The following is a 72,089-nucleotide window of genomic DNA, read 5'->3' on the forward strand; positions in this document are numbered from 1 at the left end:
CCAATATATTCTTTGAATTACCAGTCAGAAACTGGCACTATATGGCAGTAGCAAGAAATGAGGGTATTTATAACCCCAATATATTCTTTGAATTCCCAGTCAGACAATGGCACTGTATACCAGTAGTAAAAATTGTGGGTGCACGTAACCCCAATATATTCTTTGAATTCCCAGTCAGAAACTGGCACTATATGGCAGTAGCAAGAAATGAGGGTATTTGTATTCCCAATATACTCTTTGAATTCCCAGTCAGACAATGGCACTGTATACCAGTAGTAAAAATTGTGGGTGCACGTAACCCCAATATATTCTTTGAATTACCAGTCAGAAACTGGCACTATATGGCAGTAGCAAGAAATGAGGGTATTTATAACCCCAATATATTCTTTGAATTCCCAGTCAGACAATGGCACTGTATACCAGTAGTAAAAATTGTGGGTGCACGTAACCCCAATATATTCTTTGAATTCCCAGTCAGAAACTGGCACTATATGGCAGTAGCAAGAAATGAGGGTATTTGTATTCCCAATATACTCTTTGAATTCCCAGTCAGACAATGGCACTGTATACCAGTAGTAAAAATTGTGGGTGCACGTAACCCCAATATATTCTTTGAATTACCAGTCAGAAACTGGCACTATATGGCAGTAGCAAGAAATGAGGGTATTTATAACCCCAATATATTCTTTGAATTCCCAGTCAGACAATGGCACTGTATACCAGTAGTAAAAATTGTGGGTGCACGTAACCCCAATATATTCTTTGAATTCCCAGTCAGAAACTGGCACTATATGGCAGTAGCAAGAAATGAGGGTATTTGTATTCCCAATATACTCTTTGAATTCCAAGTCAGACAATGGCACTGTATACCAGTAGTAAAAATTGTGGGTGCACGTAACCCCAATATATTCTTTGAATTACCAGTCAGAAACTGGCACTATATGGCAGTAGCAAGAAATGAGGGTATTTATAACCCCAATATATTCTTTGAATTCCCAGTCAGACAATGGCACTGTATACCAGTAGTAAAAATTGTGGGTGCACGTAACCCCAATATATTCTTTGAATTACCAGTCAGAAACTGGCACTATATGGCAGTAGCAAGAAATGAGGGTATTTGTATTCCCAATATACTCTTTGAATTCCCAGTCAGACAATGGCACTGTATACCAGTAGTAAAAATTGTGGGTGCACGTAACCCCAATATATTCTTTGAATTACCAGTCAGAAACTGGCACTATATGGCAGTAGCAAGAAATGAGGGTATTTGTATTCCCAATATACTCTTTGAATTCCCAGTCAAACAATGGCACTGTATACCAGTAGTAAAAATTGTGGGTGCACGTAACCCCAATATATTCTTTGAATTACCAGTCAGAAACTGGCACTATATGGCAGTAGCAAGAAATGAGGGTATTTATAACCCCAATATATTCTTTGAATTCCCAGTCAGACAATGGCACTGTATACCAGTAGTAAAAATTGTGGGTGCACGTAACCCCAATATATTCTTTGAATTCCCAGTCAGAAACTGGCACTATATGGCAGTAGCAAGAAATGAGGGTATTTGTATTCCCAATATACTCTTTGAATTCCCAGTCAGACAATGGCACTGTATACCAGTAGTAAAAATTGTGGGTGCACGTAACCCCAATATATTCTTTGAATTACCAGTCAGAAACTGGCACTATATGGCAGTAGCAAGAAATGAGGGTATTTATAACCCCAATATATTCTTTGAATTCCCAGTCAGACAATGGCACTGTATACCAGTAGTAAAAATTGTGGGTGCACGTAACCCCAATATATTCTTTGAATTCCCAGTCAGACACTGGCACTATATGGCAGTAGCAAGAAATGAGGGTATTTGTATTCCCAATATATTCTTTGAATTCCCAGTCAGACAATGGCACTGTATACCAGTAGTAAAAATTGTGGGTGCACGTAACCCCAATATATTCTTTGAATTACCAGTCAGACACTGGCACTATATGGCAGTAGCAAGAAATGAGGGTATTTGTATTCCCAATATATTCTTTGAATTCCCAGTCAGACAATGGCACTGTATACCAGTAGTAAAAATTGTGGGTGCACGTAACCCCAATATATTCTTTGAATTCCCAGTCAGACACTGGCACTATATGGCAGTAGCAAGAAATGAGGGTATTTGTATTCCCAATATATTCTTTGAATTCCCAGTCAGACAATGGCACTGTATACCAGTAGTAAAAATTGTGGGTGCACGTAACCCCAATATATTCTTTGAATTCCCAGTCAGACACTGGCACTATATGGCAGTAGCAAGAAATGAGGGTATTTGTATTCCCAATATATTCTTTGAATTCCCAGTCAGACAATGGCACTGTATACCAGTAGTAAAAATTGTGGGTGCACGTAACCCCAATATATTCTTTGAATTACCAGTCAGAAACTGGCACTATATGGCAGTAGCAAGAAATGAGGGTATTTGTATTCCCAATATATTCTTTGAATTCCCAGTCAGACAATGGCACTGTATACCAGTAGTAAAAATTGTGGGTGCACGTAACCCCAATATATTCTTTGAATTCCCAGTCAGACACTGGCACTATATGGCAGTAGCAAGAAATGAGGGTATTTGTATTCCCAATATATTCTTTGAATTCCCAGTCAGACAATGGCACTGTATACCAGTAGTAAAAATTGTGGGTGTATATAGCCCCAATTCTATTGCTAGGGGACTTGCAGGGTATTTCTGGGGTGAAGGTGGGGGGGCACACCGTTGGAACGGGTATCGGGGTATATATCGGGTATACGGGAATACACTGACAGTGTATTCCATTCAGGATCCTGGGAAAGCTGGGTTGCGGCGATTGAGCCCGTCAGTGCCACGTTACACTGACAAGCTTCTCCCTGGAATTTAGCTCTTACAAGAGCTGTTGGTTGTCTTCTCCTTCCTATCCTAGCCTGTCCCTGCCTACCCAGAATCTAAGCCCTAGCTAGCTGGACGGAAACCTCCGTCCTCGGTGAATTGCAAGCTCAGAATGTCGCGAACCTGGGCGGCGCTGTTCTTTTAAATTAGAGGTCACATGTATTCGGCAGCCAATGGGTTTTGCCTACTTTTTTCAACGTCACCGGTGTCGTAGTTCCTGTCCCACCTACCCTGCGCTGTTATTGGAGCAAAAAAGGCGCCAGGGAAGGTGGGAGGGGAATCGAGTAATGGCGCACTTTACCACGCGGTGTTCGATTCGATTCGAACATGCCGAACAGCCTAATATCCGATCGAACATGAGTTCGATAGAACACTGTTCGCTCATCTCTAGTGAAAACAATTGTGTAAAAAGTTGATTTAGAGTAATCTATCAATCCCTGGATAATTTAGCTTTATTATCTTGCTGTTTGCTGGTTAGTGTTTCAGTATCTCTTAGCCATCTATCTTTACTCTACTTCAGCAGACCATTTACTCAGCGAAGAAGCATAAAGCTTTGATATAATCCCCTTCTTTTCTTATTACTAGCCAAAATAAAATAAACCTCAAAATCTAATTCCTCCTGCCAGAGATATTTATCTTTCCCTATTGCTTGCTTGAATTGATAGTGATGTAGCCGATACGGCTGTTTGAAACCCAACAGAGACTGTAAAACATCAAATTCAGCAAGGCGGCTCTGAAAAGAGATCTGGGAAACTCTTCTAAGGCCTCGTTCACATCTGCGTTCGGGTTTCCGTTCAGAGAGTCTGCTTGGGACCCCCCCCGAACAGAAAACTATATGCATAAAAAAGCAGTTACCTTAGAAAACCAGCAGACCCCATAGTCTATAATGACATCCATGTGGTTTCTGCTTGGCTTCCACATGAAACATGTGGAGAGAAAAGTCCTGCAAGCAGTACCTTTTCTCTACATGTTTCGTGCCGAAACCGAACGGCAATCACACGTCTATGGGGTCTGCATGTTTTCCCACGTAACCATTTTTCTATGTATATAGGTTTCTGTTTGGAGGGTCCCGAAGTGGACTCTCTGAAAGGAAATCTGAACGCAGATGTGAACAGGGCCTAATTCTGTTTTTATCCACAAATATTATTTGATAGATATGTATTACCCATAGCAGAGTCACACCAATCAATGGTACATAATGGATAATGGTGCCACTTCGTATTATTCAGAATGGATTGCTTGAAGCTTATGTCACAATACCCTTACTAGTTGTCTAGAGACCAATGGCTGGAAACAGGGAGTATAACAATAGCAATAAACAGATAGACTTACAGTCCGTTCAATGGAAGGCAGGGAGGCTTGGCCGGAAGCAGCAGTCCTATTATCAGCAGGAGGGCTTGCTGGAGGCAATGATTCCATAGCTCCTATGGAACAGGTGGATAGCAAGTCTTTGGTAGCGGGAGGACTTGCTGGGGTCTGTAGTTCCACGGCTCCTATGGACCGGGAGGATAGCAAGTCTTTGGTAGTAGTTCCAGGTAGCAACCAACTTGGCAGGTAAATAACCAACTTGGAACAGTCAGTTAGAGCTTGAGGACCTTGGCAGAAGACAGACTTCTGAAACCAATACTCAGGCAACTTGGGTAATCACAACACACATGCTAAATAGAGATGAGCGAGTAGTACTCGATCGAGTAGGTGTTCGATCGAATACTACGGTATTCGAAATACTCATACTCGATCAAGTACTACTAGCTGTTTGAAGTTAAGATTCGATGCAGAACCAGCATTGATTGGCAGAATGCTATACATTGCCAATCAATGCTGGTTCTTCTCTTAACTTTAGAAGTCTTCTCCCTGCGCAGCGTCCAGCATCCTCTACCGGCTCTGAATTCACTCTGCCAGGCATCGGGCCTGGGCAGAGCCGACTGCGCATGTCCGCTGGTAGTGCAGGCATGCACTGTCGGCTCTGCCCAGGCCCGATGCCTAGCAGAGTGAATTCAAGGCCGGAAGAGGACAAGGGGACACTGCGCAGGGAGAAGAATCCAGCCCTCACTCATGGTCTTGGTAAGTAGAATTTGATCGAATGTTGCGTACCCCTGAAACGAGCATTTCCCCCCCATAGACTATAATGGGGTTCGAAACCCGTTTGAACAGTCGAACAGTGTGTGGCTGTTCGAATCAGATTTCGAACCCCGAACATTTTAGTGTTCACTCTTCTCTAATGCTAAATAATCAAGAATCAGGAAACCAGGGTAAGTCACAGGCAGGAAACACAAAAAACTCCATCTTGACTGCTGGCAAAAAAGAGTTCAACAAAACAAGATCCTGACAGCTTGCTTGACTTAAAAATTCCTGATTCAAGCAACTTAAACAGTTTCGAGAACCCATGGTCCATCAATCTGGCTAATAGGTAATTATTAAAGCCAAACTCATTACCCTTGAATATTGCAATAGTTCTGCCGAGAACTACAATTTAAAATTCGATAGAGACAGTCTCCCAGACTCCGAAGAACTTTCAATACATTCATTTTCCTTCTAGGCTTTTTGCCATTACATATATGCTTGACACTTTAATTTACAACTTTAAGACATACTAAATTTAAGATTCATTGGTTTTGCATTTTATTAAAAAAAAATACTAGGTGATTCATAAAAACGATTCATAAATAAAGATCTTTTAATTAAAAAAAAAAACTATGTTGCCCATTTTTCCATGAAAGCATACCCTGTTCCTGTCTTCAGGGGTCATTCTTGCTACAATATTAAACTAGACTTCATAGTAATGAATTGGAATCCAGTTTTCATTTTTACGCTACATATAAAATATATAAGAATAGATACTACATTAAAGGGATTATGCCACAAAGATTAATAGCAGATCTCCCTGCCAATCCTTGGTCCTCTTCACTCACAGCATCTGCACTCCCATTTACACCAGTGAGAGAGCTGGAAATATCCTAGCGCTGTACTCCAAATATCCAAAGTGCTATCTCTTATCTCTGGTTCTCCCAAGAAGTGAATAGGGGCGAGGATGTGTCCCATTCAGCAGAGGCACATCTACATAAAGCCCAGCTGCAGTCAGGATGAATTCACAACAGAGACCCCATAAATCAGCTATTTATCTTCCATCCTATGGTTAGAGGATACATAGTTTTTATTGACTTGTTTACACCCCTCTTCTTGGTCCATATATTTTTCATTATTTTCCTCAGGGAGATAGTGTTTTCTTTTCTCATTGTAGTGTACCTAAAGGAGGAATTTAGGGGAGGAGGTAATAAGCAGATCTATTTGGCATGGGCAGTACAGATGGCATATGTATGATATCCATGTGCTTTCTGTGCCGCCTTGGACCCTTGATTTGCTGCGGCAAGGCCAGGCTGCAAAACGGACAGGAATATAATCTATTCTAAGTTTGCCCCATGCTCATAGCCTCATACATGGACCCTGATAATACATGGAGATGTGTATGGGGGACAAATATGTCCCTTACAGAGCGGAGCATGCAGGCTTACTTAAATAGGGGAATACAACAGGAATACGGAAATTTGTGATCAACAAAAATAAACATACTTTTCCTTATTTTCCTTACCAGGTGACTTTAGAGAGTCCACAGTCTGTATTAAATCATTGTCTGAACCTGCTTCATCTGACTTTTATATAATGTTTATGGCATTTTAATCCTTAATTAAATGTATACATTATGATATCTCACAATACTATCAATACTAGGGGTTCTGCTCATACAGTAGGTGAAGACATCCAGTTTCCATTTATTATGAACTAGCTTCTGCCCGCGACTTCGTCTGCGGGTTGTTGTTGGCGATGAAGCGCTAATAATTAGCCAAATGTGGTTGGCGGTGATCCGCCTGCGTCCACGTGTCGGCTCTGCTACATCTGTGCATATGTGCAGCAACCCCAGCTGTATGCACATCCGTATGGAGAGCAGAGCAAGCTGTGGTACCGCGCTGCCTCAGCTCGGCTACATCAGACAATTTCGAACACAGAGATTGTCTTCTCTGAGTGTCCTAGCAGTGTCTGTGTTAGAGATGGCTAAATGGCTACTGGTGAAATTTGAGACAGTTCGCCCTTCCCTCCCCCAGCACAGTCCGAAGCACCTCAGCTCCGCTACATCTGCGAATTTGTGTGAGAGTGTCTGAGCAGCCTCTGTGTTAGACACGGCTGAACGGATGTTGCTGAAATGTACAACAGTTCTCTCCCCCCCCCCCCCCATCTGAGGCAGAACAACAGATTCCCCGTCCTACTCACTGAAACTGCACAGCCGATATAGTCCTCTTGGCCAAACCCAGCCTGTATGCTCTTGGATCTCATGAATGTATTGATCTATTAAATGAATGGCTGACTTTCACCTACATAAGAAGACATTAGCGGCATGCTACATCAATACATTTCTGATGACGCAGCAATACTATAAGTGTGCCTAAGTGTATCAATAACTATGATTAAACTTAACAATGTAGAACAGACAATACAGCATTCTACTTGAACAATTTATTCAATATCTAACCCTACAAAATATTCTATGTATATGAAGAAAGACAGATAGAAGGACATTATTAATCATATACATTGCCTATTGAAAGATTACTGCATGTAAAGCAACATATACGTTTTCATTCATAACTGGAGATACCCAAAATCTGCCCCAATAGTATGGGGAAGGATGGGGCTTTAGCATGGCATGTACCACCACCAGGTCTCAACTGGGTAAATCAAAGAAATGGATCTAAATGAGGTTTTTAACTCTTTAGAATCCTCAATCAATTGCAAACAAGGCATCTAAAGAGCCGCAGTGCATGGTTCTACCATACTGCCATCCGGGGGGTGGGGGGGCAGCAATCCATTTCTATGACAGCTGAGAGGCTATTAAAGGCTCCCAGGCCTGTCATTAGTATAGATCTATTTCACATTGCCAGAGGCATCGTGTAACAGAAGTCAATGAGTTTTACAATATACTGCAATGCAATTATATTGCAGCATATTGTATGAGCGTTGAAATTCTCTAGGGATTCTAATAATAAAAGCTAATAAAATTGTAAAAAGTTTTATATATATATATATATATATATATATATATATATATATGAATAAAAAAAAAAATCACAAAAATTCAAATCACATCCCGCTTCCTAGATCACATATAAAAATAAACATGTAAAACTATATGTATATTAGGTATCCCTGCCCAAACTATAAAATATTAAAATATTTTTTCCATATGGTAAAAGTCCTTCTGGGAAAAAAACAAACAAACATTGAAATGGCTAAATTGATGTTTGTTCTTTTTTTTTTTTTTACTCTTTTTCCTACCAAATAAATGTGAACAAAAAGTGATCATAGCATGCCCAAAACAGTGTCAATAAAGTTGCCCTCTTCCACCCAAAAAAGTGCATTACACAGCTATGTACATGGTAATATCAAAAATGTATGGTTGACTGAATATGGGGACTAAAAGTATTTTTAAAAGTTCAGAATTAAAACATAAGAAAAGCTATTTTAGGTATAGTTGTCCTGGAACTGACCCGAAGTATATAGGTAATGTGTTACTTGTACCACATAATGAAAACCGGGAATAAAGAAACTCGGAAGAAAATGGTCAATTGCTGTTTTTTTTTCTAGTTTCACTCCATTCTGACTTTTTTCCAGCTTCCCAGAACATTGTATGAAATAATAAAATGTGCCATTATGTAGTACAATTTACCCTTGAAAAAAAAAATCCCTGCATACAATGTGAATGAAATAGAAAATGTATAATTTTTGGAAGGTGTCTCAATTTTGTATACACAGCACCCATTGAGCACTGTGGGATAGAAAAGGAATGTAACTTTGCCTATAAGACCAGACACGTAGGAGACTAACTGTAGCACATTTCTACAGATTCTGACAAATACATCAGAAAATTAATGCTCTCCACTCCTAGGGTAATTTCATATTCATCAGCCCAAATTTACTATTGTGGTTACAACTAGACACTGGTGCAAGCTGACACATGTTTGGTGCAATGTGGTGAATTTTGGCGCATCTTTGGCACAATGTGGCACATCTAGTTTGGAATAAAAAAAATTTGACCTGGTAGACATGTGGGTGTGGATTCTCAGAAAAAGGAAATGTGATCTAAATGCATCACAATGCACCAAACTTTACCAAAATTGTGTAATAAAATTCTTTTTTTTAAATATAGATTGGGAGCCCCATATAGGGATCACAATGTACATTTTTTTCCCCTATCAGTATGTCTTTGTAGTATGGGAGGAAATCCTCATAAACACAGGGAGAACATACAACTTCTTTGCAGATGTTGTTCCTGGCAGGATTCAAACCCAGGACTCCATGCTGCAAGACTACAGCGCTAAACACTGAGCCACTATGCTGCCCCTAAACTTGTGTAATAAAATTCTGTCTCAAAGTAAGCCAACTAAAAGGATGTACAAACTTACACTATAGTCACACGACAGCAAAAATCGCCCATGTGGTGGCTGTTTATTCTACGACTGTCAGTGAATGGGGGCTATTCACTTGACCGATGATAGGTCATGCTCTATTTTTGTCCACCTCTCGGTACAAAGAGACTGTCAAAAATGGTTGTTTTTCATAGTCACAGTCTTGTGAACGTAGGTTTACAAAGCCAAAAGAGGATTCAAAAGGAAGGGGAAAGCTGAGGCTGGGTTCACATCTGCGTTGGCTCTCAAAAATCAGTTTTTGAAATCTGAAAATCTTCAAAAGCTAATTTCAGTGGGTTGTAAAAATCATCCGCAGGAGTGCATTTGGAGCATTTCCATCTGGTATTTTAGGCGAAGAAGAAATTCAGACTTGCATGACTTTTTCTCCATCCAAAAAATAAGGATACCAAATAGACAGCAACTAATCTGTTTTTTTTTTGTTTGTTTGTTTGTTTGTTTGTTTTTTTTGGGGTGGGGGGTTTGCTTTTTTTTAAACACTGAGAAGACCTCAGTGGATTACAAATAGGTAGTAATCAGTTTGAGTCCGTTTTTCCCTCTACCTATGCTCAGAATGAAGAAGAACAAAAAATAAACCAGATTGGTCAAAAATGGTCAATAATTGACACAAATGATCAGGTTTTTTTTAATGCACACCCATTGATTAATCCGTTTAAAAAAAAAAAAGATTTGGGTATCCGTGGTATAACCATTTGGAATCCATTTTGTACCAAACCGGTTTTCTTTTTAAACTGTTTGCAAGTGGACGGATACCAGACACAATTGTGAACCTAGTGTTACTGTATAGTTCTCCATTCTTTAGCAACCACTTCTGGCTTTGGTTCAAAAAACTGTAGTGGTATTTTTTTCAAATATTGCCATGTGTGAAATTACACAAGGATATGTCCACATGACAACTTTTGGAGACGATTCTGAGGCAGTCTTCTGCAGCCATATTCTGCCTCCCACTGCTGTCAGTGCGCTGATAAAAAAAAGTGTCCTGCTCGACCTTGCCACGGATACCGCAACTAAATAATCCATGAATCCAGTAGTTCTATGACATGCTATATATACAGTAACAATACAGGTATAATAATATATGGATTGGATTATTAAAGTATAAAATATTACTTTGACTATTTGCAACCGCACCTGAATAGGATATTTTTCTATTGCAGATACTACTGTGCAAAAACAACCACAAAATACAGTATTATATAAGATATTTGCCAATTTTTAGCTTTAAAAAAAATCCATGTAATTGTACTTATGTAACAATTTGATCCGACATCTTCATCCTACTTTGATCCATTGATATGTACTCAGTGCCCTAAAACTTTTCCATAATAGTTTCCTTACAGTGGGCAGCTGCTGTCACCTGAGGAGCGCAGTATTAATGCTCTGCCACAGAGCACACTGACTTAATGCTTACTGAAATGTAAGACGTTTTCAACAGAAACATGCGGCCTTTGAGTTCAGCCAAGCAGGTGGCATTGCCTTAATATAATGTAGCAACACTTAATAAATTCGGTACTATTCCGTTATCGGGCCAGCAGCAGCGCAGTTCAGCAGCAGCTTTCGGGACAGCAGTTCAGCAGCGGGAATTACAATGACATCCGAGGACTGCTGGCCCGATGCTTGTGCCCAGTAACCAGTACATCGATGACCCCCCTCCCCCATCCTTCTCCTCCTGCCAGTGCTGCCCCCCAGCTCTCCTTACATCTTCCCCGTACCCTCTCCCCGCCACACGACTAGGCCTCACCTCAGCGCTAGTACCGAGACCGAAAGGAAAGACACCGGGGCTCAATCCAGGCCCTGACAAGAAACACGCCGACTATAGGAACGGTGAGCTACAGCGAGCCGGAGGGACAAACTTTCTGCAGCGTCCGGCGGCTATCTAGTAGCATTCATTGCTCAAGATTTACGGTGAGGCCTATTACAGGGAGAGGGTACGGGGCAGATGTAAGAAGAGCTGGGGGGCAGCACTGGAAGGAAGAGGAGGATGAGGGCATCGATCGATGTACTGCCTACTACACACAAGCACGGCCTCTATCATCGGGCCAGCATCGGCTTAGTCATGTGGCGGGGAGAGGGTACGGGGTAGATGTAAGGAGAGCTGGGGGGCAGCACTGGAAGGAGGAGGAGATGGAGGGGGGGTCATTGATGTACTGGCTACTGGGCACAAGCATCGGGCCAGCAGTCCTCGGATGTCATTGTAATTCCCGCTGCTGAACTGAACTGCTGTCCCGAAAGCTGGTGCTGAAATGCGCTGCTGCTGGCCCGATAACGGAATAGTACCATAAATTCTTCTCCAGGCACTACCAGTACAGAGAGGAGACCGCTACATCTGTTAAGTTTATTTTTCTTTTTTATTATTTTTCTAAGTTTTAACAATCGATGCCGACTCCCGAGATGTGTATGAATATAACCGGTCATATAACAGAATATTGCTTTTATCATAACTAAGATTAAGAAAACACTTAGATGTTGTTGCAAATGCAATAAAATAGATTTAGGTGTAAATATTTCAGTGATTTTTTTATGTATGTTTCATATTGTATTACAGCGCTCCTTTGTTATATCATATACAGAGCAAGGGCTGCTTTTGCCGTAGGACAAATGGTGCATTGGCATCAGGCCCCCTGTGAGCCTTCCCAAATGTAGCAGGTCTGACATGGATTTCAGCTGCTGTGCGTCTGTCCCAAAGGCCGTGTCCAGATTTCAAGTCTATCTACATCCTCTAAAGGAATTTGGTGCTAGGGGTCCCATCAAAAGTAACCACAAAGAAAAGATCAGGATGAAAAAGGAGCAAATGCCACTCCAGCAACCATACCATGAAAGAGGAGACTGAGCCTCCTCCTCCAGCCTCTTATTTAATTAAAATTTTGCTATATCCAACCTCTCTTTATTTATATATTTTTCTTATGTAGATTGTGAGTCCCATATAGGGGTCACAATCGACATTTTTCCCTATTAGGATGTCTTTGGAGTATGGGAGGAAATGAATGCAAACATGGGGAGAACATACATACTCTTGGCAGATGTTGTCCTTGGCAGGATTAGAGCCCAGGACTCCAGCGCTGCAAGGTCACCCCCTACTGCTCTTTATTCTGTGATATCTTCAGAGTCATTAACACAGCAGACAGCCCCCTAGTGGATGTTAATAATATTTAACAAGGCCTATAAGGTACCAAATGCCTTTTTAGCAATTTCCTGTGCCACCCTCATCACAACCCATAATAAAGTTAAGATATTATATAGACATTTGCAAAAACATAAGTGAATTTCTTTTTTTTCCATGACTTGTGCTATTATTTAGCTGAAGTAGTGAAAGAAAAAAAAAATAAAACAGAATTGTTTTTTGGGTTTTTTTTGCATTCCACTCCTTATAAAGAGTTTGTAAAAGTGTATTAGTAAGTCATATATACCTCATCCTGCAATAACCCAGCCTCATATACAGAGAATAAAAAAGGTCTTTATGCTAAAGCATTACTGGTATGTAAGGGGTTAACCCCTCAGCTGCCTGTGTCACCATGGTAACTGCAGCCACTAACAACCAATAGGATTGCTGGATCTAAGTCTGAAAAAACGGTTGGCTGCTGCAGTTACTCCTCAGTGATGGAGAAGATGGGCGTCTGTCTGCATGTCCAGCCCTGTAACTCTGAGACGTTTCTTGGTGAGAGATTCTATCATAATATTACGGATATTAGGACACGACCAATCACTAGACAGAGCGACTGCTAATAACACTAGCCAATGGCCCCCAGCAGTCCTTCACAATGTCCCCATTTTGAGAGGTGGGCATGGATGGAGTAAAAATGACTCCTTTATACCAGAAAACTGGCGTAGATTAATATTAAATTTGTCCCAGTAGGTGTTAAATATATGTACTGTATATATACTGTAGATATGATATGTATGTATGTATGTTAGCAGTGCTACTATTAGGTCTCCATATACAGTGTGTGCATATATGTGTCTGTGCTCATATATATATATATATATATATATATATATATATATATTGTATATATGTAATGTATATAGTGTACACTTGAATAATACATACTTCTAGATACAGTACCTGTGTAATATTGTTGTATACATGTGTATAAGAAGTGGTGAATATATGGTGAATATTAACATATGTACATACAGTAGAGGAATAATATATCATAGCGGAGCCACAGCTACTGTTATTACTATGATTTATCCCTGTAATGTGACACACTGATGTCCTAGTACAGGAATAATAATTACATACAGTGATAACAATGTAGCAGAGCAGCGCAGCAGTGGGAAAGAGTAAAAAAAAAATATATTGGATTACGCAGATATTAGCGGCCATGGACTCGCCATAGTGGGGCAGTGTTAAAATAATCATATTGGAGCCTGCTGCTATTAGCGGCCACAGCCTTGCAATTTGGAGAGTTGATAAGTAGAGTTATAGCATAGTAGCTATCTACTAGTACATGATAAAGCTCATGGTTATGGCCTGTGCGCTGTCTGGTGTTGACACGTATCATAGAACAGTGCAGTATCTTCATTATTACCACCCAGAAAAATGTACTTTATTTACATTTTATTTATTTATCTATTTATTTATTTATTTATTTATTTGTCGTGTATTATTATTTATCGCTGCTGATAGAACATCAAGTGACTGCTGCCCCAGCTATGATTTTTTTCTGCTTTTTAATAGCCCCCCCCATCAATGTAATTATTATCCCTGTACTGTGACATAGTGATCATGGTGGGGTTACGGCTGCTATTGCTGCTATTGGCCATGGGTCAGCTATGATCCGGACTTTCCATTTACATGGGCCAATCACTGAATTGCCAACTGATGCTATTGATTTCAATAGTGTTGTCAGCTCTTCAGTGATTGGTCCATTTGAAGCACTTGCATTGGCATAGGGCCAAATCATATTGGGGTCACAACTGCTAATAGCCATTCACCTACATTATGATTTTTCTTTTTTTAATTTATTTTTTACTTTTTCACTTTTATTAAAAGTTTTCATATAAATATTTACATGAAGAACAGTCTAGTCAAATATGAATAACAGTAACGTAGGATCACATTAGCATTCGGCCTTCCATTCTTCAGGTCCGCTTGGGGACACAAAGAACGGAAATCAGAAACTAAAATCAGTTATCTGCGGAAACCTGCAGACCCATAGACTATAATGGGGTGCACCAGGTTTGCTCCCAAAAAAATGTGGAGAGAAAAGTTCTGCTTGAGAGTAGAATGATTTAAGATTGCCTTCCTGACAAGCTAACATCCATTTGTGCAGACAGTATGTAGAAATTATAGATATGAATTCCGTGAGGCAGGATATACTTGAGGATTTCCATTTTTGAGCTATGAGTAGCCGAGTTGCATGAAGGATGTGATAAATAAGTAATCTACAAAGAGGTGGGATTTTGTGGATTCCTATTAGGAGAAGAGCAAAGGGAGCAGAAAATGGAATATTTGGTTGTATATGGCAGTTGAGTAAACAAAAGGGAAAAACGCATGGGCAACTCTAGAAAATATATAGGGGAGAACTAATTGGCCACAACCTCTCCAACAATGCGGAGAAGATGTCAGATACATTTTTGAGAGTCTTAATGGGATATAATACCATCATAAAAGAGATTTACGGTACTTTTCCCAGTGAGTGGCAGCGGTGGTAGATTTATGAGCCCATATCATTGTTGTTCCACTCTGATGAGCCAAAACCTCTAGCAAAATCTGATCTCCATTTTATAAGCTGAGGGTCATAATAAAAGATAGATTTTTAGCCACCAAAAGGTATAATGGCTTAATTCCCTTTGATTTAGAGGCAATAGGTGTGGTAAGTGGTCTCCTAGAATGGCAGGAATGGAGGTAGTAATAGAGGAGTTAGAAGCCAAAAAGTCCCTAATCTGAATATATTTGAAGGCATCTTGCGAATCTTGAGAATCTTGAGAATTTAGTTTGTATTTGTGTGAAAGATAAAATGGTGTTGTTTTGGAACAAATTAGAGATATGACACACTTCCCTCGAAATCCATTCTGTTGCCAAATGAACATATTCATTTGTTTATGAAGAAAGGTAAAATTGGATGTAGGAATGGGAATAATTAATGTTCCAATATAGAATATGTGACAATGTATGCATTTTGTAAAGGATAATTCTGCCCATCTACATGGAGTGTTGATATTTAGCTAATCCCTTTGTAGAGTGGAGCTTAACTAGTGAATTTACGGAAGGGGTTAAATTGATTCCTAAGTATAGGATAGACTTAGGACTCGATTGAAAAGGGTTTCCAGAGTTTGAGGGGAAATATGGATTCCAGGTGAGATTTAGATTAATTAATCCTATAATAAGAAATCTGGCTAAAGGAGCTCAAAACTTCTAGGACTGCTGGAAGAAACTCAAGAGGATGCATTAAGGTATGAATTACGTAATCTGCAAATAAATGTAATTTGTGGGATTGAGAACCTTCATAAAGGGCATAAGTATGGTCGGACCTTATACTCTCAGCTGCAGGCTCCAGGACTATAGAGAAAATAAGAGGGGGAAAGGGGGCAGCCTTGGTGTGTCTCATTCATAACTCGAAATAGTTTAGAAAAGACCCCATTGACTATGGGATTGTGTAGAGAGCTGATATGGCCAAAAATATGGTACTGGTGTATCCCGATTTACAAAGTGCTTCAAAAGCATAGCCTCAATGAACCCGGTCAAATACCTTCTCCGTGACCTGTGATAGGCGCATAGAAGGTGTCTGTCAGAAGTCTGCAATAGCAATTAGATTATTTAGCTTTCTTTTGCCATTGGGGATTGATAGCCCATGGTAAACTCCACTTGATCCCTGACAATAATAGCGGGGAGAGTTGAATGAAGTCTATTAGCCAATGTTTTCGTGTAGAGTTTTATCTCTGTGTTGAGAAGTAAAATAGGGAGACATTACTTGGTGTGGTGGGATCCTTACCCAGTTACGTTAGTGTGATTATAGAAAGCATTTTGGTAGGGAATTGATTTGTGTACATAGTTAAATTAGTTAAAGGAAAGGACATAGGGTTGTCCGCTATACTGCATAGTTGGATGATCCTCGGGTAACCTCAGAGACAGGATTCCAAAAGGTGTTAATTTGGATGGTGAGGTGGGTTTTCGAGCAAATGCTTGTGGAGGAGCAGAGTCCAGGCCCCATTGTTGGTGTAATTTCACTGCTTGGTACTGGAGGTGAAAGAATGGGGAGTGCCATTTCAGAATACAATAATCACCTTTACAGGAAAACCTCATTTGTAGGGAATAGCGTGGTGTCTCAGGGTTTGAGTTATCTGGGCTATCTTCTTTTAGGCTACGATAGTCACTTGAGATAAGTCAGTGAACAATTTAGTGTTCTGGAATGTTGTGGCAAGAGTAGCTATTTTCCTAGAAGCCATCACGAGTTGACCCATTATATGGTAAAAGTGAATAAGTGCTATGGCATCACAGAGGACGGAATGAGGCTGGATCTTCAGGGCCTTATTCAGGCAGAAGCCTGTGAGCGCGATGTAAAATAGGATCTTGGGTTGAACAGTGAGGTGACCTAGGTCACTGAAATAGATCCATGAATGCCACAGAATTTTACATTGTTTCTACGATTTCTATTCTCTGTGTCTGCCAATTTCAGTTTAATGGCTTCCATGTAACCTCTAATTTCCTATGAGCATCTACCAGGGAATTATGTGCTCCAGTAAACTCTTCCATTTTAGTTTCAATGTAGTCTATGCGTTCACCAAGGGAATTAATAGTAGAAGATACATTTGAAATGGATTTAGTAATATACTTTTGAATGGTACTGTGTAGAGTCAGCATAATATCTTTAAGAAAGGATTCAGATACTGCTTGATTGGGGAGTAGTTATGGGTCGATGTGCATATTGGTGCAAGTAGGCCGCAGGCCGCAAGTCAGAAATGGCGGCCAGGCATTGTAGCAGATCCAGTGGAGGTGAGATCTCTCCTTACGGTCTGTGTCCACAATCCGGCCGAGAAGGGCTGTAGAGCTATATTCAGCGGTCGCCTGCAGCATCTGCAGAGTCCAGAGGAGGAATAGAAGGCTAGTGGAGCCGGCGGAGACAGGGCGTGATGTTACAAGATGGCAGCAGCTGGAGCAGAGCTGACGGATGCACCGCATGCAGGGAGATGACCGGGGATTTCAGGACTGAGAATCCAGATGCGGCTAACCCAGCAAGGCTATCGGGAGAGGGACGGTGCATGCTGAGTCTCTAGGAGATGAAGTAAGTAGAGGTTCTTAGGAATGCTGCAATCGGCTGTCAGATGCGATGTAGGCCCAAGATGGTGGTCGGCCGGGATGGTAGAGTAGGCCCAAATTGCTGAATTCACAAGGATTCTGGAGTATCCACTGAAAACACTCCAGAAGGTCTCACTGAGGCACGGGGGAATGCCTCGGGGTGATTTTATATTACAATAGTTTAGAAAAGACCCCACTGACTAAAGCAGTTGTTTATGGGATTGTGTAGAGAGCTGATATGGCCGAAAATATGGTACCGGTGTATTCCAATTTACAAAGCGCTTCCAAAGCATAGCCTCAATGAATCTAGTCAAATACCTTCTCCGTGACCTGTGATAGGAGCATAGAAGGTGTCTGTCAGAAGTCTGCAATAGCAATTAGATTATTTAGCTTTCTTTTGCCATTGGGGATTGATAGCCCATGGTAAACTCCACTTGATCCCTGACAATAATAGCGAGGAGACATGAAAGACGTCTATTAGCCAATGTTTTCGTGTAGAGTTTTATCTCTGTGTTGAGAAGTAAGATAGGGAGACATTACTTGGTGTGGTGGGATCCTTACCCAGTTACGTTAGTGTGATTATAGAAAGCATTTAGGTAGGGAATTGATTTGTGTACATAGTTAAATTAGTTAAAGGAAAGGACATAGGGTTGTCCGCTATACTGCATAGTTGGATGATCCTCAGGTAACCTCAGAGACAGGATTCCAAAAGGTGTTAATTTGGATGGTGAGGTGTGTTTTCGAGCAAATGCTTGTGGAGGAGCAGAGTCCAGGCCCCATTGTTGGAGTAATTTCACTGCTTGGTACTGGAGGTGAAAGAATGGGGAGTGCCATTTCAGAATACAATAATCACCTTTACAGGAAAACCCCATTTGTAGGGAATAGTGTGGTGTCTCAGGGTTTGAGTTATCTGGGCTATCTTCTTTTAGGCTACGATAGTCACTTGAGATAAGTCAGTGAACAATTTAGTGTTCTGGAATGTTGTGGCAAGAGTAGCTATTTTCCTAGAAGCCATCACGAGTTGATCCATTATATGGTAAAAGTGAATAAGTGCTATGGCATCACAGGGGACGGAATGAGGCAGGATCTTCAGGGCCTTATTCAGGCAGAACCCTGTGAGCGCCATGTAAAATAGGATCTTGGGTTGAACCTAGGTCACTGAAATAGATCCATGAATGCCACAGAATTTTACATTGTTTCTACAATTTCTATTCTCTGTGTCTGCCAATTTCAGTTTAATGGCTTCCATGTAACCTCTAATTTCCTAGGAGCATCTACCAGGGAATTATGTGCTCCAGTAAATTCTTCCATTTTAGTTTCAATGTAGTCTATGCGTTCACCAAGGGAATTAATAGTAGAAGATACATTTGAAATGGATTTAGTAATATACTTTTGAATGGTACTGTGTAGAGTCAGCATAATATCTTTAAGAAAGGATTCAGATACTGCTTGATTGGGGAGTAGTTATGGGTCGGTGTGCGTATCGGTGCGAGTAGGCCGCAGGCCGCAAGTCATAAAATGGCAGCCGGGCATCGTAGCAGATCCAGTGGAGGTGAGATCTCTCCCTACGGTCTGTGTCCACAATCCGGCAGCGAAAAGGGCTGCAGAGCTATACTCGGTGGTCGCCAGCAGGATCTGCGGAGTCCAGAGGAGGAATAGAAGGCCAGTGGAGCCGGCGGAGACAGAGCGTGATGTCACAAGATGGCAGCAGCTGGAGCAGAGCTGACAGTGCACCGCATGCAGGGAGATGACCAGGCATTTCAGGACCGAGGATCCAGATGCGGCTAACCCAGCAAGGCTATCGGGAGAGGAACGGTGCATGCTGAGTCTCTAGGAGCTGAGGTAAGTAGAGGTTCTTAGGAATGCTGCAATCGGCCGTCAAATGCGATGTAGGCCTAAGATGGTGGTCGGCCGGGATGGTAGAGTAGGCTCGAATTGCTGAACTCACAAGGAGTTTAGAGAATCCACCGAAAACACCCCAAAAGGTCTCACTGAGGCACGGGGGAATGCCTCGGGGTGATTTTAGTCTTTTGTGGCAGAGAATGGCTAGGATAAGTCGCTGATTTAGATCGGTGAGCTGAGGAGCTCTGTTCTTTGCGTCCTCTTCCTGTGACAGCTAGCCACGCCCCAGATACTGCTTGATTACCAGCAGGAAGGGTTTTAAGAATGCCAGGAGTATCAGAGATGGGTCATGAGAGAGAGAGGAGGTTGTAGGGGTAAAATCAAATGTTGTGCCCCATCTTATGAGCAGTTTAGTTTTGTTGGATATTATGTGGTAGAAGTCAAAGGATACTGATTTACTCATACCTCCAGAACATGAGGCTGCAGAGAAAGGTTGTCCGATGTGCGAGAGGATCCTTTTTTTTGTAACACCACTAGCTGGTTTGATAGTGAAGACGAGGCTGAACTGAAAGATGCACAGTTGGAGCTTAGCTGGGTGTTTCCAGGCAAGATCTTAGCTTGAGAGGAATAGAGCGCATATTAGGCCCTGAGGCACACCAAAGGTGTCTGTCATGGGGAGTATGGCTGCTGGGGAGGGTGAAAAGAAGTCCATGAGCTTCTTGGGAGGGGCTCTTTTTCCCCTCTATGGGCCACTGCAGTTGGGCTCATGATCAGAGTTGCAAATAAAGCTGTAACTGAGGTTCTTGGGTGCCAGTTATAGCATGACACCCGGACAGAGCAGAATTAAGCAATAACCATCATGCTCTGAAGCCAGCTCACACCCAGCCTGGTGGTGTACTTAAGCAAGCAAGGCTGGCAAAAAGAAGACTACCAGGGTGCATGGTGACCATTGTCACAGAGAAGACTCTCAGTGTAAATTCAGATGACACATTATCTCTCTCAGATTCCAGAACTAATAGAGGGCTTAGCCTCTAGAGCTATATATATTGCTGAACTCACAAGGAGTCATATATATATATGCAATGTTCGGTGACAGAGGCTCCCAGAGGGTGCACACAAAAAAGTGGGGAGTTTCCCTGATGGTAGACTAGAATCTCTGTACTTACTGTGGTGTGCTCTGGGCTAGTGCTGTGCAAAGATACCAGAGTGGATAGTTATAGCATAGGTGAGACAGGGGTGTAGTGTAATCTGCTGCTATGGGGTCAAGATTCAATATGGCCACTGAGTGCTCAACACAAGAAGTGGAGAGACCACTATGAAGTACAGTACTCATGGATTTTTCCAAATGTCTGCTGGATAACTCCTGAGTCTGATCTCTCCACACCAAGTCTCAGGCCAACCCCCTATAGTGCTGATAGGTACTGTTGTACCTATTAGGAACCTGTTGTGCCTATGCTGTTGTGTACACAGAGTCGACATGTCGTACCCTGTTTCTACACCACCATAAGCACCACCACATCTGCTGCCAAAAGCACGGAGCCAGATGAGTCCCCTCAAGTATATTTTCCAGTGCGGAGGAGAGGACAGCTTATGTGCTAACTCCTCTGGAAGCAATGTTCATATGAGGTTATTATTGATATGCGGTGACATTAGCATGGGCGGCAGGGATGCTGCTGCTTTTTAATTTAGCACCAAAACAATTACTTTGGCCCCAAATTGAAATGGGCCAATCACTAACTGGCCACTGTTGAATTCAGTAGATTGGCCCGTTTGAATCTAAATAGGCAAGTCTGTAAGTAGTGTCCACTTATGTAATTCGTGTTTTTATTTACTGTGTGTTTACTGTATGTGTATATTTGTGTTAATTGTTGGGTATGCTTGTATGCTTGTGCTTTTGTTTATGTATAGACTTGTCTGTAAATAGTATCCACTTATGTATTAACTATATCTCTATATACTTTGTTTAATGTGTAAATATGTATATATATAAATAAATGAGTATATATATATATATATATATATATATATATATATATATATACACACACACACACACACACACACATTTAAGCATGTGTACCAGAAGTGGTAATAGAGTAATAAGAATCTCTATATAAGTATGTTTATATAGAGCCCATCGACCACTTTGTGGCCTTATCATGGTGGGTCCCTACACTAACACTTTACATATAGGACAGGAGATAAGCTTCTTATATACTCACTGTTACAGGCAGTCTATAAGAATTTGATCTATTGGATCTTGTTTACAGAAGGAGTATAGCATTTCTTATACAAGTAAAGTCTTAGGGTAGGGACCCATCTGAATGAGGTCGCCGTGACGTGGCAGATGGGCTTGCACAATTGATCAAATTGTGTGCTAAGAACCTCACTTGTATAACAGTAGTCAGTGATACATAAAAGTGTAGTCAAAGAGTTTTATCATTTAAACTCTGCCCCAGAATGATAAACTCACTTGTCAGAACTGGGTGTAGTCTTCTAGGCTTCTCTAAAAAAAATATTCCAGGTACATCAGTTTTCCCTTCATTAATTTACCTACCTTAGTTTCACTTAAAGGTTATTCCAAGAAGACATTTCTTTAATATCTACAGGTTAGATGACAGATATTACATTGGTTGGGGTCCAAGTCTTGAGACTGGTGCTGGTGTATAATTTCTATAAACCATATTCCATGTTGGTAATATTTGGAAAATATGCCTTCAGAAAACTAACTTGATTTGCAGTAAAGGTGTGCTTGATTTGTGAGTCCTCAAAAAATTCCGAACAGGCTTTTTGTATTTGAATAGGATATGTCCAGCTTTACCTTACCTTCCTTATAAGTGAACCAATTGAAGTGTACATGAGTGTGTTTGTCATCTCTGTGTCTCAAGGAGCATTAAAGGGGCTCTATCAGCAAAATAATGCTGATAGAGCCCCACATATGCGTGAATAGCCTTTAAAAAGGCTATTCAGGCACCGTAAATGTTATATTAAACTACCCCCCCCTCCCGTTTTAAAATAATAACCTAAAAAAGCATGTGATCTACTTACCGATCATGCACGCTGGGTGGGCATTCAGGGTGTGTCTTTATCTTCGTCCACGCCTCTTCTTCCTCCGGTCCCATCCTCCTCCGGCGCTCGCGAACGGACACTGATATAAAAAAAAAATAGCCTGGGCGCATGCGCAGTAGCATGCGACTTCTTCTACGGCTACTGCGCATGCGCCCAGGCTATTTTTTTTATATCAGTGTCCGCTCGCAAGCACCGGAGGAGGACGGGACCCGAAGACATCGGAGGAAGAAGAGGCGGGGATGAATGATGAAGACACACCCTGAATGCCCGCCCAGCATGCACGTTCGGTAAGTAGACCACATTCTTTTTTAGGTTATTATTTTAAAACGGGGAGGTAGTTTAATATAAAATTTACGGTGCCTGAATAGCCTTTTTAAAGGCTATTCACGCATATGTGGGGCTCTATCAGCATGAGTTTGCAGATAGAGCCCCTTTAAATAAATTTCTTTTACTGACTGCTGTCACCTAGTGGTGGTGAATATTACTGCAGCCTCCTGTATGATAAATGATTAGGGACAGCACTTAAATTTATCTTCACATCAAGTACTAACATGACTTCTTCAGTGGAGACCCTGCATGTTTTTATTTCCTATGACTGGATTGCCCGTAAGGTCGGTGTGACTTTTGATGATGCCTGATACTTGTAGCGAATGGGGTTTGGAAAGGTGGCAACTGTAACAAAGGGAGAGCAACAAAGACATCTGCAGGAACAGGGCTAAGTGACTATTTCTATTTCTAACGTGAATTTAGATTGATGGGCCAATGCTAGCTAGCTACGCCCTGCCTGTGCATGGTGGTCAGCTGTACCCAAGCTAGCCTTGGCCCCGACAACTCCTGGCTCTCTAGCACGAAGACCTAGCAGACAGATAGGGCGAGAGCTACAAGAGAGTTAGGGGCTGGGGATATTAAGGTGGTGACCCCTGCAGAAACCAAGGTGCAGCTGCAGACAAAACAAACAGGATGGGATGTGCTGGACAACAGACATGCAGCACAACACAATACGCAACAAGAGAATGAGGAGAGGGATAGTGGATAGGTGAGGAAAGGGTTAGCACAGGACTGGGGCAAAACACTGGAACCCAAAACCTCACAACCACCAGATAGTGCCAGGCAAACAGAACTGAAGGACAGGGTAGAGATGGAGTGTGGAGGGACAAACCAGACTCACACAACAGGCAACACTCAGTCACACCACTTCCTAGTCTGTTGGAACTCCACCAAAATGATCCTCCTCCCAGAGCCACGAATTCTAAGTTGTAAATCACGAAAACCGGCAACTAGTGGAGCCAGCCCTCTTCCTTATAAAGGCCCCAGACTCCTCCCATAGGATGATGGCAACAATCAACACCTGAGGTTCGATCCATAGAACCTCAAGTATGCTCAGAAGGCTGACACCAAATAACCAAGCAGATGGTCCAGTGGCAAGGAAACCACCAGAAGACCACAGAACACCGGATCCCCACCAGAAAAACACACAATTTTATACCAGAATTCAGGTTGCGACACATTACAAGAGCATTATACTGTGTGAAAGACACTATAGATAGAAATAATTAAACTGTGTGGGGTCACATAGAGACATTATATAGAGTGTTGGCCGCTAAGGGGCATTAGACTTTGTAAGACTACTAAGGGGGCATTATGTTGTGTATGAACTACTAAAAGGGGCACTATATTGTTTGAGGGACACTAAGAGAGGATTCAGATGGTGTAATGCAGTAATTAGGCATCATATTGGGGAGAATTAAGGGGGCATTATATATATATCTGTGGGTCACTAAAGGGGTATTATTGTGTGTGGGGCAGTATATTGTGTGGATGTCAGTAAAAGTACATCATGTATTTGGAGCACAAATGGGATATCTTACTGTGTGGGGTCACGAAGGAAACACAATACTGTGTTTGGGTAAACTAAGAGGGTATTATACTGTGTTAGGGGCACTAAGGGGGCAATAAACTAGTGAGAGTCACTAAAGGGGCATCTTACAGCGTGGGGTCACTAAAGGACTATTATACTTCATAGGGGTAAATAAGGAGACATCCTCACTATATTACACAAAGAAGGGTATTATGACTGGATACGAATAGATGGGGTCAAAGGGGGCATGGGCAGGGTTATGGATATGGCTTAACACAAAAAGTGATGGATTTCTCACTCTTTAACTCCTCTAAAAGTCAAAATATTTTCCTGGTGGGTATATTAGGTGGAGACCCACTTATGAAACCTTTACACTGGGCTAACCGATATCGTAAAATCGCCTGTACAAAACACCATTTGCTTTTTGGCATGGGAAGTAATTTGTGTTACAGTATATTTTTATTTAGGTATATATCCCAAAATGTATAAGAAGATATCACATGAACCTGGCATGTCAGAACTACACTGCTATCTTGCAAAGCCAAGGTATATAACATATTCTACTTGTTACACACAGGTATTGTATATAAAACCCACTAGAGATTGATACATTTTAGTTTGGGATTTTGATCAGACTGTGCCGTGATAAGGAATTATTCATACACTGGAACAAATGTCTTGGTCAGCCATTTGTTACATTCTATCACTTTTATCTTGACAGATAAAAACTACTTACAATAGCTGTCCATACAGCATCACCTCTAAGCAGTAAGTTACAGATGTACTGGTTTGTATAAGAGTTTTAATGCAGCTCACTTTGTGACCATCACAGAAAATCAAAATCAATACATTTTGTTGAATTTAAAAATCATTAACTCTTACATCAGTCTACTTCACTGTCCACTATGGATTTAAGAGTTCTTGGTCTGTATCCATCAAGTATTTCTTCCTAATATAACTGTTGCAGAACTTGTAAAAGACCTGTAGCCATCAAAGATATCGTATAATCTTGTAAGTATTAAAAGATAAGATAACATAAGATAAGATAATCCTTTAATAGTCCCACATTGGGGAAATTTCAGCATGTTACAGCAGCATAGTAATACAGATACAGGATAATACAGAGTAATATATTACAGACGTAGACACACATAAGCTGAGAGGAGAAGATAAACTAGGAGTCCATAGCAGCTAAGGAAAAAAACGGAAGAAAAAGAACCTCATGGTCATCGACATAATCATTAGTTCTTTGTGCGGAGAGATCTTCGCTTGGTCTGATGTAGACTATACAGCCTGGTCGCGGTTGGAAGGAAGGACTTGCGATAGCGCTCCTTCTCACACTTGGGGTGGAGCAGACGGTCACTTACAGTGCTGCTAAGTCCCATCAGAGTCCCATACATGGGATGGGATTTGTTCTCCCGCATGGAGGTCACCACAGACAGTATCCTTCTGTCACCCACCACCTGTACTGGGTCCAGGGGGCTCCCCAGGACAGAGCTGGCCCTCCTGATCAGCCTGTCAAGTCTATTTCTGTCCCTGGTTGATATACTGCTCCCCCAGCAGGCCACACTGAAAAAGATGGCTGAGGCAACCACAGAGTTGAAGAAGGCCCTAAGAAGTGTCCCTTGGACTCCGAAGGCCCTCAGCCTCCTGAGCAGGTAGAGTCTGCTGTGGCCCTTTCTGTGCAGCGCCTCCAGGTGATCAGCCCAGTCTAGTTTATTGTTGAGGATCACGTCCAGGTACTTATAGGTCCTGACTAGCTCAATACATGTTCCTTGGATCTCCACTGGGGTGGGAGCACCTCTCCGTTTACTAAAGACCACCACCATCTCCTTGTTCTTCCCAGCATTAATCCTGAGCTGGTTCTGCTGGCACCATTCAACAAAATCCCGGTTTAGGTCTCTGTATTCCCTATTGTCACTATCAGTGATAAGGCCTACTATAGCAGAGTCATCGGAGTACTTCTATAATTAACAGCTGGATGAGTTGTGCTTAAAGTCAGCAGTGTACAGTGTGAAGAGAAATGGGGCAAGAACTGTACCTTGTGGTGCCCCCGTACTACAGATCACAGTGTCAGACACACCATCTTGGGCTCTCACATACTGAGGGCGGTTTGTCAGGTAGTCTAGTATCCAGTTGGACAGGTGATGGTCCACACCACCAAGGTTCAGCTTCTCCCTCAGTAGTCCTGGCTGAATGGTGTTGAACGCACTGGAGACACCATTCAGCCAGGACTACTGACCTCAGCATGAGGCATAGAATATAGAATACTTCAATTTCATGAATAGCTGATATCATACACATATAGTTCAAATAAAATTTTATTTAGTTAAATTGCACTGGGGAGAAATTTGTAACACAATTTCTGTTGAGTTTGATTTTTGAGCTGTTTTACAGTTAATTAGACATGCTGGTTTCAAAACTTTATTTAGATTTGTTTTAAATAAGGATCACAATGTACTGTACATTTTTCCCTATCAGTATATCCTTGGAGTATGGGAGGAAACCCAAGCAAACACGGAAAGAAGATACAAACTCCCTACAGATGTTTTGTTCTTGGCAGGAGTCAAACCCAGGACTCCAGCGCTGCAAGGTGACAGTGCTAACCGCTGAGCCACCCTGTTACCCCTTGTAGTTAAGTTTCTTCTACCATGTGAAGTTTTTTCTCTACAGCTTATGAAACTATGACCACTCTCCGTGGAATGGAGCAAGGAAGCACTATTGCTCCTCTATTGGCTGACGCAAACCTTCTCTGATTGGCGCATTACGCAGACGTCGTATTGCCAGGTGAAGAGGAGTTGACGCGGGAGCAGCGGCGAGGTCAGTAAGAATCAGACTTTTATTGTTTGTTTGTTTTAAAATAGGACACTACCTGCTGGAGTATTCCCCCGCAGGTAGAAGCTTATTTACTTACCTCCCCTGGCCTGCTCACTGCCGCCCCCGCTTCCCCTTCTACTATAGGCTGCAGAGGGCGGCAGTGAGCAGGCCCAGGCCGCGGTCCCAGGCCCAGGCCGCGATCCCGGGCCCAGGCCACAGGGGTCTTTCCAGACCCCCGAGTATAATAATCGGAGCCCCAAGGGAGGCGAGGGAACATAATAAACAATGTTACTCACCTCTCCGGGATCCAATGTTTATCCTAGCAGGCTTTGGACCTATATAGTACTGTCCCAGACATCACATGGTCTGAGACACTACCTGAGACATTACCATATAGGCCTGAAGCCTGCACTAGCAGTACCATACAGGCCCGAAGCCTATGCTAGTAGTAATAGCCTGTTACTGCTAGCACAGGCTTTGGGCCTGTACGGTAACAGGCTGCTACTGCTAGCACAGAATTTTGGCCTATATGGTAATATGGTTAGTAATAGTTCTTGGTGTACCGCCTGCTTTTTTGGAGTTATATTGAATGGGACAAATCCTTTTCCTATTGGTGAGCACCCTATAGCTATACTGGTGTGGTTATATATATATATATTTTGTTTTATATATATATATATATATATATATATATATATATATATATATGTGTATAGGGTTGGGTGCGATGTAACGAGTCAAAGATGTCTGTGTTGCAAACTTTACAGAGTCAAGTCGCAGCTGGAAGAAGTGATCATGGCGGTCCAAAGGGAAGAGACGGGAAATGTGGGAAGACGTCTCCTGTATTATTGCACAAAATAATACTGCATTGTATTTATTGTAATGTTACCACTAGCACCCCCAACCCCTGACATGGATTTCAGCTGCTGTGCTTCTGTCCTAAAGACCATGTCCAGATTTCAAGTCTATCTACATCCTCTAAAGGAATTTGGCACTAGGGGTCCCATCAAGAGTAACCACAAAGAAAAGATCAGGATGAAAAAGGAGCAAATGTCACTCCAGCAACCATACCATGAAAGAGGAGACTGTGCCTCCTCCTCCAGCCTCTTATTTAATTAAAATTTTGCTATATCCAAACTCTCTTTATTTATATATTTTTCTTATGTAGATTGCGAGTCCCATATAGGGGTCACAATCAACATTTTTCCCTATTAGGATGTCTTTGGAGTATGGGAGGAAATGAATGCAAACATGGGGAGAACATAAAAACTCTTGGCAGATGTTGTCCTTGGCAGGATTAGAACCCAGGACTCCGGCGCTGCAATGTCACCCCTACTGCTCTTTATTATGTGATATCTTCAGGGTCATTAGCACAGCAGACAGCCCCCTAGTGGATGTTAATAATATTTAACAAGGCCTATAAGGTACCAAATGCCTTTTTAGCAATTTCCTGTGCCACCCTCATCACAACCCATAATAAAGTTAAGATATTATATAGACATTTGCAAAAACATACGTGAATTTCTTTTTTTTCCCATGACTTGTGCTATTATTTGGCCAAAGTAGTGAAAGAAAAAAAAACAGAATAGTTTTTTGGGGTTTTTTTGCATTCCACTCCTTATAAAGAGTTTGTAAAAGTGTATTAGTAAGTCATATATACCTCATCCTGCAATAACCCAGCCTCATATACAGAGAATAAAAAAAGGTCTTTATGCTAAAGCATTACTGGTATGTAAGGGGTTAACTCCTCAGCTGCCTGTGTCACCATGGTAACTGCAGCCACTAACAACCAATAGGATTGCTGGATCTAAGTCTGAAAAAACGGTTGGCTGCTGCAGTTACTCCTCAGTGATGGAGAAGATGGGCGTCTGTCTGCATGTCCAGCCCTGTAACTCTGAGACGTTTCTTGGTGAGAGATTCTATCATAATATTACGGATATTAGGACACGACCAATCACTAGACAGAGCGACTGCTAATAACACTAGCCAATGGCCCCCAGCAGTCCTTCACAATGTCCCCATTTTGAGAGGTGGGCATGGATGGAGTAAAAATGACTCCTTTATACCAGAAAACTGGCGTAGATTAATATTAAATATGTCCCAGTATGTCTTAAATATAAATATATATATATATATATATATATATACTTATTTATTTATTTATAAGTAAGATATTAGTAGTGCTACTATTAGGTCTCCATATACAGTGTGTGCATATATGTGTCTGTGCTCATATATATATATATATATATATATATATATATATATATATATATATATATACACTGTATATATGTAATTTATATAGTGTACACTTGAATAATAAATACTTCTGGATACAGTACCTGTGTAATATTGTTGTATACATGTTTATAAAAAGTGGTGAATATATGGTGAATATTTACATATGTACATACAGTAGAGAAATAATATATCATAGCGGAGCCACAGCTACTATTAATACTATGATTTATCCCTGTAATGTGACACACTGATGTCCTAGTACAGGAATAATAATTACATACAGTGATAACAATGTAGCAGAGCAGCGCAGCAGTGGGAGAGAGTAAAAAAAAATGATATTGGATTACGCAGATATTAGCGGCCATGGACTCGCCATGGTGGGGAAGTGTTAAAATAATCATATTGGAGCCTGCTGCTATTAGCGGCCACAGCCTTGCAATTTGGAGAGTTGATAAGTAGAGTTATAGCATAGTAGCTATCTACTAGTACATGATAAAGCTCATGGTTATGGCCTGTGCCCTGTTTGGTGTTGACACGTATCATAGAACAGTGCAGGATTTTCATTATTACCACCCAGAAAAATGTACTTTATTTACATTTTATTTATTTATTTATCTATTTATGTATTTATTTATTTGTCGTGTATTATTATTTATCGCTGCTTATAGAACATCAGGTGACTGCTGCCCCAGCTATGATTTTTTCTGCTTTTTAATAGCCCGCCCCAACAATGTAATTATTATCCCTGTACTGTGACATAGTGATCATGGTGGGGTTACAGCTGCTATGATACTGCTATTGGTCAGCTATGATCCGGACTTTCAATTTACATGGGCCAATCACTGAATTGCCAACTGATGCTATTGATTTCAATAGTGTTGTCAGCTCTTCAGTGATTGGTCCATTTGAAGCACTTGCATTGGCATAGGGCCAAATCATATTGGGGTCACAACTGCTAATAGCCATTCACCTACATTATGAGTTTTCTTTTTTTTTTTTTTACTTTTTAAAGTCCACTTTTATTAAAAGTTTTCATATAAATATTTACATGAAGAACAGTCTAGTCAAATATGAATAACAGTAACGTAGGATCACATTAGCATTCGGCCTTCCATTCTTCAGGTCCGCTTGGGGACACAAAGAACGGAAATCAGAAACTAAAATCAGTTATCTGCGGAAACCTGCAGACCCATAGACTATAATGGGGTGCACCAGGTTTTCTCCCAAAAAATGTGAAGAGAAAAGTTCTGCTTGGGAGTAGAATGACTTAAGATTGCCTTCCTGACAAGCTAACATCCATTTGTGCAGACAGTATGTAGAAATCATAGATATGAATTCCGTGAGGCAGGATATACTTGAGGATTTCCATTTTTGAGCTATGAGTAGCCGAGTTGCATGAAGGATGTGATAAGTAATCATGGGATTTCGTGGATTCCTATTAGGAGAAGAGCAAAGGGAGCAGAAAATGGAATATTTGGTTGTATATGGCAGTTGAGTAAACAAAAGGGAACAACACATGGGCAACTTTAGAAAATATATAGGGGAGAACTAATTGGCCACAACCTCTCCAACAATGCGGAGAAGATGTCAGATACATTTTTGAGAGTCCTAATGGGATATAATACCATCATAAAAGAGATTTATGGTATTTTTCCCAGTGAGTGGCAGCGGTGGTAGATTTATGAGCCCATATCATTGTTGTTCCACTCCGATGCGCCAAAACCTCTAGCAAAATCTGATCCCCATTTTATAATCTGAGGGTCATAGTAAAAGAGAGATCTTTAGCCACCAAAAGTTATAATGGCTTAATTCCCTTTGATTTAGAGGCAATGGGTGTTGTAAGTGGTCTCCTAGAATGGCAGGAATGGAGGTAGTAATAGAGGAGTTAGAAGCCAAAAAGTCCCTAATCTGAATATATTTGAAGGCATCTTGCGAATCTTGAGAATCTTGAGAATTTAGTTTGTATTTGTGTGAAAGATAAAATGGTGTTGTTTTGGAACAAATTAGAGATATGACACACTTCCCTCGAAATCCATTCTGATGCCAAATGAACATATTCATTTGTTTATGAAGAAAGGTAAAAGTGGATGTAGGAATGGGAATAGTTAATGTTCCAATATAGAATATGTGACAATGTATGCATTTTGTAAAGGATAATTCTGCCCATCCACATGGAGTGTTGATATTTAGCTAATCCCTTTGCAGAGTGGAGATTAACTAGTGAATTTACGGAAGGGGTTACGTTGATTCCTAAGTGTAGGATAGACTTAGGACTCCATTGAAAAGGGTTTCCAGAGTTTTGAGGGGAAATATGGATTCCGGGTGAGATTTAGATTAATTAATCCTATAATAAGAAATCCGGCTAAAGGAGCTCAAAACTTCTAGGACTGCTGGAAGAAACTCAAGAGAATGCATTAAGGTATGAATTACGTAATCTGCAAATAAATTTAATTTGTGGGATTGAGAACCTTCATAAAGTTCATAAGTATGGTTGGACCTTATCGTCTCAGCTGCAGGCTCCAGGACTATAGAGAAAATAAGAGGGGAAAAGGGGGCAGCCTTGGTGTGTCTCATTCATAACCCGAAATAGTTTAGAAAAGACCCCATTGACTAAAGCAGTTGTTTATGGGATTGTGTAGAGAGCTGATATGGCCGAAAATATGGTACTGGTGTATCCCGATTTACAAAGCGCTTCCAAAGCATAGCCTCAATGAACCCGGTCAAATACCTTCTCCGTGACCTGTGATAGGAGCATAGAAGGTGTCTGTCAGAAGTCTGCAATAGCAATTAGATTATTTAGCTTTCTTTTGCCATTGGGGATTGATAGCCCATGGTAAACTCCACTTGATCCCTGACAATAATAGCGGTGAGAGTTGAAAGAAGTCTATTAGCCAATGTTTTCGTGTAGAGTTTTATCTCTGTGTTGAGAAGTAAGATAGGGAGACATTACTTGGTGTGGTGGGATCCTTACCCAGTTACGTTAGTGTGATTATAGAAAGCATTTCAGTAGGGAATTGATTTGTGTACATAGTTAAATTAGATAAAGGAAAGGACATAGGGTTGTCCGCTATACTGCATAGTTGGATGATCCTCAGGTAACCTCAGAGACAGGATTCCAAAAGGTGTTAATTTGGATGGTGAGGTGTGTTTTCGAGCAAATGCTTGTGGAGGAGCAGAGTCCAGGCCCCATTGTTGGTGTAATTTCACTGCTTGGTACTGGAGGTAAAAGAATGGGGAGTGCCATTTCAGAATACAATAATCACCTTTACAGGAAAACCCCATTTGTAGGGAATAGTGTGGTGTCTCAGGGTTTGAGTTATCTGGGCTAACTTCTTTTAGGCTACGATAGTCACTTGAGATAAGTCAGTGAACAATTTAGTGTTCTGGAATGTCGTGGCAAGAGTAGCTATTTTCCTAGAAGCCATCACGAGTTGATCCATTATATGGTAAAAGTGAATAAGTGCTATGGCATCACAGAGGACGGAATGAGGCAGGATCTTCGGGGCCTTATTCAGGCAGAAGCCTGTGAGCGCCATGTAAAATAGGATCTTGGGTTGAACAGTGCGGTGACCTAGGTCACTGAAATAGATCCATGAATGCCACAGAATTTTACATTGTTTCTACAATTTCTATTCTCTATGTCTGCCAATTTCAGTTTAATGGCTTCCATGTAACCTCTAATTTCCTAGGAGCATCTACCAGGGAATTATGTGCTCCAGTAAACGCTTCCATTTTAGTTTCAATGCAGTCTATGCGTTCACCAAGGGAATTAATAGTAGAAGATACATTTGAAATGGATTTAGTAATATACTTTTGAATGGTACTGTGTAGAGTCAGCATAATATCTTTAAGAAAGGATTCAGATACTGCTTGATTGGGGAGTAGTTATGGGTCGGTGTGCGTATTGGTGCGAGTAGGCCGCAGGCCACAAGTCACAAAATGGCGGCCGGGCATCGTAGCAGATCCAGTGGAGGTGAGATCTCTCCCTACGGTCTGTGTCCACAATCCAGCCGAGAGGGCTACAGAGCTATACTCGGCAGTCGCCAGCAGGATCTGCAGAGTCCAGAGGAGGAGTAGAAGGCCAGTGGAGCCGGTGGAGACAGGGCGCAATGTTACAAGATGGCAGCAGCTGGAGCAGAGCTGACGGATGCACCGCATGCAGGGAGATGACTAGGCATTTCAGGACCGAGGATCCAGATGCGGCTAACCCAGCAAGGCTATCGGGAGAGGGACGGTGCATGCTGAGTCTCTAGGAGCTGAGGTAAGTAGTAATGGCTAGGTTAAATCGCTGATTTAGATCGGTGAGCTGAGGAGCTCTGTTCTTTGCGTCCTCTTCCTGTGACAGCTAGCCACGCCCCAGATACTGCTTGATTACCAGCAGGAAGAGCTTTAAGAATGCCAGGAGTATCAGAGATGGGCCATGAGAGAGAGGTTGTAGGGGTAAAATCAAATGTTGTGCCCCATCTCATGAGCTGTTTAATTTAGTTGGATATTATGTGGTAGAAGTCAAAGGATACTGATTTACTCATACCTCCAGAACATGAGGCTGCAGAGAAAGGTTGTCCGATGTGTGAGAGGTTCCTGTTTTTTGTAACACCACTAGCTGGTTTGATGGTTCAGGCTGAACTGAAAGATTTGCAGTTGGAGCTTAGCTGGGTGTTTCCAAGCAACATCTTAGCTTGAGAGGAATAGAGCGCATATTAGGCCCTGAGGCACACCAAAGGTGTCTGTCATGTGGAGTATGGCTGCTGGGGAGGGTGAAAAGAAGTCCATGAGCTTCTTGGGAGGGGCCCTTTTTCCCCTCTATGGGCCATTGCAGTTGGGATCATGATCAGAGTTGCAAATAAAGCTGTAACTGAGGTTCTTGGGTGCCAGTTATAGCAGGACACCAGAACAGAGCAGAATTAAGCATTGACCATGATGCTCTGAAGCCAGCTCACACCCAGCCTGGTGGTGTACTTAAGCAAGGCTGGCAAAAAGAAGGCTACCAGGGTGCATGTGATACCATTGTCACAGAGAAGTCTCTGAGTGTAAATTCAGATGACACATCATCCTCTCAGATTCCAGAACTAATAGAGGGCTTAGCCTCTAGAGCTATATATATTTGTGAACTCACAAGGAGTCATATATATATATGCAATGTTCGGTGACAGAGGCTCCCAGAGAGTGCACACAAAAAAGTGGGGAGTTTCCCTGATGGAAGACTAGAATCTCTATACTCACTGTGGTGTGCTGTGGGCTAGTGCTGTGCAAAGATACCAGAGTGGATAGTTATAGCATAGGTGAGACAGGGATGTAGTGTAATCCGCTATGGGGTCAAGACTCAATATGGCCACTGAGTGTTCAACACAAGCAGTGGAGGGACCACTATGAAGTACAGTACTCATGGATTTTTCCAAGTGTCTGCTGGATAACTCCTGAGTCTGATCTCTCCACACCAAGTCTCAGGCCAACCCCCTATAGTGCTGATAGGTACTGTTGCACCTGTTAGGAACCCGTTGTGTCTGTGCTGTTGTGTACACAGAGTCGACATTTCGTCCCCTGTTTCTACACCACCACAAGCACCACCACGTCTGCTGCCAAAAGCACGGAGCCAGATGAGTCCCCTCAAGTATATTTTCCAGTGCGGAGGAGAGGACAGCTTATGTGCTAACTCCTCCGGAAGCAATGTTCATATGAGGTTATTATTGATATGCGGTGACATTAGCATGGGCGGCAGGGATGCTGCTGCTTTTTAATTTAGCACCAAAACAATTACTTTGGCCCCAAATTGAAATGGGCCAATCACTAACTGGCCACTGTTGAATTCAGTAGAGGTGCCGGCACTTCATTGATTGGCCCATTTGAATCTAACTAGGCATGTCTGTAAGTAGTGTCCACTTATGTCATTTGTATTTTTATATACTGTGTGTTTACTGTATGTGTATATTTGTGTTAACTGGTGTGTATGCCCGTACGCTTGTGTTTTTGTTTATGTATAGACATGTCTGTAAATAGTATCCACTTATGTATTAACTATATCTCTATACACTTTATGTAATGTGTGTGTGTATATATATATATATATATATATATATATATATATATATATATATATAGATATATATATATATATATATACACACACATTTATGCATGTGTACCAGAAGTGGTAATAGAGTAATAAGAATCTCTATATGAGTATGTTTATATAGAGCCCATCGACCACTTTGTGGCCTTATCATGATGGGTCCCTACACTAACACTTTACATATAGGACAGGAGATAAGCTTCTTATATACTTACTGTTACAGGCAGTCTATAAGAATTTGATCTATTGGATCTTGTTTACAGAAGGAGTACAGCATTTCTTATACAAGTAAAGTCTTAGGGTAGGGACCCATCTGAATGAGGTCGCCGTGACGTGGCAGATGGGCTCGCACAATTGATCAAATTGTGTGCTAAGAACCTCACTTGTATAATGGTAGTCAGTGATACATAAAAGTGTAGTCAAAGAGTTTTATCATTTAAACTCTGCCCCAGAATGATAAACTCACTTGTCAGAACTGGGTGTAGTCTTCTAGGCTTTGCTAAAAATAATATTCCAGATACATCAGTTTTCCCTTCATTAATTTACCTACCTTAGCTTCACTTAAAGGTTTTTCCAAGAAGACATTTCTTTTCTATCTACAGGTTAGATGACAAATATTAGATTGGTTGGAGTCCAAGTCTTGAGACTGGTGCTGGTGTATAATTTCTACAAACCATATTCCATGTTGGTAAAATTTGGGAAACTAATTTGATTTGCAGTAAAGGTTTGATTTGTGAGTCCTCAAAAAATTCCAGACAGGCTTTTTGTATTTAAATAGGATATGTCCAGCTTTACCTTGCCTTCCTTGTAAGTGAACCAGTTGAAGTGTACATGAGTGTGTTTGTCATCTCTGTGTCTCAAGGAGCATTAAAGGGGTACTCCCACGTCGCATACTCACCCGTCTTCGTTCCTCTAAAATCTTCTGTCTTCCGGCTTTGTTTCGTCATTGGTGGGCGGAGTCACATATGCAAAGCCAAGCAGCGAGATGCCGCCGGCCCTGCGTGCGCACTCATACACCAGTCTACCCTTCACAATGCAAATACAGACCCGACACCCTGCGGGTCTGTATTCACATTGTGAAGGTTAGACTGGTGTATGAGCGCGCACGCAGGGCCGGCGGCATCTCGCCGCTTGGCTTTGCATATGTGACCCCGGAGCGGAGCGGAACAGCATCGCTTCTGCCGCTGCTGTCTTCGTGCAGGGCAGAAGCATAGCGAGGTGCCTGTGCCGGCGTCTAACAGTCCCCAGCATCCTCCTATTACAGCGGATGCCGGGGAGTTAGACGCCGGCACAGGTGAAGCCAGCAACATCGCTATGCTTCTGCCCTGCATGAAGCCAGCAGCAGCAGAAGCGATGCTGTTATTCTCGCTCCCGTGCACTTAGCCCCTCCTCCCTCCCCCTGAGAGCAGGCTGACACATCACTTGACTCAGGAGCAGCTAGGTCAGGGCTGTGGCCATAAAAAAATGAATAAAGTGAGATAGTGGCCAAACAAAGCAGTTTTGCTGAAGCATTGTATTTAGGAAAAGTCTGACATTCACATTAATAAGCATTATAGATAGGATCCTTGTGACGGGACAACCCCTTTAAATAAATTTCTTTTACTGACTGCTGTCACCTAGTGGTGGTGAAAGACATATTACTGCAGCCTACTGAGGAGAGCATTATGCTGTTTGGGGGCACTAAAAGAGCATTATACTCTGTGAGAGCCATTAAAAGAGCATTATACTGTGTGAAAGACACTATAGAAAGAATTAAACTGTGTGGGGTCACATAGAGACATTATATAGAGTGTTGGCCACTAAGGGGCATTAGACTTTGTGAGACTATAAAGGGGGCATTATGTTGTGTATGAACGACTACAAGAAAGGGGCACTATATTGTTTGAGGGACACTAAGAGAGGATTCAGATTGTTTAATGCAGTAATTAGGCATTATATTGGGGAGAAATAAGGGGGCATTATACATATATCTAGGGGTCACTGAAGGGATATTATTGTGTGTGGGGCCACTAAGGGTAAGCAGTATATTGTGTGGATGTCAGTAAAAGTACATCATGTATGTGAAGCAAAAATGGGATATCTTACTGTGTGGGGTCACAAGGGAAACACAATACTGTGTGTGGGCAAACTAAGAGGGTATTAAACTGTGTTAGGGGCACTAAGGGGGCAATAAACTAGAGAGAGTCACTAAAGGGACATCTTACTGTGTGGGGTCACTTAAGGAGCATTATACTTCATAGGGGTAAATAAGGAGACATCCTCACTATATTACACAAAGAAGGGCATTATGACTGGATACGAATAGATGGGGTCAAAGGGGGCATGGGCAGGGTTATGGATATGGCTTAACACAAAAAGTGATGGATTTCTCACTCTTTAAATCTTCTAAAAGTCTAAATATTTTCCTGGTGGGTACATTAGGTGGAAACCCACTTATGAAACCTTTACACTGGGCTAACCAATATGGTAAAATCGTCTGTACAAAACACCATTTGCTTTTGGGCATGGGAAGTCATTTGTGTTACAGTATACTTTTAATTAGGTATATATCCCAAAATGTATAAGAAGATATTACATGAACCTGGCATGTCAGAACTACACTGCTATCTTGCAAAGCCAAGGTATATAACATATTCTACTTGTTACACACAGGTATTGTATAGAAAACCCACTAGAGATTGATACATTTTAGTTTGGAATTTTGATCAGACTGTGCCGCGATAAGGAATTATTCATACACTGGAACAAATGTCTTGGTCAGCCATTTGTTACATCCTATCACTTTTATCTTGACAGATAAAAACTACTTACAATATCTGTCCATACAGCATCACCTCTAAGCAGTAACTTACAGATGTACTGGTTTGTATAAGAGATTTAATGCAGCTCACTTTGTGACCATCACAGAAAATCAATACATTTTGTTGAATTTAATAAAAATCATTAACACTTACATCAGTCTACTACACTGTCCACTATGGATTTAAGAGTTCTTGGTCTGAATCCATCAAGTGTCCCTTCCTAATATAACTGTTGCAGAACTTTTTTCTTGGCAGGAGCCAAACCAAGGACTCCAGCGCTGCAAGGCGACAGTGCTAACCACTGAGCCACCCTGTTACCCCTTGTAGTTAAGTTTCTTCTACCATTTGAAGTTTTTTATCTACAGATTATGAGACTGTGACCACTCTCCGTGGAATGGAGCAAGGAAGCACTATTGCTCCTCTATTGGCTGATGCAAACCTTCTCTGATTGGCGCAGGGGGAAATGACACATAGGAGAACAATGACAGGTTTATACTTGTCTGGACTTGTTCAGTTACGCTTGAGATACTGCAGTGAGACATTGTGAAATAGTGCAGCATCAGCTACGGCAATTTTTTTTTTTTACTTTTTCTTAATCTAGCGCAGGAAAAGGCTGCTCTAAAAACAGCCCGAGCGGCCCTCTTCTGCACTGGTTTAGACCTCTGCATCTCAGCGCAGGCGGCATCATCATGCCTCCTGCACTTATACACAGACGTCGTATTGCCAGGTGAAGAGGAGGTGGCGCGGGAGCAGCGGCGAGGTCAGTAAGAATCAGACTTTTTTTGTTTGTTTGTTTTATGATAGGCCACTACCTGCTGGAGTATCCCCCAGCAGATAGCGGCTTATTTACCTACCTCCCCTGGCCTGCTCACTGCCGCCACCGCTTCCCCTTCTACTATAGGCCGCAGAGGGCAGCAGTGAGCAGGCCCGGGCTAGGCTGCGATCCCACTACCACTATTATTATACTCAGGGGTCTTTCCAGACCCCCGAGTATAATAATCGGAGCCCCAAGGGAGGCAAGGGACCATAATAAACAATGTTACTCACCTCTCCGGGATCCGATGTTAATCCTAGCAGGCTTTGGACCTATATAGTAATGTCCCAGACGTCACATGGTCTGAGACATTACCATATAGGCCTGAAGCCTGCGCTAGCAGTATCATACAGGCCCGAAGCCTGTGCTAGTAGTAATAGCCAGTTACTGCTAGCATAGGCTTTGGGCCTGTATGGTAACAGGCTGTTACTGCTAGCACAAACTTTGGGCCTATATGGTAATATCCCAGACCACACGACGTCTGGGATATTACCATATAGGCCCGAAGCCTGCTAGGATTAACATCGGATCCTATAGACTTGAGTAACAGTGTTTACTATGTTCCCTCACCTCCCCTGGGGCTCCGATTACTATACTCAGGGGTCTGTAAAGACCCATGAGTATAACAATTGTTCATGGGGCATAACATAGGCTGCAGGGCCACTGTGAGACACGCACAGATATATAACTCCAAAAAAGCAGGTGGCACACCAAGAATAGTTCTTGCTGTGCCGCCTGCTTTTTTGGAGTTATATTGAATGAGACTAATCCTTTTCCCATTGGTGAGCACCCTATACCTATACTGGTGTGGTCATATATATACAGTATATATATTTTGTCATATATATATATATATATATATATATATATATATATATATATGTATAGGGTTGGGTGCGAAGTAAGGAGTCAAAGATGTCTGTGTTTCAAACTTTACAGAGTCAAGTCCCAGCTGGAAGAAGTGGTCATGGTAGTCCAAAGGGAAGAGATGGGAAATGTGGGAAGACATCTGCTGTATTCCTGCACAAAATAATACTGCATTGTATTTATTGTAATGTTACCGCTAGCACCCCCAACCCACCCGCTGCCTGGGGCGGACGATCAAAAGATGAACCCCCCCCACCGTACTAAATACCCAGGGGAAGGGGCATCTTTTGATTGTCCGTCTTAGGCAGCAGGTTCACCACTGGCCCAGAGATCATCCAAGTGATTGTTACTTTTGTATGGTGAAAATGTCAGGATATACAGTAACAAGAAAAACAAATGCAAAATAGAGTATCCTAGTTTACCATCAGCCATACGCCCAGTGCCTCATTCAGCTTAAATGCTTAAAGTCTGGTGAAGATCAAAGTGACCCCAACGATGAAGATTGTAACTAGTATAGAATAGTATAGTATTATGGTAGCCTTTGTATGAATATAATTATTCTTTGTAAACAGCATATTTGGTAAGTTTTTACTTTATTTTCCTTTATATGCACAATTTGTATGACTTTTGAGGGTATCCTGTAGTTAAAAAGTTGACATGATAGACAAAAATTGCGTTTATTCTTGGTTATATAAGCCAAAAGTTATTTGACAACAAGTCGCAGATTTAAGACAATGAAATTGCTGTTCTCCAGTGAAGTAGTCAGACTCATGAAATATCCAATAATAGATGTGACAGAAGCTTCTCATATGATAGTATAGTGGCAGCAGGGGTATTTTTGACTGTATTTTTTTTAGAGGTTCATGGGAGAAATTGTGGTGATGAGGAAGGGAGGAGTAGGAAAACGGAGAGCAAAAATATTGTGAGGACTGGAGGTTACATATGAGGAGGTATTCGGAAATTTGGTTAGAGAGGTACTGTATGAGAAGCGCTGTATGTCACTGTTAATACTTTTAATTGAATTTGGGTAACCAGTGACATGACAGCAAAGGGGATTGGAAGAGCTGAAACAAAAAGAGATGGATTACCCAGGTGAAAGATTAGCAGGTAGACAGAGGGATGCAACAGTGGTAGATGGAATTAGTCTCGGCATTAGATGGCATTAGTCTCGGCAGGAGATGATGAGGGCATGTACTAGTATTTTTGTGAAGATTTGAACTTTAGGAAATAGCAGACAAAATGTCTTTAGGCTACAGTAGTAGTAGGTGGTTAGGACTGGAATGCATGCTTAAAAACACAGACTAGAATCAAAGGTTGTTATTAAGGCAGCAGACTTGTGAGACTGGGGAAAGTATGGGGGTTGTATAAGAAGGGGAAACATGATGAACTCAGTTTTCTTCAGGTTGACTTTTACAAAGTTGGAGGAGAAGAAGGACATAGCTGATGTTTGAACATGAAAATCTGGGAGTGACATGGAGCAAAGAATGGTCATTGGTTAGACATAAATAAATAAGATAGGTGGGGACTGAGATAAACACAATAGTAAGGTTGAAGATAAGGTAGGATGGGATGGGATAGGGTCACATTAGGTGTAAAAAGCTTTTCATCAATAATGTTGGAGAAATCAATAATTGTGGAGAAGGAATTTATTGGAAGATCATTCATGTCAAATGGTTGCAGGGCCTGTACTTTTAAGCTTTCTCCAATGTTGTTGATCCTGCACTTGACAGGACATACGTGACAGTTAAAATGAGATGCTTGAGGGGGGGGGACAGACCAGAGAGTTAAATATGTTAAATAAATGTTTGGGCTTGTGGGACGGAGGAGATATGACAAGCAGATGTACTATAGTCCTGTTCAGAAGAATTACATTTGGGTTTGAAATTTTGAACTGCTGGTCTATATGTAATAAAGTCCTCCTTAGAGAGGGTTCTCTTCTATTGTCATTCTGCAGATCAGAAAGCTTGCCTCAAATCTCTTTGCACATCGGTGACTATTAATTTGTCAACCTCTGTTGTGTCTAAGAAGAGCACCTGAGTTCAGTGCACTGCTTCTTGCACTAACAGAATGTTGCTTTTATCATAACGAAGATTAAGAAAACACTTAGATGTTGTTGCAAATGCAATAAAATAGATTTAGGTGTAAATATTTCAGTGATTTTTTTATGTATGTTTCATATTGTATTACAGCGCTCCTTTGTTATATCATATACAGAGCAAGGGCTGCTTTTGCCGTAGGACAAATGGTGCATTGGCATCAGGCCCCCTGTGAGCCTTCCCAAATGTAGCAGGTCTGACATGGATTTCAGCTGCTGTGCGTCTGTCCCAAAGGCCGTGTCCAGATTTCAAGTCTATCTACATCCTCTAAAGGAATTTGGTGCTAGGGGTCCCATCAAAAGTAACCACAAAGAAAAGATCAGGATGAAAAAGGAGCAAATGCCACTCCAGCAACCATACCATGAAAGAGGAGACTGAGCCTCCTCCTCCAGCCTCTTATTTAATTAAAATTTTGCTATATCCAACCTCTCTTTATTTATATATTTTTCTTATGTAGATTGTGAGTCCCATATGGGGGTCACAATCAACATTTTTCCCTATTAGGATGTCTTTGGAGTATGGGAGGAAATGAATGCAAACATGGGGAGAACATACAAACTCTTGGCAGATGTTGTCCTTGGCAGGATTAGAACCCAGGACTTCAGCGCTTTAAGGCTACAGTGTCACCCCTACTGCTCTTTATTCTGTGATATATTCAGAGTCATTAACACAGCAGACAGCCCCCTAGTGGATGTTAATAATATTTAACAAGGCCTATAAGGTACCAAATGCCTTTTTAGCAATTTCCTGTGCCACCCTCATCACAACCCATAATAAAGTTAAGATATTATATAGACATTTGCAAAAACATAAGTGAATTTCTTTTTTTTCCCATGACTTGTGCTATTATTTGGCCAAAGTAGTGAAAGAAAAAAAAACAGAATAGTTTTTTGGGGTTTTTTTTGCATTCCACTCCTTATAAAGAGTTTGTAAAAGTGTATTAGTAAGTCATATATACCTCATCCTGCAATAACCCAGCCTCATATACAGAGAATAAAAAAGGTCTTTATGCTAAAACATTACTGGTACGTAAGGGGTTAACCCCTCAGCTGCCTGTGTCACCATGGTAACTGCAGCCACTAACAACCAATAGGATTGCTGGATCTAAGTCTGAAAAAACGGTTGGCTGCTGCAGTTACTCCTCAGTGATGGAGAAGATGGGCGTCTGTCTGCATGTCCAGCCCTGTAACTCTGAGACGTTTCTTGGTGAGAGATTCTATCATAATATTACGGATATTAGGACACGACCAATCACTAGACAGAGCGACTGCTAATAACACTAGCCAATGGCCCCCAGCAGTCCTTCACAATGTCCCCATTTTGGGAGATGGGCACGGATGGAGTAACAATGCCAGTTAGGATAATATATGGTGACTCCTTTATACCAGAAAACTGGCGTAGATTAATATTAAATATGTCCCAGTATGTCTTAAATATAAATATATATATATATATATATATATATATATATATATATATATATATATACTTATTTATTTATTTATACGTAAGATATTAGTAGTGCTACTATTAGGTCTCCATATACAGTGTGTGCATATATATATATATATATATATATATATATATATATATATATATATTCTGTATATATGTAATTTATATAGTGTACTCTTGAATAATACACACTTCTAGATACAGTACCTATATTGTTGTATACATGTTTATAAGAAGTGGTGAATATATGGTGAATATTTACATATGTACATACAGTAGAGAAATAATATATCATAGCGGAGCCACAGCTACTGTTATTACTATGATTTATCCCTGTAATGTGACACACTGATGTCCTAGTACAGGAATAATAATTACATACAGTGATAACAATGTAGCAGAGCAGTGCAGCAGTGGGAGAGTGTAAAAAAAAATTATATTGGATTACGCAGATATTAGCGGCCATGGACTCGCCATGGTGGGGAAGTGTTAAAATAATCATATTGGAGCCTGCTGCTATTAGCGGCCACAGCCTTGCAATTTGGAGAGTTGATAAGTAGAGTTATAGCATAGTAGCTATCTACTAGTACATGATAAAGCTCATGGTTATGGCCTGTGCGCTGTCTGGTGTTGACACGTATCATAGCACAGTGCAGGATCTTCATTATTACCACCCAGAAAAATGTACTTTATTTACATTTTATTTATTTATTTATCTATTTATGTATTTATTTATTTGTCGTGTATTATTATTTATCGCTGCTGATAGAACATCAGGTGACTGCTGCCCCAGCTATGATTTTTTCTGCTTTTTAATAGCCCGCCCCAACAATGTAATTATTATCCCTGTACTGTGACATAGTGATCATGGTGGGGTTACAGCTGCTATGATACTGCTATTGGTCAGCTATGATCCGGACTTTCAATTTACATGGGCCAATCACTGAATTGCCAACTGATGCTATTGATTTCAATAGTGTTGTCAGCTCTTCAGTGATTGGTCCATTTGAAGCACTTGCATTGGCATAGGGCCAAATCATATTGGGGTCACAACTGCTAATAGCCATTCACCTACATTATGAGTTTTCTTTTTTTTTTTTTTACTTTTTAAAGTCCACTTTTATTAAAAGTTTTCATATAAATATTTACATGAAGAACAGTCTAGTCAAATATGAATAACAGTAACGTAGGATCACATTAGCATTCGGCCTTCCATTCTTCAGGTCCGCTTGGGGACACAAAGAACGGAAATCAGAAACTAAAATCAGTTATCCGGGGAAACCTGCAGACCCATAGACTATAATGGGGTCCACCAGGTTTGCTCCCAAAAAAATGTGAAGAGAAAAGTTCTGCTTGGGAGTAGAATGACTTAAGATTGCCTTCCTGACAAGCTAACATCCATTCGTGCAGACAGTATGTAGAAATTATAGATATGAATTCCGTGAGGCAGGATATACTTGAGGATTTCCATTTTTGAGCTATGAGTAGCCGAGTTGCATGAAGGATGTGATAAATAAGTAATCTACAAAGAGGTGGGATTTTGTGGATTCCTATTAGAAGAAGAGCAAAGGGAGCAGAAAATGGAATATTTGGTTGTATATGGCAGTTGAGTAAACAAAAGGGAACAACGCATGGGCAACTCTAGAAAATATAGGGAAGAACTAATTGGCCACAACCTCTCCAATAATGCGGAGAAGATGTCAGATACATTTTTGAGAGTCTTAATGGGATATAATACCATCATAAAAGAGATTTACGGTACTTTTCCCAGTGAGTGGCAGCGGTGGTAGATTTATGAGCCCATATCATTGTTCCACTCCGATGCGCCAAAACCTCTAGCAAAATCTGATCTCCATTTTATAAGCTGAGGGTCATAGTAAAAGAGAGATCTTTAGCCACCAAAAGGTATAATGGCTTAATTCCCTTTGATTTAGAGGCAATGGGTGTTGTAAGTGGTCTCCTAGAATGGCAGGAATGGAGGTAGTAATAGAGGAGTTAGAAGCCAAAAAGTCCCTAATCTGAATATATTTGAAGGCATCTTGCGAATCTTGAGAATCTTGAGAATTTAGTTTGTATTTGTGTGAAAGATAAAATGGTGTTGTTTTGGAACAAATTAGAGATATGACACACTTCCCTCGAAATCCATTCTGATGCCAAATGAACATATTCATTTGTTTATGAAGAAAGGTAAAAGTGGATGTAGGAATGGGAATAGTTAATGTTCCAATATAGAATATGTGACAATGTATGCATTTTGTAAAGGATAATTCTGCCCATCTACATGGAGTGTTGATATTCAGCTAATCCCTTTGCAGAGTGGATATTAACTAGTGAATTTACGGAAGGGGTTAAGTTGATTCCTAAGTATAGGATAGACTTAGGACTCGATTGAAAAGGGTTTCCAGAGTTTGAGGGGAAATATGGATTCCAGGTGAGATTTAGATTAATTAATCCTATAATAAGAAATCCGGCTAAAGGAGTTCAAAACTTCTAGGACTGCTGGAAGAAACTCAAGAGGATGCATTAAGGTATGAATTACGTAATATGCAAATAAATGTAATTTGTGGGATTGAGAACCTTCATAAAGGGCATAAGTATGGTCGGACCTTATACTCTCAGCCACAGGCTCCAGGACTATAGAGAAAATAAGAGGGGAAAAGGGGGCAGCCTTGGTGTGTCTCATTCATAACTCTAAATAGTTTAGAAAAGACCCCATTGACTATGGGATTGTGTAGAGAGCTGATATGGCCAAAAATATGGTATTGGTGTATCCCGATTTACAAAGCGCTTCAAAAGCATAGCCTCAATGAACCCGGTCAAATACCTTCTCCGTGACCTGTGATAGGCGCATAGAAGGTGTCTGTCAGAAGTCTGCAATAGCAATTAGATTATTTAGCTTTCTTTTGCCATTGGGGATTGATAGCCCTTGGTAAACTCCACTTGATTCCTGACAATAATAGCGGGGAGAGTTGAATGAAGTCTATTAGCCAATGTTTTCGTGTAGAGTTTTATCTCTGTGTTGAGAAGTAAAATAGGGAGAAATTACTTGGTGTGGTGGGATCCTTACCCAGTTACGTAACCTCTAATTTCCTATGAGCATCTACCAGGGAATTATGTGCTCCAGTAAACGCTTCCATTTTAGTTTCAATGTAGTCTATGCGTTCACCAAGGACATTAATAGTAGAAGATACATTTGAAATGGATTTAGTAATATACTTTTGAATGGTACTGTGTAGAGTCAGCATAATATTTTTAAGAAAAGATTCAGATTGGGGATTGCTTGATTGGGGAGTAGTTATGGGTCGGTGTGCGTATTGGTGCGAGTAGGCCGCAGGCCGGAAGTCAAAAATGGCGACCGGGCATTGTAGCAGATCCAGTGGAGGTGAGATCTCTCCCTACGGTCTGTGTCCACAATCCAGCCGAGATGGGCTGTAGAGCTATACTCGGCGGTCGCCTGCAGGATCTGCAGAGTCCAGAGGAGGAATAGAAGGCCAGTGGAGCCGGCAGAGACAGGGCGCGATGTAATAAGATGGCAGCAGCTGGAGCAGAGCTGACGGATGCACCGCATGCAGGGAGATGACCGGGGATTTCAGGACCGAGAATCCAGATGCGGCTAACCCAGCAAGGCTATCGGGAGAGGGACGGTGCATGCTGAGTGTCTAGGAGCTGAAGTAAGTAGAGGTTCTTTGGAATGCTGCAATCGGCCGTCAGATGCGATGTAGGCCCAAGATGGTGGTCGGCCGGGATGGTAGAGTAGGCTCAAATTGCTGAACTCACAAGGAGTCTAGAGAATCCACCGAAAACACCCCAAAAGGTCTCACTGAGGCACGGGGAAATGCCTCGGGGTGATTTTATATTACAATAGTTTAGAAAAGACCCCACTGACTAAAGCAGTTGTTTATGGGATTGTGTAGAGAGCTGATATGGCCGAAAATATGGTACCGGTGTATCCCAATTTACAAAGCTCTTCCAAAGCATAGCCTCAATGAACCTAGTCAAATACCTTCTCCGTGACCTGTGATAGGAGCATAGAAGGTGTCTGTCAGAAGTCTGCAATAGCAATTAGATTATTTAGCTTTCTTTTGCCATTGGGGATTGATGGCCCATGGTAAACTCCACTTGATCCCTTACAACAATAGCAGGGAGAGTTGAAAGAAGTCTATTAGCCAATGTTTTCATGTAGAGTTTTATCTCTGTGTTGAGAAGTAAAATAGGGAGAAATTACTTGGTGTGGTGGGATCCTTACCCAGTTACGTTAGTGTGATTATAGAAAGCATTTAGGTAGGGAATTGATTTGTGTACATAGTTAAATTAGTTAAAGGAAAGGACATAGGGTTGTCCGCTATACTGCATAGTTGGATGATCCTCAGGTAACCTCAGAGACAGGATTCCAGAGAGGTGTTAATTGGGATGGTGAGGTGTGTTTTCGAGCAAATGCTTGTGGAGGAGCAGAGTCCAGGCCCCATTGTTGGAGTAATTTCATTGCTTGGTACTGGAGGTGAAAGAATGGGCAGTGCCATTTCAGAATACAATAATCACCTTTACAGGAAAATCCCATTTGTAGGGAATAGTGTGGTGTCTCAGAGTTTGAGTTATCTGGGCTAACTTCTTTTAAGCTACGATAGTCACTTGAGATAAGTCAGTGAACAATTTAGTGTTCTGGAATGTCGTGGCAAGAGTAGCTATTTTCCTAGAAGCCATCACGAGTTGATCCATTATATGGTAAAAGTGAATAAGTGCTATGGCATCACAGGGGACGGAATGAGGCAGGATCTTCGGGGCCTTATTCAGGCAGAAGCCTGTGAGCGCAATGTAAAATAGGATCTTGAGTTGAACAGTGAGGTGACCTAGGTCACTGAAATAGATCCATGAATGCCACAGAATTTTACATTGTTTCTACAATTTCTATTCTCTATGTCTGCCAATTTCACTTTAATGGCTTCCATGTAACCTCTAATTTCCTAGGAGCATCTACCAGGGAATTATGTGCTCCAGTAAACGTTTCCATTTTAGTTTCAATGCAGTCTATGCGTTCACCAAGGGAATTAATAGTAGAAGATACATTTGAAATGGATTTAGTAATATACTTTTGAATGGTACTGTGTAGAGTCAGCATAATATCTTTAAGAAAGGATTCAGATACTGCTTGATTGGGGAGTAGTTATGGGTCGGTGTACGTATTGGTATGAGTAGGCCGCAGGCCACAAGTCACAAAATGGCAGCCGGGCATTGTAGCAGATCCAGTGGAGGTGAGATCTCTCCCTACGGTCTGTGTCCACAATCCTGCCAAGAAGGACTGCAGAGCTTTACTCGGCGGTCGCCAGCAGGATCTGCGGAGTCCAGAGGAGGAATAGAAGGCCAGTGGAGCCAGCGGAGACAGGGCGCGATGTCACAAGATGGTAGCAGCTGGAGCAGAGCTGACGGATGCACAGCATGCAGGGAGAGGACCGGGGATTTTAGGACCGAGGATCCAGATGCGGCTAACCCAGCAAGACTATCGGGAGAGGGACGGTGCATGCTGAGTCTCTAGGAGCTGAAGTAAGTAGAGTTTCTTAGGAATGCTGCAATCGGGATGGTAGAGTAGCCCCGAATTGCTGAACTCACAAGGAGTCTGGAGAATCCACTGAAAACACACCAAAAGGTCTCACTGAGGTACGGGGGAATGCCTCGGGGTGATTTTAGTCATTTGTGGCAGAGAATGGCTAGGATAGGTTACTGATTTAGATCGGTGAGCTGAGGAGCTCTGTTCTTTGCGTCCTCTTCCTGTGACAGCTAGCCACACCCCAGATACTGCTTAATTGCCAGCAGGAAAAGCTTTAAGAATACCAGGAGTATCAGGGATGGGCCATGAGAGAGAGGTTGTAGGGGTAAAATCAAATGTTGTGCCCCATCTCATGAGCTGTTTAGTTTAGTTGGATATTATGTGGTAGAAGTCGAAGGATACTGATTTACTCAAACCTCCAGAACATGTTCGATGTGTGAGAGGTTCCTGTTATTTGTAACACCACTAGCTGGTTTGATAGTGAAGACGAGGCTGAACTGAAAGATGCGCAGTTGGAGCTTAGCTGGGTGTTTCCAGGATCTTAGCTTGAGAGGAATAGAGCGCATATTAGGCCCTGAGGCACACCAAAGGTGTCTGACATGTAGAGTATGGCTGCTGGGGAGGGTGAAAAGAAGTCCATGAGCTTCTTGGGAGGGGCTCTTTTTCCCCTCTATGGGCCACTGCAGTTGGGATCATGATCAGAGTTGCAAATAAAGCTGTAACTGAGGTTCTTGGGTGCCAGTTATAGCAGGACACCGGGACAGAGCAGAATTAAGCAATGACCATCATGCTCTGAAGCCAGCTCACACCCAGCCTGGTGGTGTACTTAAGCAAGGCAAGGCTGGCAAAAAGAAGACTACCATGGTGCATGGTGACCATTGTCACAGAGAAGACTCTCAGTGTAAATTCAGATGACACATCATCTCTCTCAGATTCCAGAAGTAATAGAGGGCTTAGCCTCTAGAGCTATATATATTGCTGAACTCACAAGGAGTCATATATATATGCAATGTTCGGTGACAGAGGGTCCCAGAGAGTGCACACAAAAAAGTGGGGAGTTTGCCTGATGGAAGACTAGAATCTCTATACTCACTGTGGCGTGCTCTGTGCAAGTGCTGTGCAAAGATACCAGAGTGGATAGTTATAGCATAGGCGAGACAGGGATGTAGTGTAATCTGCTATAGGTTCAAGACTCAATATGGCCAATTGAGTGTTCAACACAAGAAGTGGAGAGACCACTATGAAGTACAGTACTCATGGATTTTTCCAAATGTCTGCTGGATAACTCCTGAGTCTGATCTCTCCACACCAAGTCTCAGGCCAACCCCCTATAGTGCTGATAGGTACTGTTGTACCTGTTAGGAACCTGTTGTACCTGTGCTGTTGTGTACACAGAGTTGACATGTCGTACCCTGTTTCTACACCACCACAAGCACCACCACGTCTGCTGCCAAAAGCACGGAGCCAGATGAATCCCCTCAAGTATATTTTCGAGTGCGGAGGAGAGGACAGCTTATGTGCTAGCTCCCCCGGAAGCAATGTTCATATGAGGTTATTATTGATATGCGTTGACATTAGCATGGACGGCAGGGATGCTGCTACTTTTGAATTTAGCACCAAAACAATTACTTTGGCCCCAAATTGAAATGGGCCAATCACTAACTGGCCACTGTTGAATTCAGTAGTGAATTTGGCACTTCATTGAATGGCCCATTTGAATCTAACTAGGCATGTCTGTAAGTAGTGTCCACTTATGTAATTTGTATTTTTATATACTGTGTATTTACTGTATGTGTATATTTGTATTAATTGTTGTGTATGCTTGTACGCGTGTGTTCTTATTTATGTATAAACATGTCTGTAAATAGTAACCACTTATGTATTAACTATATCTCTACGCACTTTTTGTAATGTGTATATATGTGTGTGTATATATATATATATATATATATATATATACACATTTAAGCATGTGTACCAGAAGTGGTAATAGAGTAATAAGAATCTCTATATAAGTAAGTTTATATAGAGCCCATCGACCACTTTGTGGCCTTATCATGATGGGTCCCTACACTAACATTTTACATATAGGACAGGAGATAAGCTTCTTATATACTCACTGTTACAGGCAGTCTATAAGAATTTGGTCTCTCGGATCTTGTTTACAGAAGGAGTATAGCATTTCTTATACAAGTAAAGTCTTAGGGTAGGGACCCATCTGAATGAGGTCGCCGTGACGTGGCAGATGGGCTCGCACAATTGATCAAATTGTGTGCTAAGAACCTCACTTGTATAACGGTAGTCAGTGATACATAAAAATGTTATCAAAGAGTTTTATCATTTAAACTCTGCCCCAGAAAGATAAACTCACTTGTCAGAACTGGGTGTAGTCTTCTAGGCTTCTCTAAAAAAAAGTATTCCAGGTACATCAGTTTTCCCTTCATTAATTTACCTACCTTAGCTTCACTTAAAGGTTATTCCAAGAAGACATTTCTTTAATATCTACAGGTTAGATGACAAATATTAGATTGGTTGGGGTCCAGGTCTTGAGACTGGTGCTGGTGTATAATTTCTATAAACTATATTCCATGTTGGTAATATTTGGAAAATATGCCTTCAGAAAACTAACTTGATTTTCAGTAAAGGTGTGCTTGATTTGTGAGTCCTCAAAAAATTCCAGACAGCCTTTTTGTATTTGAATAGGATATGTCCAGCTTTACCTTGCCTTCCTTATAAGTGAACCAATTGAAGTGTACATGAGTGTGTTTGTCATCTCTGTGTCTCAAGGAGCATTAAATAAATTTATTTTACTGACTGCAGTCACCTAGTGGTGATGAAAGCCGTATTACTGCAGCCTCCTGTATGATAAATGATTAGGGACAGCACTTAAATTCATCTTCACATCAAGTACTAACATGACTTCTTCAGTGGAGACCCTGCATGTTTTTATTTCCTATGACTGGATTGCCCGTAAGGTCGGTGTGACTTTTGATGATGCCTGATACTTGTAGCGAATAGGGTTTGGAAAGGTGGCAACTGTAACAAAGGGAGAGCAACAAAAATATCTGCAGGAACAGGGCTAGGTGACTATTTCTATTTCTGACATGAATTTAGATTCATGGGCCACTGAGGAGAGCATTATGCTGTGAGGGGGCACTAAGAGAGCATTATACTCTGTGGGGGCCATTATGTTACGTTCGTGTCAATGCCCAGACCCGGAATCTGGACTGCAGACTGCACCGCTAAAGGGAACAGGGGAAGGAGACTATCCCTGACGCTACGGCAGCTAGCTAGGCCCTGCCTGCGGATGGTGGTCAGCTGTACCCAAGCTAGCCATGGCCCCGACAACTCCTGGCTCTCTAGCACGAAGACCTAGCAGACAGATAGGGTGAGAGCTACAAGAGAGTTAGGGGCTGGGGATATTAAGGTGGTGACCCCTGCAGAAACCAAGGTGCAGCTGCAGACAAAACAAACAGGATGGGATGTGCTGGACAACAGACACGCAGCACAACACAATACACAACAAGAGAATGAAGAGAGGGATAGTGGATAGGTGAGGAAAGGGTTAGCACAGGACTGGGGCAAAACACTGGAACCCAAAACCTCACAACCACCAGATAGTGCCAGGCAAACAGAACTGAAGGACAGGGTAGAGATGGAGTGTGGAGGGACAAACCAGACTCACACAACAGGCAACACTCATACCACTTCCTAGTCTGTTGGAACTCCACCAAAATGATCCTCCTCCCAGAGCCAAGAATTCTAAGTTATAAATCACAAAAACCAGCAACTAGGGGAGCCAGCCCTCTTCCTTATAAAGGCCCCAGACTCCTCCCATAGGATGATGGCAACAATCAACACCTGAGGTTCGATCCATAGAACCTCAAGTATGCTCAGAAGGCTGACACCAAATAACCAAACAGATGGTCCAGTGGCAAGGAAACCACCAGAAGACCACAGAACACCGGATCAAATCCCCACCAGAAAAACACACAATTTTATACCAGAATTCAGGTCGCGACACATTACAAGAGCATTATACTGTGTGAAAGACACTATAGAAAGAATTAAACTGTGTGGGGTCACATAGAGACATTATATAGAGTGTTGGCCGCTAAGGGGCATTATGTTGTGTATGAAATACTAAAAGGGGCACTATATTGCTTGAGGGACACAAAGAGAGGATTCAGATTGTGTGATGCAGTAATTAGGCATCATATTGGGGAGAATTAAGGGGGCATTATACATATATCTATGGGTCACTAAAGGGGTATTATTGTGTGTGGGGCAGTATATTGTGTGGATGTCAGTAAAAGTACATCATGTATTTGGAGCACAAATGGGATATCTTACTGTGTGGGGGTAAACTAAGAGGGTATTATACTGTGTTAGGGGCACTAAGGGGGCAATAAACTAGTGAGAGTCACTAAAGGGGCATCTTACAGCGTGGGGTCACTAAAGGAGCATTATACTTCATAGGGTTAAATAAAGAGACATCCTCACTATATTACGCAAAGAAGGGCATTATGACTGGATACGAATAGATGGGGTCAAAGGGGGCATGGGCAGGGTTATGGATATGGCTTAACACAAAAAGTGATGGATTTCTCACTCTTTAACTCCTCTAAAAGTCTAAATATTTTCCTGGTGGTTATATTAGGTGGAGACCCACTTATGAAACCTTTACACTGGGCTAACCAATATGGTAAAATCGTCTGTACAAAACACAATTTGCTTTTGGGCATGGGAAGTAATTTGTGTTACAGTATATTTTTATTTAGGTATATATCCCAAAATGTATAAGAAGATATCACATGAACCTGGCATGTCAGAACTACACTGCTATCTTGCAAAGCCAAGGTATATAACATATTCTACTTGTTACACACAGGTATTGTATAGAAAACCCACTAGAGATTGATACATTTTAGTTTGGAATTTTGATCAGACTGTGCCGCGATAAGGAATTATTCATACACTGGAACAAATGTCTTGGTCAGCCATTTGTTACATCCTATCACTTTTATCTTGACAGATAAAAACTACTTACAATATCTGTCCATACAGCATCACCTCTAAGCAGTAACTTACAGATGTACTGGTTTGTATAAGAGATTTAATGCAGCTCACTTTGTGACCATCACAGAAAATCAATACATTTTGTTGAATTTAATAAAAATCATTAACACTTACATCAGTCTACTACACTGTCCACTATGGATTTAAGAGTTCTTGGTCTGTATCCATCAAGTATTTCTTCCTAATAGAGATGAGCGAACAGTGTTCTATCGAACTCATGTTCGATCGGATATTAGGCTGTTCGGCATGTTCGAATCGAATCGAACACCGCGTGGTAAAGTGCGCCATTACTCGATTCCCCTCCCACCTTCCCTGGCGCCTTTTTTGCTCCAATAACAGCGCAGGGTAGGTGGGACAGGAACTACGACACCGGTGACGTTGAGAAAAGTAGGCAAAACCCATTGGCTGCCGAAAACATGTGACCTCTAATTTAAAAGAACAGCGCCGCCCAGGTTCGCGTCATTCTGAGCTTGCAATTCACCGAGGACGGAGGTTTCCGTCCAGCTAGCTAGGGCTTAGATTCTGGGTAGGCAGGGACAGGCTAGGATAGGAAGGAGAAGACAACCAACAGCTCTTGTAAGAGCTAAATTCCAGGGAGAAGCTTGTCAGTGTAACGTGGCACTGACGGGCTCAATCGCCGCAACCCAGCTTTCCCAGGATCCTGAATGGAATACACTGTCAGTGTATTCCCGTATACCCGATATATACCCCGATACCCGTTCCAACGGTGTGCCCCCCCACCTTCACCCCAGAAATACCCTGCAAGTCCCCTAGCAATAGAATTGGGGCTATATACACCCACAATTTTTACTACTGGTATACAGTGCCATTGTCTGACTGGGAATTCAAAGAATATATTGGGAATACAAATACCCTCATTTCTTGCTACTGCCATATAGTGCCAGTGTCTGACTGGTAATTCAAAGAATATATTGGGGTTACGTGCACCCACAATTTTTACTACTGGTATACAGTGCCATTGTCTGACTGGGAATTCAAAGAATATATTGGGAATACAAATACCCTCATTTCTTGCTACTGCCATATAGTGCCAGTGTCTGACTGGGAATTCAAAGAATATATTGGGGTTACGTGCACCCACAATTTTTACTACTGGTATACAGTGCCATTGTCTGACTGGGAATTCAAAGAATATATTGGGAATACAAATACCCTCATTTCTTGCTACTGCCATATAGTGCCAGTGTCTGACTGGGAATTCAAAGAATATATTGGGGTTACGTGCACCCACAATTTTTACTACTGGTATACAGTGCCATTGTCTGACTGGGAATTCAAAGAATATATTGGGAATACAAATACCCTCATTTCTTGCTACTGCCATATAGTGCCAGTGTCTGACTGGGAATTCAAAGAATATATTGCGGTTACGTGCACCCACAATTTTTACTACTGGTATACAGTGCCATTGTCTGACTGGGAATTCAAAGAATATATTGGGAATACAAATACCCTCATTTCTTGCTACTGCCATATAGTGCCAGTGTCTGACTGGGAATTCAAAGAATATATTGGGGTTACGTGCACCCACAATTTTTACTACTGGTATACAGTGCCATTGTCTGACTGGGAATTCAAAGAATATATTGGGGTTATAAATACCCTCATTTCTTGCTACTGCCATATAGTGCCAGTTTCTGACTGGTAATTCAAAGAATATATTGGGGTTACGTGCACCCACAATTTTTACTACTGGTATACAGTGCCATTGTCTGACTGGGAATTCAAAGAATATATTGGGAATACAAATACCCTCATTTCTTGCTACTGCCATATAGTGCCAGTGTCTGACTGGGAATTCAAAGAATATATTGGGAATACAAATACCCTCATTTCTTGCTACTGCAATATAGTGCCAGTTTCTGACTGGTAATTCAAAGAATATATTGGGGTTACGTGCACCCACAATTTTTACTACTGGTATACAGTGCCATTGTCTGACTGGGAATTCAAAGAATATATTGGGGTTATAAATACCCTCATTGCTTGCTACTGCCATATAGTGCCAGTTTCTGACTGGTAATTCAAAGAATATATTGTGGTTACGTGCACCCACAATTTTTACTACTGGTATACAGTGCCATTGTCTGACTGGGAATTCAAAGAATATATTGGGGTTATAAATACCCTCATTTCTTGCTACTGCCATATAGTGCCAGTTTCTGACTGGTAATTCAAAGAATATATTGGGGTTACGTGCACCCACAATTTTTACTACTGGTATACAGTGCCATTGTCTGACTGGGAATTCAAAGAATATATTGGGAATACAAATACCCTCATTTCTTGCTACTGCCATATAGTGCCAGTTTCTGACTGGTAATTCAAAGAATATATTGGGGTTACGTGCACTCACAATTTTTACTACTGGTATACAGTGCCATTGTCTGACTGGGAATTCAAAGAATATATTGGGAATACAAATACCCTCATTTCTTGCTACTGCCATATAGTGCCAGTTTCTGACTGGTAATTCAAAGAATATATTGGGGTTACGTGCACCCACAATTTTTACTACTGGTATACAGTGCCATTGTCTGACTGGGAATTCAAAGAATATATTGGGGTTATAAATACCCTCATTTCTTGCTACTGCCATATAGTGCCAGTTTCTGACTGGTAATTCAAAGAATATATTGGGGTTACGTGCACCCACAATTTTTACTACTGGTATACAGTGCCATTGTCTGACTGGGAATTCAAAGAGTATATTGGGAATACAAATACCCTCATTTCTTGCTACTGCCATATAGTGCCAGTGTCTGACTGGGAATTCAAAGAATATATTGGGGTTACGTGCACCCACAATTTTTACTACTGGTATACAGTGCCATTGTCTGACTGGGAATTCAAAGAATATATTGGGGTTATAAATACCCTCATTTCTTGCTACTGCCATATAGTGCCAGTTTCTGACTGGTAATTCAAAGAATATATTGGGGTTACGTGCACCCACAATTTTTACTACTGGTATACAGTGCCATTGTCTGACTGGGAATTCAAAGAATATATTGGGAATACAAATACCCTCATTTCTTGCTACTGCCATATAGTGCCAGTGTCTGACTGGGAATTCAAAGAATATATTGGGGTTACGTGCACCCACAATTTTTACTACTGGTATACAGTGCCATTGTCTGACTGGGAATTCAAAGAATATATTGGGAATACAAATACCCTCATTTCTTGCTACTGCCATATAGTGCCAGTGTCTGACTGGTAATTCAAAGAATATATTGGGGTTACGTGCACCCACAATTTTTACTACTGGTATACAGTGCCATTGTCTGACTGGGAATTCAAAGAATATATTGGGAATACAAATACCCTCATTTCTTGCTACTGCCATATAGTGCCAGTGTCTGACTGGGAATTCAAAGAATATATTGGGGTTACGTGCACCCACAATTTTTACTACTGGTATACAGTGCCATTGTCTGACTGGGAATTCAAAGAATATATTGGGAATACAAATACCCTCATTTCTTGCTACTGCCATATAGTGCCAGTGTCTGACTGGGAATTCAAAGAATATATTGGGGTTACGTGCACCCACAATTTTTACTACTGGTATACAGTGCCATTGTCTGACTGGGAATTCAAAGAATATATTGGGGTTATAAATACCCTCATTTCTTGCTACTGCCATATAGTGCCAGTTTCTGACTGGTAATTCAAAGAATATATTGGGGTTACGTGCACCCACAATTTTTACTACTGGTATACAGTGCCATTGTCTGACTGGGAATTCAAAGAATATATTGGGAATACAAATACCCTCATTTCTTGCTACTGCCATATAGTGCCAGTGTCTGACTGGGAATTCAAAGAATATATTGGGAATACAAATACCCTCATTTCTTGCTACTGCCATATAGTGCCAGTTTCTGACTGGTAATTCAAAGAATATATTGGGGTTACGTGCACCCACAATTTTTACTACTGGTATACAGTGCCATTGTCTGACTGGGAATTCAAAGAATATATTGGGGTTATAAATACCCTCATTTCTTGCTACTGCCATATAGTGCCAGTTTCTGACTGGTAATTCAAAGAATATATTGGGGTTACGTGCACCCACAATTTTTACTACTGGTATACAGTGCCATTGTCTGACTGGGAATTCAAAGAGTATATTGAGAATACAAATACCCTCATTTCTTGCTACTGCCATATAGTGCCAGTGTCTGACTGGGAATTCAAAGAATATATTGGGGTTACGTGCACCCACAATTTTTACTACTGGTATACAGTGCCATTGTCTGACTGGGAATTCAAAGAATATATTGGGGTTATAAATACCCTCATTTCTTGCTACTGCCATATAGTGCCAGTTTCTGACTGGTAATTCAAAGAATATATTGGGGTTACGTGCACCCACAATTTTTACTACTGGTATACAGTGCCATTGTCTGACTGGGAATTCAAAGAATATATTGGGAATACAAATACCCTCATTTCTTGCTACTGCCATATAGTGCCAGTGTCTGACTGGGAATTCAAAGAATATATTGGGGTTACGTGCACCCACAATTTTTACTACTGGTATACAGTGCCAATTTCTAACTAGGAATTCAAAATGCGCAAGGCTCCCGGAAAGGGACGTGGACGAGGCCGTGGGCGAGGTCGGGGGAATGGTTCTGGGGAGCAAGGTAGCAGTGAAGCCACAGGGCGTCCCGTGCCTACTCCTGTGGGGCAGCAAGCATTGCGCCACTCCACAGTGCCAGGGTTGCTTGCCACATTAACTAAACTGCAGGGTACAAACCTTAGTAGGCCCGAGAACCAGGAACAGGTCTTGCAATGGCTGTCAGAGAACGCTTACAGCACATTGTCCAGCAGCCAGTCAGACTCTGCCTCCTCTCCTCCTATTACCCAACAGTCTTGTCTTCCTTCCTCCCAAAATTCCGAAGCTTTACAGAACAATAACCCAAAATGTCCCTGCTCCCCAGAGCTGTTCTCCGCTCCTTTCATTGTCCCTCAACCTGCCTCTCCACGTCACGATTCCACGAACCTAACAGAGGAGCATCTGTGTCCAGATGCTCAAACACTAGAGTCTCCTCCATCTCCGTTCGATTTGGTGGTGGATGACCAGCAACCCACCCTCATCGACGATGATGTGACGCAGTTGCCGTCAGGGCATCCAGTTGACCGGCGCATTGTGCGGGAGGAGGAGATGAGACAGGAGTTGGAAGAGGAAGTGGTGGATGATGAGGACACTGACCCGACCTGGACAGGGGGGATGTCAAGCGGGGAAAGTAGTGTGGATGTTGAGGCAGGTGCAGCACCAAAAAGGGTAGCTAGAGGCAGAGGCAGAGGTCAGCAGCTTAGGCGAAGCCAGGCCACACCCGGAATCTCCCAAGATGTTCCAGTTCGTACCCAGCCCCGAAAAACTCCCACCTCGAGGGCACGTTTCTCGAAGGTGTGGAGTTTTTTCAAGGAATGCGCCGAGGACAGATATAGTGTTGTCTGCACAATTTGCCTCTCGAAATTGATTAGGGGCTCTGAGAAGAGCAACCTGTCCACCACTTCAATGCGCCGTCATTTGGAATCCAAGCACTGGAATCAGTGGCAGGCAGCAACGGCAGGACAAAGGCCGCCTGCCGTTCACGCCACTGCCACTGCCTCTGCCACTGCCTCTGCCTCTGCCACTGCCACTGCTGACTGTGCTGGCGATGCACTCCAGAGGACGAGCCAGGACACCACTTCATCTGCCTCCGCCACTTTGTTGACTTCTACCTCATCCTCCCCTGGTCCTGTCTTATCTCCTTCTCCTGCACCATCAAAGGCACCATCAGGTGTTTCTTTACAACAACCCACCATCTCTCAGACATTGGAGCGGCGGCAGAAATACACTGCTAACCACCCACACGCGCAAGCCTTGAACGCCAACATCGCTAAACTGCTGGCCCAGGAGATGTTGGCGTTCCGGCTTGTTGAAACTCCCGCCTTCCTGGACCTGATGGCAACTGCGGCACCTCGCTATGCCGTCCCTAGCCGTCACTACTTCTCCCGGTGTGCCGTCCCCGCCTTGCACCAGCACGTGTCACTCAACATCAGGCGGGCCCTTAGTTCCGCGCTTTGCACAAAGGTCCACTTGACCACCGACGCGTGGACAAGTGCATGCGGACAGGGACGCTACATTTCACTGACGGCACACTGGGTGAATGTAGTTGAGGCTGGGACTGCTTCCCAAACTGGCCCGGTGTACCTCGTCTCCCCGCCTAACATTCCTGGCAGGGACACGAGAAGAACACCCCCCTCCTCCTCCTCCTCTACCGCCTCCTCCTCCGCCACCGCCTCCTCCTCCGCCACCGCCTCCTCCTCCGCTGTTAGATTGACCCCAGCTACGAGTTGGAAACGTTGCAGCACTGGCGTTGGTAGACGTCAGCAGGCTGTACTGAAGCTGATCAGCTTGGGGGACAGACAGCACACTGCCTCCGAGGTGAGGGATGCCCTCCTCGATGAGACGGCAATATGGTTTGAGCCGCTGCACCTGGGCCCAGGCATGGTCGTTTGTGATAACGGCCGGAACCTGGTAGCAGCTCTGGAGCTTGCCGGACTCCAACATGTTCCATGCCTGGCCCACGTCTTCAACCTAGTGGTGCAACGTTTCCTAAAGAGCTACCCCAATGTTCCAGAGCTACTGGTGAAAGTGCGGCGCATGTGCGCCCACTTTCGCAAGTCGACAGTAGCCGCTGCTAGCTTAAAATCTCTCCAGCAACGCCTGCATGTGCCACAACACCGGCTTTTGTGCGACGTCCCCACACGCTGGAACTCAACGTTTCAGATGTTGAATAGAGTGGTTGAGCAGCAGAGACCTTTGATGGAATACCAGCTACAAAACCCTAGGGTGCCACAAAGTCAGCTGCCTCAGTTTCACATCCATGAGTGGCCATGGATGAGAGACCTTTGTGACATCCTACGGGTCTTTGAGGAGTCCACAAGGAGGGTGAGCTCTGAGGATGCGATGGTGAGCCTTACAATCCCGCTCTTGTGTGTTCTGAGAGAATCCCTGATTGACATCAGGGATAACTCAGATCACACAGAGGAGTTAGGGATAGCATCCGATCCGTCACAGCTGGAGAGTAGGTCCACACATCTGTCCGCTTCACTGCGTTTAATGGAGGAGGAGGAGGAGGAGGAGGAGGAGGAGGAAGAAGAGTTGTCCGATGATGTGATGGTGATACAGGAGGCTTCCGGGCAACTTCGAATCGTCCCATTGTTGCAGCGCGGATGGGTAGACATGGAGGATGAGGAGGAAATGGAGATTGAACTTTCCGGTGGGGCCAGAGGAGTCATGCCAACTAACACTGTGGCAGACATGGCTGAGTTCATGTTGGGGTGCTTTACAACCGACAAGCGTATTGTCAAAATCATGGAGGACAACCAGTACTGGATCTTTGCTATCCTTGACCCCCGGTATAAAAACAACATCTCGTCTTTTATTCCGGTAGAGGGGAGGGCCAATCGCATCAATGCTTGCCACAGGCAATTGGTGCAGAATATGATGGAGATGTTTCCAGCATGTGACGTTGGCGGCAGGGAGGGCAGTTCCTCCAGTAGGCAACCAAGTTCTCACCGGTCCACACAAACGAGGGGCACACTGTCTAAGGTCTGGGACACCTTGATGGCACCCCCTCGCCAAAGTGCCGCCACGGAGGGTCCTAGTGTCACCAGGCGTGAGAAGTATAGGCGCATGTTGCGGGAATACCTTTCCGACCACAGCCCTGTCCTCTCCGACCCCTCTGCGCCCTACACGTATTGGGTGTCGAAGTTGGACCTGTGGCTTGAACTTGCCCTATATGCCTTGGAGGTGCTGTCCTGTCCTGCCGCCAGCGTCCTATCTGAGAGGGTGTTCAGTGCAGCCGGTGGCATCATCACTGACAAGCGCACCCGTCTGTCAGCTGAGAGTGCCGACCGGCTCACTTTGATAAAAATGAACCACCACTGGATAGAGCCTTCATTTTTGTGCCCACCTGTGTAAAGCACCCCAACATGAAACTCCATGTCTGTACTCAACCTCTCCAATTCCTCCGCATCCTCATACTCATCCACCATAAGCGTTGCACAATTCTGCTAATACTAGGCTCCCTCCAACATGATTTCCCCCAACTCTGCTGGTTAGAGGCTCCCTCCACCCTGATTTCCACCAACTCTGCTGGTTAGAGGCTCCCTCCACCCTGCTTTCCCACAACTCTGCTGGTTAGAGGCTCCCTCCACCATGAATTTGCCCAAACTGGGCTGTTTAGAGGCTCCCTCCACCATGAATTGGTCCAAACTGGGTTTTTTAGAGGCTCCCTCCACCATGAATTGGTCCAAACTGGGCTGTTTAGAAGCTCCCTCCACCATGAATTTGCCCAAACTGGGCTGTTTAGCGGCTCCCTCCACCATTAATTGGTCCAAACTGGGCTGGTTAGAGGCTCCCTCCACCATGAATTTGCCCAAACTGGGCTGTTTAGAGGCTCCCTCCACCATGAATTTGCCCAAACTGGGCTGGTTAGAGGCTCCCTCCACCATGAATTGGTCCAAACTGGGTTTTTTAGAGGCTCCCTCCACCATGAATTTGCCCAAACTGGGCTGTTTAGAGGCTCCCTCCACCATGAATTGGTCCAAACTGGGCTGTTTAGAGGCTCCCTCCACCATTAATTGGTCCAAACTGGGCTGGTTAGAGGCTCCCTCCACCATGAATTTCCCAAAACTTGGCTGTTTAGAGGCTCCCTCCACCATTAATTGGTCCAAACTGGGCTGGTTAGAGGCTCCCTCCACCATGAATTTGCCCAAACTGGGCTGTTTAGAGGCTCCCTCCACCATGAATTGGTCCAAACTGGGTTTTTTAGAGGCTCCCTCCACCATGAATTGGTCCAAACTGGGCTGTTTAGAGGCTCCCTCCACCATGAATTTGCCCAAACTGGGCTGTTTAGCGGCTCCCTCCACCATTAATTGGTCCAAACTGGGCTGGTTAGAGGCTCCCTCCACCATGAATTTGCCCAAACTGGGCTGTTTAGAGGCTCCCTCCACCATGAATTTGCCCAAACTGGGCTGGTTAGAGGCTCCCTCCACCATGAATTGGTCCAAACTGGGGTTTTTAGAGGCTCCCTCCACCATGAATTGGTCCAAACTTGGCTGTTTAGAGGCTCCCTCCACCATGAATTGGTCCAAACTGGGGTGGTTAGAGGCTCCCTCCACCATTAATTGGTCCAAACTGGGCTGGTTAGAGGCTCCCTCCACCATTAATTGGTCCAAACTGGGCTGGTTAGAGGCTCCCTCCACCATGAATTGGTCCAAACTGGGGTTTTTAGAGGCTCCCTCCACCATGAATTGGTCCAAACTTGGCTGTTTAGAGGCTCCCTCCACCATTAATTGGTCCAAACTGGGCTGGTTAGAGGCTCCCTCCACCATGAATTGGTCCAAACTGGGTTTTTTAGAGGCTCCCTCCACCATGAATTGGTCCAAACTGGGCTGTTTAGCGGCTCCCTCCACCATTAATTGGTCCAAACTGGGCTGGTTAGAGGCTCCCTCCACCATGAATTTGCCCAAACTGGGCTGGTTAGAGGCTCCCTCCACCATGAATTGGTCCAAACTGGGTTTTTTAGAGGCTCCCTCCACCATGAATTTTCCCAAACTGGGCTCCTCCACCATGAATTGGTCCAAACTGGGCTGGTTAGAGGCTCCCTCCACCATGAATTTCCCAAAACTTGGCTGTTTAGAGGCTCCCTCCACCATTAATTGGTCCAAACTGGGCTGGTTAGAGGCTCCCTCCACCATGAATTTGCACAAACTGGGCTGTTTAGAGGCTCCCTCCACCATGAATTTGCCCAAACTGGGCTGTTTAGAGGCTCCCTCCACCATGAATTGGTCCAAACTGGGTTTTTTAGAGGCTCCCTCCACCATGAATTGGTCCAAACTGGGCTGTTTAGAGGCTCCCTCCACCATGAATTTGCCCAAACTGGGCTGTTTAGCGGCTCCCTCCACCATTAATTGGTCCAAACTGGGCTGGTTAGAGGCTCCCTCCACCATGAATTTGCCCAAACTGGGCTGTTTAGAGGCTCCCTCCACCATGAATTTGCCCAAACTGGGCTGGTTAGAGGCTCCCTCCACCATGAATTGGTCCAAACTGGGGTTTTTAGAGGCTCCCTCCACCATGAATTGGTCCAAACTTGGCTGTTTAGAGGCTCCCTCCACCATGAATTGGTCCAAACTGGGGTGGTTAGAGGCTCCCTCCACCATTAATTGGTCCAAACTGGGCTGGTTAGAGGCTCCCTCCACCATTAATTGGTCCAAACTGGGCTGGTTAGAGGCTCCCTCCACCATTAATTGGTCCAAACTGGGCTGGTTAGAGGCTCCCTCCACCATTAATTGGTCCAAACTGGGCTGGTTAGAGGCTCCCTCCACCATGAATTTGCCCAAACTGGGCTGGTTAGAGGCTCCCTCCACCATGAATTGGTCCAAACTGGGGTTTTTAGAGGCTCCCTCCACCATGAATTTGCCCAAACTGGGGTGTTTAGAGGCTCCCTCCACCATGAATTTGCCCAAACTCTGCTGGTTAGAGGCTCAATCCACCCTGATTTTCAAAACAAATGTTGGTGCCAACCTCAACTTACTACAAGGGCCAAATTCACTGCTGGTGACAAGCTCTCCTCACTGCAAGTGCCAAATACACATGTTTCAAGGTGTTTTCCTACTGTCAGAGAGGTGGTATTGAGTGTGTAAAGTGTGTAGTTGTTAGGCTGTGATGTTGGGGTAATAGAGGGTCTTTGGTGTGTTAGATGCCCCCAGACATGCTTCCCCTGCTGTCCCAGTGTCATTCCAGAGGTGTTGGCATCATTTCCTGTGGTGTCATAGTGGACTTGGTGACCCTCCAGACACGGATTTGGGTTTCCCCCTTAACGAGTATCTGTTCCCCATAGACTATAATGGGGTTCGAAACCCGTTCGAACACACGAACATTGAGCGGCTGTTCGAATCGAATTTCGAACCTCGAACATTTTAGTGTTCGCTCATCTCTACTTCCTAATATAACTGTTGCAGAACTTGTAAAAGATCTGTAGCCATCAAAGATATCGTATAATCTTGCAAGTATTAAAAGATAAGATAACATAAGATAAGATTATCCTTTAATAGTCCCACATTGGGGAAATTTCAGCATGTTACAGCAGCATAGTAATACAGATACAGGATAATACAGAGTAATATATTACAGACGTAGACACACACTAGCTGAGAGGAGAAGATATACTAGGAGTCCATAACAGCTTAGGAAAAAAACGGAAGAGAAAGAGGAAAACCTCATGGTCATAATCATAATCATTAGTTCTCTGTGCGGAGAGATCTTCGCTTGGTCTGATGTAGATTATACAGCCTGATCGCGGTTGGAAGGAAGGACCTGCTATAGCGCTCCTTCTCACACTTGGGGTGAAGCAGACGGTCACTTACAGTGCTGCTAAGTCCCATCAGGGTCCCATGGTTTGCAGACCTTCAACCAAAATGGTGGAAGGTCTGCAAACCATGTCCTATGAGGAGCGGCTAAAAGAACTGGGATTGTTTAGTTTGCAGAAGAGAAGGCTGAGGGGAGATTTAATAGCAGTCTACAAATATCTGAAAGGTAGTCACAGTGCAGAGGGATCTACCCTATTCTCATTAGCACAAGGAAGTACAAGAAGCAATGGGATGAAACTAAAGGGAAAGAGATACAGATTAGACATTAGGAAAAACTTTCTGACAGTGAGGGTAGTGAGAGAGTGGAATAGGCTGCCACGGGAGGTGGTGGGCGCTCCATCAATGGAAATCTTCAAGCGGAATCTGGATAAACATATAGCTGGGATGATTTAGGAAAGCCTGCACTCGCAGGGGGTTGGACCCGATGGCCCTTGAGGTACCTTCCAACTCTACCATAAGAAAGAAAGTACATTGGGTGGGATTTGTTCTCCCGCATGGAGGTCACTACAGACAGTATCCTTCTGTCACCCACCACCTGTACTGGGTCCAGGGGGCTCCCCAGGACAGAGCTGGCCCTCCTGATCAGCCTGTCAAGTCTATTTCTGTCCCTGGTTGATATACTGCTCCCCCAGCAGGCCACACCGAAAAAGATGGCTGAGGCAACCACAGAGTTGAAGAAGGCCCTAAGAAGTGTCCCTTGGACTCCAAAGGCCCTCAGCCTCCTGAGCAGGTAGAGCCTGTTGTGACCCTTTCTGTGCAGCGCCTCCAGGTGATCAGACAAGTCTAGTTTATTGTTGAGGAGCACACCCAGGTACTTATAGGTCCTGACTATCTCAATACATGTTCCTTGGATCTCCACTGGGGTCGGAGCACCTCTCCGTTTACTAAAGACCACCACCATCTCCTTGGTCTTCCCAGCATTAATCCTGAGCTGGTTCTGCTGGCACCATTCAACAAAATCCCGGTTTAAGTCTCTGTATTCCCTATCGTCGCCATCAGTGATAAGGCCTACTATAGCAGAGTCATCGGAGTACTTCTGTAAGTAACAGCTGGATGAGTTGTGCTTAAAGTCAGCAGTGTACAGTGTGAAGAGAAATGGCGCAAGAACTGTACCTTGCGGTGCCCCCGTACTACAGATCACAGTGTCAGACACACCGTCTTGGGCTCTCACATACTGAGGGCGGATTGTCAGGTAGTCTAGGATTAAGTTGGACAGGTGATGGTCCACACCACCAAGGTTCAGCTTCTCCCTCAGTAGTCCTGGCTGAATGGTGTTGAACGCACTGGAGACACCATTCAGCCAGGACTACTGACCTCAGCATGAGGCATAGAATATAGAATACTTCAATTTCATGAATAGCTGATTTCATACACATATAGTTCAAGTAAAATTTTATTTAGTTAAATAACACTGGGGAGCAATTTGTAACACAATTTCTGTTGAGTTTGATTTTTGAGCTGTTTTATAGTTAATTAGTAGAGATGAGCGAACACTAAAATGTTCGAGGTTCGAAATTCGAATCGAACAGCCGCTCACTGTTCGTGTGTTCGAACGGGTTTCGAACCCCATTATAGTCTATGGGGAACAGATACTCGTTAAGGGGGAAACCCAAATCCGTGTCTGGAGGGTCACCAAGTCCACTATGACACCACAGGAAATGATGCCAACACCTCTGGAATGACACTGGGACAGCAGGGGAAGCATGTCTGGGGGCATCTAACACACCAAAGACCCTCTATTACCCCAACATCACAGCCTAACAACTACACACTTTACACACTCAATACCACCTCTCTGACAGTAGGAAAACACCTTGAAACATGTGTATTTGGCACTTGCAGTGAGGAGAGCTTGTCACCAGCAGTGAATTTGGCCCTTGTAGTAAGTTGAGGTTGGCACCAACATTTGTTTTGAAAATCAGGGTGGATTGAGCCTCTAACCAGCAGAGTTTGGGCAAATTCATGGTGGAGGGAGCCTCTAAAAACCCCAGTTTGGACCAATTCATGGTGGAGGGAGCCTCTAAAAACCCCAGTTTGGATCAATTCATGGTGGAGGGAGCCTCTAAAAAACCCAGTTTGGACCAATTCATGGTGGAGGGAGCCTCTAAAAACCCCAGTTTGGACCAATTCATGGTGGAGGGAGCCTCTAAAAACCCCAGTTTGGACCAATTCATGATGGAGGGAGCCTCTAAACAGCCCAGTTTGGGCAAATTCATGGTGGAGGGAGCCTCTAAAAACCCCCAGTTTGGACCAATTCATGGTGGAGGGAGCCTCTAAAAACCCCAGTTTGGACCAATTCATGGTGGAGGGAGCCTCTAAACAGCTCAGTTTGGGCAAATTCATGGTGGAGGGAGCCTCTAAAAACCCCAGTTTGGACCAATTCATGGTGGAGAGAGCCTCTAAAAACCCCAGTTTGGACCAATTCATGGTGGAGGGAGCCTCTAAAAACCCCAGTTTGGACCAATTCATGATGGAGGGAGCCTCTAAACAGCCCAGTTTGGGCAAATTCATGGTTGAGGGAGCCTCTAAACAGCCCAGTTTGGAACAATTCATGGTGGAGGGAGCCTCTAAAAACCCCAGTTTGGACCAATTCATGGTGAAGGGAGCCTCTAAAAACCCCAGTTTGGACCAATTCATGGTGGAGGGAGCCTCTAAACAGCCCAGTTTGGACCAATTCATGGTGGAGGGAGCCTCTAAAAACCCCAGTTTGGACCAATTCATGGTGGAGGGAGCCTCTAAACAGCCCAGTTTGGACCAATTCATGGTGGAGGGAGCCTCTAAAAACCCCAGTTTGGACCAATTCATGGTGGAGGGAGCCTTTAAAAACCCCAGTTTGGACCAATTCATGGTGGAGGGAGCCTCTAAAAACCCCAGTTTGGACCAATTCATGATGGAGGGTGCCTCTAAACAGCCCAGTTTGGGCAAATTCATGGTGGAGGGAGCCTCTAAACAGCCCAGTTTGGACCAATTCATGGTGGAGGGAGCCTCTAAAAACCCCAGTTTGGACCAATTCATGATGGAGGGAGCCTCTAAACAGCCCAGTTTGGGCAAATTCATGGTGGAGGGAGCCTCTAAACAGCCCAGTTTGGACCAATTCATGGTGGAGGGAGCCTCTAAAAACCCCAGTTTGGACCAATTCATGGTGGAGGGAGCCTCTAAAAACCCCAGTTTGGACCAATTCATGGTGGAGGGAGCCTCTAAAAACCCCAGTTTGGACCAATTCATGGTGGAGGGAGCCTCTAAAAACCCCAGTTTGGACCAATTCATGGTGGAGGGAGCCTCTAAAAACCCCAGTTTGGACCAATTCATGATGGAGGGAGCCTCTAAACAGCCCAGTTTGGGCAAATTCATGGTGGAGGGAGCCTCTAAACAGCCCAGTTTGGACCAATTCATGGTGGAGGGAGCCTCTAAAAACCCCAGTTTGGACCAATTCATGGTGGAGGGAGCGTCTAAAAAACCCAGTTTGGACCAATTCATGGTGGAGGGAGCCTCTAAACAGCCCAGTTTGGGCAAATTCATGGTGGAGGGAGCCTCTAAAAACCCCCAGTTTGGACCAATTCATGGTGGAGGGAGCCTCTAAAAACCCCAGTTTGGACCAATTCATGGTGGAGGGAGCCTCTAAACAGCCCAGTTTGGGCAAATTCATGGTGGAGGGAGCCTCTAAACAGCCCAGTTTGGGCAAATTCATGGTGGAGGGAGCCTCTAAAACCCCCAGTTTGGACCAATTCATGGTGGAGGGAGCCTCTAAAAACCCCAGTTTGGACCAATTCATGGTGGAGGGAGCCTCTAAAAACCCCAGTTTGGACCAATTCATGATGGAGGGAGCCTCTAAAAGCCCAGTTTGGACCAATTCATGGTGGAGAGAGCTTCTAAAAACCCCAGTTTGGACCAATTCATGGTGGAGGGAGCCTCTAAACAGGCCAGTTTGGGCAAATTCATGGTGGAGGGAGCCTCTAAACAGCCCAGTTTGGGCAAATTCATGGTGGAGGGAGCCTCTAACCAGCCCAGTTTGGACCAATTCATGGTGGAGGGAGCCTCTAAAAACCCCAGTTTGGACCAATTCATGGTGGAGGGAGCCTCTAAACAGCCCAGTTTGGACCAATTCATGGTGGAGGGAGCCTCTAAAAACCCCAGTTTGGACCAATTCATGGTGGAGGGAGCCGCTAAACAGCCCAGTTTGGACCAATTCATGGTGGAGGGAGCCTCTAACCAGCAGAGTTGGTGGAAATCAGGGTGGAGGGAGCCTCTAACCAGCAGAGTTGTGGGAAAGCAGGGTGGAGGGAGCCTCTAACCAGCAGAGTTGGTGGAAATCAGGGTGGAGGGAGCCTCTAACCAGCAGAGTTGTGGGAAAGCAGGGTGGAGGGAGCCTCTAACCAGCAGAGTTGTGGGAAAGCAGGGTGGAGGGAGCCTCTAACCAGCAGAGTTGTGGGAAAGCAGGGTGGAGGGAGCCTCTAACCAGCAGAGTTGTGGGAAAGCAGGGTGGAGGGAGCCTCTAACCAGCAGAGTTGGTGGAAATCAGGGTGGAGGGAGCCTCTAACCAGCAGAGTTGGGGAAATCAGGGTGGAGGGAGCCTAGTATTAGCAGAATTGTGCAACGCTTATGGTGGATGAGTATGAGGATTCGGAGGAATTGGAGAGGTTGAGTACAGACATGGAGTTTCATGTTGGGGTGCTTTACACAGGTGGGCCCAAAAATGAAGGCTCTATCCAGTGGTGGTTCATTTTTATCAAAGGGAGCCGGTCGGCACTCTCAGCTGACAGACGGGTGCGCTTGTCAGTGATGATGCCACCGGCTGCACTGAACACCCTCTCAGATAGGACGCTGGCGGCAGGACAGGACAGCACCTCCAAGGCATATAGGGCAAGTTCAAGCCACAGGTCCAACTTCGACACCCAATACGTGTAGGGCGCAGAGGGGTCGGAGAGGACAGGGCTGTGGTCGGAAAGGTATTCCCGCAACATGCGCCTATACTTCTCACGCCTGGTGACACTAGAACCCTCCGTGGCGGCACTTTGGCGAGGGGGTGCCATCAAGGTGTCCCAGACCTTAGACAGTGTGCCCCTCGTTTGTGTGGACCGGTGAGAACTTGGTTGCCTACTGGAGGAACTGCCCTCCCTGCCGCCAACGTCACATGCTGGAAACATCTCCATCATATTCTGCACCAATTGCCTGTGGCAAGCATTGATGCGATTGGCCCTCCCCTCTACCGGAATAAAAGACGAGATGTTGTTTTTATACCAGGGGTCAAGGATAGCAAAGATCCAGTACTGGTTGTCCTCCATGATTTTGACAATACGCTTGTCGGTTGTAAAGCACCCCAACATGAACTCAGCCATGTCTGCCACAGTGTTAGTTGGCATGACTCCTCTGGCCCCACCGGAAAGTTCAATCTCCATTTCCTCCTCATCCTCCATGTCTACCCATCCGCGCTGCAACAATGGGACGATTCGAAGTTGCCCGGAAGCCTCCTGTATCACCATCACATCATCGGACAACTCTTCTTCCTCCTCCTCCTCCTCCTCCTCCTCCTCCTCCATTAAACGCAGTGAAGCGGACAGATGTGTGGACCTACTCTCCAGCTGTGACGGATCGGATGCTATCCCTAACTCCTCTGTGTGATCTGAGTTATCCCTGATGTCAATCAGGGATTCTCTCAGAACACACAAGAGCGGGATTGTAAGGCTCACCATCGCATCCTCAGAGCTCACCCTCCTTGTGGACTCCTCAAAGACCCGTAGGATGTCACAAAGGTCTCTCATCCATGGCCACTCATGGATGTGAAACTGAGGCAGCTGACTTTGTGGCACCCTAGGGTTTTGTAGCTGGTATTCCATCAAAGGTCTCTGCTGCTCAACCACTCTATTCAACATCTGAAACGTTGAGTTCCAGCGTGTGGGGACGTCGCACAAAAGCCGGTGTTGTGGCACATGCAGGCGTTGCTGGAGAGATTTTAAGCTAGCAGCGGCTACTGTCGACTTGCGAAAGTGGGCGCACATGCGCCGCACTTTCACCAGTAGCTCTGGAACATTGGGGTAGCTCTTTAGGAAACGTTGCACCACTAGGTTGAAGACGTGGGCCAGGCATGGAACATGTTGGAGTCCGGCAAGCTCCAGAGCTGCTACCAGGTTCCGGCCGTTATCACAAACGACCATGCCTGGGCCCAGGTGCAGCGGCTCAAACCATATTGCCGTCTCATCGAGGAGGGCATCCCTCACCTCGGAGGCAGTGTGCTGTCTGTCCCCCAAGCTGATCAGCTTCAGCACAGCCTGCTGACGTCTACCAACGCCAGTGCTGCAACGTTTCCAACTCGTAGCTGGGGTCAATCTAACAGCGGAGGAGGAGGCGGTGGCGGAGGAGGAGGCGGTGGCGGAGGAGGAGGCGGTGGCGGAGGAGGAGGTGGTAGAGGAGGAGGAGGAGGGGGGTGTTCTTCTCGTGTCCCTGCCAGGAAT

The sequence above is a fragment of the Leptodactylus fuscus genome, chromosome 1, assembly GCF_031893055.1.
Source record: "Leptodactylus fuscus isolate aLepFus1 chromosome 1, aLepFus1.hap2, whole genome shotgun sequence".
Taxonomy (NCBI): Eukaryota; Metazoa; Chordata; class Amphibia; order Anura; family Leptodactylidae; genus Leptodactylus; species Leptodactylus fuscus.